The sequence below is a fragment of the Aplidium turbinatum genome, chromosome 6 (assembly GCF_918807975.1).
Source record: "Aplidium turbinatum chromosome 6, kaAplTurb1.1, whole genome shotgun sequence".
In the NCBI taxonomy this organism is placed as follows: domain Eukaryota; kingdom Metazoa; phylum Chordata; class Ascidiacea; order Aplousobranchia; family Polyclinidae; genus Aplidium; species Aplidium turbinatum.
The window spans coordinates 13,984,120-14,048,679 of record NC_137477.1 but is presented as its reverse complement, the minus strand read 5'-3'; the positions used below and the strand labels follow the sequence as shown (position 1 = coordinate 14,048,679).

Below are 64,560 nucleotides of genomic sequence, written 5' to 3'. Positions count from 1 at the left end.
CTCAAAAACTGAAAATGTCTTTTTAGGCTGGTCACTACAAAATCATCACCAGAGTAGTAAAGCAACAACTCACCTATGCAAGGATTATTTCATGCTATTAGTTTTACGTTTTTACAATCCACAGATATGGACAGAGCTCGCCCACTAATTTCCTTTCTAACAAAGAAAAACAAAGATATAAAGTATTTACCAGAAGGTAGAAAGATGGTAGGAGGTAGGAGTTGAATCAAGCAAGGCCCTTTGTTATTTTGTGTTAAAGCAAAACGCTGCAAACTTGCAAACTCTTTTAGCCGATGAAAAGTTGCGTATAAGGTGACAAATCGTGTGATTTAAGGCAAGGTAGCACAAAATGAGTATCCAACATATTTTATAATGAAAGACAAATTTTGTTGCCAACAGTGGCTACTTCCAAAAGTCTTTTGTTCAAGGCATTTCTTTAAGAGAAAGTGTAAAAGTCTAGCAGTCGACCCCTAAGTGGAAAATTCATCGATTTGTTCGATACGTTTGTAAGTTATTTCATCTTTTTTTAGGGCTTTCTTATTTGAGTTGAGCTAGTATAGTTCCAGCTGGGTTTTTTGCTGTTGGAACTGAATATCATTCGATATTCTTTAGGAGATAATTGTATGTCTTTACTTAGCATGTAGTCGCAGCGAAGCTATATTCTTCGAGCAAACCAATCGTAATCCCGTGTTTGGTGGTCCGATCGTGTTGAACGTTACCCAGACAGCAAATCAGTTCTTTTTTACATTGATTCAACGGCTGCAGGCGTTGAATCAATGTAAAAAACGATTGATTTGCTGTCTGGGTAAGGAGTAGTTTGGGTCCAAGCTAGAGACAAAGAACAGTCGCTTTTGAAATTGTTTAAAGTGATCATACCTAAGCACTTTTGCCGAGATCCCATGGTGCCCGCCACGTCGACACTGCCAATTGTATGTCTCCGTGGTTTCGCAATACCGAAACGTGCAACTTTTTTGAAGTTGGTTTCATCAGATTGACAGGAGAGCTTGTCTTCCAGGCGCTAGCATTTTTTTTTATTTAGCCTCTTGGAGAAGCATGCATTTGAGCATGTTGATTAGATCAATGTGTTCGAAGAAATAACTTTTTCAGAAGCAAATCTGGATTTCTGGATTGCAATTCTGGATTGCAACAGTAAAGCAGACTACAACCATCGTTAAGTATTCATTTTAAGAACCACTACTCAAGTCATAATTTAAATTGCTCCTGTTTTTGAGCCATAGCTATTGGGGTCATTGAAACTTAATTCAAACGATTTCCTAATATGTGCTTTGCTGATTGTGATTGCTAGTCTAGTTGTTTGGTTTCGAGACTTAAAGATTTTATTTTTATCCTAGAAATTGGAAATATAGATTATGTAGTAGCTCAGCATAAAAAACTAAAATGATGCAAAAGTCACCTCACCAGAGGCCTTTTCATGATTCAAGGACTACAATGTTTAACAAAGAGGAATCGGATTATATGGACATGACTCCTAAAAAACGTTTTTCTCAAAGCGGTACACCCTCGATTTCTCCAGTGCATAATCCATTGGGCCAGACATATGGAGGTAGGCATAGCTATGAAGCAGAAGGTGATGGAGATTACGCCGATATGACGGGAACCAATAAAATCAAAGAACCTACTTCATCTGCAGATAATGAAAATGATTATGCGGACATGACAGGTTCCAAAAATGACTGTGACACTTCAACGAAGTCTAAGCTATCAAATCCCTCAAAAAATTTTGATGAATTTCTAAAGAGACCAACTTCTCTTGAAAAGAAGAATTATTTTGCAAATGGAAGTTCTGGACCGACCAATTCTTTCCAACATTCCGTTGAAAGAGCTCAAACTCTTAAGTCATTAGATTGTGTAGATGGAACAGTAATCACTAACCCTTCACCTTTTCAGTCTGAAAATTTCACCACAGCTCAAATAAAAGAAGGAAGTTTTCATAAAGATGATGAAGACGACTATGATTTGATGGATGTATTTCACAGGACATGCTCTACACCCCAAATTATTTACAATAAACCTAAAAAAGATTCTTTGACATCACCTTCTATTCGGCTTCCATCAAAGCGCGAAAACAGTTTTGAAGCAATCCCGGCGTTCAGAAATAGAAGTAGTAAAATGATTAGGTCACCAACAAACTCAGTCTCTGATCAATCATTGAAAAATGCAGGAAGCCATGCAACAGTAAAAACTGCAGCTGGTAAGGCCGCAAGAAAGTATCTGCAGCTGGAATTAAATGTTCTACCAGAGCCAGTTTCCAACGGAATGCCTCGTAGTAGTTCTTGTGGTTTGATTCGCTCTACTTCACGGGCAAGTTCAAGACCAGGAGGCGTTCAGAACAGGATAACGAAACAACGGCAAAGCCCATCATTTCGAAATACAAGCAGGCCAGATCGCTTCAACTCTCCGCTACAACAAACGCAATCCATGCAAAACATACCTGTCCGGAAACAAAGTCCTCAACTAAGAAGTCCTGCATCGGAAACAAAGACTCATTCAATTCGAACGCTTTCAACATCGGATGAAGATGAATATTTCGATTTAGAGAAGAAGGTGCCTAGAGCAGAATCCTTTCATAAGTTTCTCAGCAAAGGGACTGATGGATCGCATATGATGAAACATATATCAACCACAAAACAAAGCCGAAGTCTTGACAAAAATTATTTAGATTGGCTTCACAAAACAACCGCTTTTACTTCTCGAACGGCTTCCAGCGCTTCTACAGGAACCGACCCTGGATCTCCAACGTACTCCATGAAAGGAAAGTCTTCGGAAAGTTTGGAAAATGCTCAACTTAAGAATGAAGACACAGTTTTTGATGATGAAGAGGAAGAAGAGTTCCAGCAATATCTGGCCAGTTTCTCTGAGAAAACAAACAATGGCAAAATTTTGACAACTGGTGGGCGAAATATGGAAATTGTCAAGCCGGCATCGCCTGGTAAAAACAATAACAAAGAAAAAAAGGCTCTAATCAAAATTGAAAAATCTGAGGAGCCGGTCAACTTTTTTGAAAAAACGAAGTCTAAAATGAGCATCAGATTTAAAAAGAAAAAGAAGCAAAAAGATAAATCTTTAGAAAAAATCAACTTTTCTGATTATAGTTCCACCCCACTGCAAGCTTCCGAAGTGATCATTGATCTAGCAGAAGATAACTATTCGGTAATTAAAGATCCCGCAGAGCCGAAAGAAATTTTGACTGCCAGACATGCGCGGACCCTTATGCCCACTGTAAAGCCACCACTCGGTCTGTCTCCACAAAAGCTAGCATCTCCACTTTCAAATAAATCAATCCGGACACGCGCGCTATCCTCTTCGGCAATGTCATTAAACAGTAAATCTAACATCATTGAACAAAAAACGGAATTTTCACTCGCAGCAGGTCATCGTAGAAACCACTCAGACATGACTAATTCTCGACAGCTCACAGGAGGCTCAACACCGAACCTTGTGGAACCTGCTCTGGATATAAGTTTAGCATCAAACTACGACGAAGAAGACGCCGCGAAACCCATGAGGAGAGCATCATCTAAGAACAAGATATTCTCGGCAAAATCAAACACGCTTGGACGATTGTTCAGCAAAAGGTACAAAGAACGGAAATCTCTTGATCACATTTCATTCCAGACAAACGTGCAAACATCCATTGCAGGAGATCTGCAGGGAATTAAACCCCTCTCGAAAAAGTCTTTGTCTCTCCAGGAAACCGCTTTGAAAGCGAAACTACAAGGTTCCCAAAAACTAGAGATTGGTTCTCCTTTACCTGCTGCGCAAGCATACATTCACCAAGCAAATCTAACGCATGGTTTCATCACAAACCGTAAGAAAGGTGGAAGTCTGAAAGGGAATTCGGATCACCCGACACTTAAAACACACAAAGCACGTCGTACCAATAAATACGCCACTATCAGTAACATCACAATGAATTCTCAAATGACTTCACCTAAAAAAAAGAAAAGTAGCTGGACACCGGATCTGGAAACCGTTGAAGCGAGCTGGGTCCAAACCAACAACGGAGGCCCCATCGTGAGGCATGCCAGTGAAACCGACAGCATGGCAGGTAGGCTACGTTGTACTGGCTAGGTTACTTGTTATTACTTTAAAATTAAATGACAAAAGACTAAGTTATATTAGGTTTTGTTGCTACACCAAATTTATTCAAAGCCTCCTAATGCCTGCAATTTTCAAAGAAGCAAGAATATGATTCTACTGTAAGATTAGTATGATTTTTGTTTGAGATAGCGTGATTTGCAACTCAAGGGTTTTTATGTGTGATGGAATACTTACGCTTCCATCTACAGTCGCATCGCAAACCTGCAAAAACTTGCCTGCTAAAGGCATTTTTCAGAGTGTCGTCAGAACAACGGCCTCAAACATTGGCCACCTAAGTGTAACTATTTGTATGATTTTCACAAACATCTAAGTTATGTCAAATGGCGACAACAGATTTACAACACGAGCGTCTCCGTACTCATCACATACGCAGCACACAGCTTGCATAATACCGCTGTTTCGCAATGTTTGCAGTTTCAAATTATTCATATTTACATCTGAGACTTCCTTTAATTGTAAGTTTTAAAGTGGAAACAATCACAAAGGACTCCCCATATTGTGATGATTAATACGGCGTGATTAAACCGACTAAATGTAGCCTAATCGTTCAATAAGAACTGACTTTCTCAGCAACCTGTTACGACATTACGACAGTGATGACAGTGCAAAGGAACAAACCACTTACTATACATACAATCAATGAGAACCCAACATATATCAAACCACCGAGGGCAACATAAAACATATGATTTAGATTTAGGAAAAATCTATTAAAGATAACTCCTTGACCTCACTTGCCAATAAAGTATAATACTTATTTGACTGCATAGAGTGGGGCCTGTTAGATAATTTATTGGGCTTGGGTCTGGTTGATTAGCGGAAATAGCGGATCTAGGGGGCACTTCATCACATACTCCAATCGCCCAAAACTGAGACAAAATTATTTTTCCTGAAAAACGTCTTTTCTTCTGGTTAATTTAATTGCATCAACATAAATGTCAAAATAGAAATGTAAAGTATGTAACGAATCTTAGGATGGGGAAGAAACTTTAGTGGTAAATAAAAAAAATAAAATTTCTTTCTGTGGGTCTTAGGCTATAATTTTCGGTGTGCACTTTGCTTCAATGGTCACTCTACTCTAGCGCAGGATTTTTATTCCTTATTTTTACATATCACACTATAAATAGCACTACAATAATCTTCTTAATTCTGTCTATAAATAGTTTCTTTGTCTTGCAAAACAGTTTTGAAAAAAGTATTGAATGCAGATATTTGAGGTGCTCATACTCACATTGATATTGTCGTAAATTTAAACTTTCAACAGTGAAGTTTCAAATTTATGTAAATGCAGCTGATTGTCAATGTTTGTAGAAGAAACTTTGTCTCAAGTAAAATGTCGAAAATCATATATTTGCACCCTCACTTTACAAGCAAACTGAAAAATGTTATTTTGAAAAATATATCTTCATTTTCATTAATAGCCTATCAAAAAACTATATAGCCTATTTGTCACACTTTTCTCAAAGGCGACAAACAAAAGAATTATAAGCTAAAAAGTTAACTGGCAAGGAAGTGCAAGGCTTAGTTTGATGATTTTAAGGAAATTTCTCGTGCATGAGGAGTTATAGGCCTACATAGGTAGGTATGATTTCTTTTAAAGAGAAATAAAAGTGTTGTAGGCTATTGGACAATTATTGATTTAACAATCTAAAAACATAAAAAATTTTGTATTAACAAAAACTGATCAAAGGTGTTTATTTGTTTATTTTATTCTATAGGCCTATTTATTAATTTGTATGAACATTTATAAATTTACTTTATAATCCGCTGCTGTTACGTAATACAGTATGCAGAGGTATTTCAACCATGGCCATGTTTCAACGCATTGATTATTTATTTGAACTGTTGATCTATTATTTCAGCTTGTTGATCATTTCCTGAAAAATAAAAATCTCAGTGACCGAGTCACCACAAGTTGAAGAAAGTTACAATTTTCATTATTGACTGTTTTTTTGCAACTACACTATAACTGTCAATCTAAAAGTTTAAATTTATTTTACCAGACGAAAAAGACCAAGATTCCCTTCGCAGTAACAGCTCAACTGTGGCAGAAGAAGAAAATGACAAGGTGAAATACTATTTAGCTTTAAAACTTGGTCCATATTTGAAGTAAAATCGCGCCATTGTTTTGAAGGCTATGGTTGGTCGAAACTAAAGTTTATATTACTTCCTTTAACACACACGCGTCATCCAAAATAAATTGTAAATCAATCCAAATTTTATATTATGCATCTCTACCTGTTGTGACAACATTCTATGTTCTTATGTGATGCTTAAAGATTAATTATTATCACAGAGTGAAAGTTTCTTATATAACCGCTAATGATCTTTTGCAGTTAGAAAATAAAATTAATAGATTTACGGCTAGAAGATGTCTCACATTGAAATTAAAGTTTTACTACCTTCAGGTGCTATGAACGAATTATTATTTCTCCATCATTAAAAAACTAACTGCTTTAAATCGCACTGGTTACTGCATATTTTATTCAGCTATAACGGGCTTCAAGCTAATTACACTTTTTAGGAGGCAAAAAGTCTGATTTCCTAAGATATTAATGTAAAATCCAAAATTCATCTTGAAGCCTGTTGCAGCGTGTAATCGCAAAACTTTCCACGTGGTGTCAGTCGTGCTGCTTAAATAGCGTCAGGTTCACGATTGTATAATGAATAGCACTGAATAAGTGCTTTACTAACCAGTATGGTAGCAGATGTTTATTTATCTGTCATGCTTAAAATAGTAGCTCAAATTTTCAGCCAGCAGTTGCAAATGAAAAATTCAAAATGTACACAGAAAACTACTATTAGCACATGCAGCCGTCATAAATTCAATGTGGTTACAAAACAAGGCTTTGTACCAAGGTGAGCAACCAACCAAAGTGACACAACACGTCAGCGGAGCAGAGTGAGCGAGGTGGAAAGTAACTGAGACGTCTTGTATGAGTTGTGTTTAGCAAGCCTTGCGTACGTAGACTACACGGAGATCCATTCAATGCTAGAATCGATATCAGAAGATCATCATCTCCTGTTACGTCATTAGCCATAGATAATTCATCAGGGAGGCAATAATTGTTGCCTCCCTGATGAGGTCTGATTGCCATCATATATCAAATTACCGTCTTCATTATAATAATTCTATGTATGCTATTAACTAGTTTTGATGGCTGCCATGTCATCTGATTGTTTTTATCGTTCTCAATACTTTCAGTTCTTCTAACTTGTAACGCTACCGTACCATTGTCTGTAAACTTGTAACAGTAGATGGCCTATTTATTGAGATTTTGTGCATTTGCAGTTTGTGCATTATTTTGTTATTTTTAGATGTTATTTCGTTGTTGTTGTTCGTTATTTGTGCATTTGCAGTTTGTGTATTATTTTGTTGTTTTGTTTTGGATATGGACAGCTTTGTCTGATGCAAATAAATTATTATTATTATTATAATTCGTTTGCATTGGCCTTGCCAGTTTGTCAACTCAATTATTGTTATTGTTTATAATGTTAATCTTATCTTAAGCAAACAGACATTTCTATAAATCAACTTACTCGCTTGTGGTTAAAGCTATTTACTATCTTGAAAAAACAAAAGTGTGTAGTCAATTTGCGGCAAAAACATCAGAGACCATCTTCGTGTCATAAGAAATGCTACGCAAGTTTTGTCGGCATTGAGGACTTGAGGTGCATGAATTGCTCGTTTGACATCACATAAATTCTTGAGCAATGTGTGTTTCTGATGACTTCAACTTGATTGTCACCTTGTACAACAATAAAAAGAAGATTAACCTTGTCTCAGCCATTAAAATAACTTCTTTTGGCAAGCAGGCACTTGGCTCCTCGGCTTTGTGAAGACATGCGCAGGTGTGAAGATTTCAGCTCACGTAAAAATATAGTGTTTTAGATGTTTACTTGACGTAAAGACATCAAAATGTTTTATAACAACGCACTTGACAAGTCTTAAGCGCCTGATCCAGCTCTATCGAAGGTCAACAAAGTTTTCATCGTAAATTCTTCAAATCAAACTTCCCTTGTCCGTCGATGGCGGTTTAATGGTCAAAAGCAAACAAATCTACAAGGTGCTATAGCTATGCCTTTCTGTATCTACTTGTAGCAAAGCACATAAAGCTAGTCGCTCACAGTGCAAGAATAGTGACTTTTGTAGTTGTCATCTACTTTGGTCGAGTTAAGCGCAGGCTAAATTTTAAGGAATTACTTCTGATTTGATACTAAGATACAAGAGTAGGGGAACTAGATTTTGAAATTGTTGTGTGGTCACTGGTCAGTCCAATTGATTGACAAAGCCTGCTAGACAGAAGATGTTTGCTGAATAGCGGTTAACACGGTGATAATCAAACTGCTGACTAAAGCACCGATCATTGTTAAAACTGGATACAATGCTCAACTACAATACGGTGTACAAAGCTAACAAACTATGAGCTATTTTCTGCTTTGCTTTTTCCGTTGAGAAGTTTTCAATGAGAGAAACTCGAAAGTGACCCAAGTACATTAGCTAAGCGGCGATGTAACAATGGCATACATTACTACTATACAGAAATAGCGTATTTGGCTTTGAGTATCATTTATTGTTTCTTTGCAAAGTTTGATACTTTTTGATGTGGGAAATATTTTCTGACCTTGCACTAACTTGTGTGTGGTAATAGAATAGCAAGTTCTTGTGAATTAAAAAAAAAATGAATAGGCCATGTTGTCACTAATATTAAAAGGTTACAAAAGAAATCCAAAAAAAGACTGTCTTCTCACACTATTTTTTTAAAGTATTTTGATCATCTGTTTAAGCCTTTTGATGAATAATCCAATTGTGACGTCACCGGTGTTTTGTTTACGTCATGAGGAAACGCAGCTCCGTCGATTTTAGCCAAAATCGAGACACTTCTGGAAAACAATTGGAAAAATTATGTATTTATGAACACCGGCATTAACGCCCAATGGCGTCTGAGAGAAATTTCCTGCGTTCAAGTCCGTTGTTTTTCACATCAATTCACCGGCTTCAAATGCAAAAACGATCAAAAAGAATGGGCATATTTTTGTTGTGAAGGTTTTGTATTAGTGAGATTGCTATCTCTTAGCCTACGGTACTTATTTGCTTTCCACTTGAAATCAATATGCCCTTTTGGCTGCCATTGTGTGTAGTCTATATGCTACCAGTTTGTTTATGGCGGATCAGAAAAGGCAACCACAAATGTTTCGTTCAGAGCATAGGAGTAGGGTTGTAACAGTTTGCACTAATTCTAAAAAAAGCATTTAGAAATCAAATGTTTGGAAAAGTTAAATAAAACAACCAATTGCGAGCAAAAGCAGAGAGTTTGACTTTGTGGGAAGCAATCAGATTTTTTGCCAGCAAACAAGACATTGTCACACAATTACGACTTCAACTTTGTGTGAAATTGAAGCTTCATCAAGAAGTTATTTACTTACTAAAATGTTGTAAGGTCAGACGAGCTAAAAACTAAGTTTTGCTAAAATAGCTTTTAATTGTTAGTTACCTTTTCCAACACTCGAGCAATTAGAGTGGCGAGGTGGTTGTTACATCGTTGATAACATATTGTTTGGGGGTCTGTAATCACATCCTGTTTAACTTGATTAAGGCATGCCAGCCTTGAGCTATGATTTAGAATGTTTTACTTCACCTTGATTGCTTTTACGCCAGTCCTTGCAATATTGTTTGGACAGCTAACTACGTTTATTCAATGCAAAAATAAAACAAATGCTTACCTAAGGTAGCCCTGTGAATTGAATTAAAATTGTCAACATTTAAAACACTTCAGGTGACTTTGTTATGAAACAAGTGGACAAGTTTTTTTTTGGCAAATATCACGTTATTCCTGGAACAAGATGTTAAATTGTCTCTGTGTAAAAGACGTCGTTCTTGTGATTATTCAACATCAAGAGATATTGAATTGACGCGACGTTTTCAGCTCTGCCAGTTAAATCGATGTGCAAAGAATTAATACAGAAAGGGAAGGGATGTTATTGCACTTCTATTTGAATCGATAACCCATGGTGTCAACTGACGTCTAACAGGAATTATTGATTTTTTAAAACCGATACTTTGAAGGTGGCCAGAGTTCAATTGAACATGGTTTTGTTGTGCCCCAGGTGGCAAACCAGTTTTTTAGGTTTGTAAATGTTGAATTAATGTAAAATAACAGTTTGCTTGTCAGGGCCGTGCAGAAGCCACGGCATTGCAGATTAAAAAGATAGTGATGCAATCTTAGGTAGACATAACCTATTGAAACTTCACAACTATTTTTCTGAGATGTTAAAGTGTAGTATTTTGAAGTTTGAAGTGCAGTAGTTTGTTGTTAAAGTGTTTCATTTTCTGAAAGTTTTTGTTGAACGGACTTGGCAGAAAGGGGTTGACTGCTGATCGCAAGCAGTAAGGTTAATTCATCTATCTAACTGATATTACAATTAACAAATAAAATAATAAACTAAGATTTACAATTATCTTGAAATTGAAAATACTTTGCTGGTTTATATTACATTAGAACTACACAAAACTCCATTGTTTTCAACTTTATCTCCGATACTTGGTTGTTTTATGCTTCAATTGATCAGTCACCACGAGTTTGGAAAGCTGGTTTAGGTTAATAGGTTGCATTTTAAATTATATAAATTTTTCTTAAAATGCGATGAAATGTATGTTTAAAGTTCTTAATACATTTAAATAATGCAGTTACGCTACTTGTGTTGGTAACGCAGCTGGATCGCAATTCAAATTCGTAAGGTCATTAATTATTGAAAACTAGTCCATTAGCACCAAACCAGATCTGACACTGTAGAATATGATTGATATTGAGGTTAGAGTTTGACCACGTTTCTAAAACTCAAATTTATTTCAGTTTGGCAGTTCAGAGCAGAGACTGCTGGAAGGGCATACGAAGATGCCTACAATAAACATATATTTTCATTTCTTCACAATAGATCTATAATTACTTGTTGATTTTGAATAGGGCAGGTGTGGAAACACTGCAGGCTTTCAACCAGCCAGCAAAAATTTCAATTTATCATAGTTTAATGTAAACCGTGTAAAAATAGCAACTTTTGCGGGTTGTAAAATGGTATTGTTAAAATGATGCTGTCAAAATGTTTATGAAAAGTTTTTACCAATTGACTCCCTGAAAGATTCAACTTTACATCGGAATAGAATCCGAATTCTACGTCTTCGCAGTCATAGATAAGCAGCTTTAGCGAAATTAAGACGTAAACGCCTAGATATGAACTTTTAAATAGATTAATTTATTTAATAGCGATTTAACTTTTCAATGAATGAAACTGTTCAAGTTTAATCTTGGCCAAATTTATGTAGGCCTATTTTACCCATGTCCATGGCTTCAGGCATTATAAGAGTTTAAATGTCCTGAAATATTAAACAATTGTTTTAGCTGATACAGGCTTTTTGTGTTTCAAGCTTAGTAGTTGCCTTTCACTATTGTGTGTTGATGTCCATTTTATTGTTGTAAATTAAATTCTCATTTACATTACATTGATTCGTTATTGATCTTCCCAGTTATAGCCTAATCATTCATTTATTTTTAAAATGTTACAAAACTTCCAAGAGCTGTTCGAAATTCAAACATCACCTGTCAATGTCTGGTTATCGAATTATTATATCAGTTTAATAAAAAAAAAATTTTTTTGTTTGTTCGGAGGAAATACTCAATACTGTACTGGTAGTTTGTTGGTATTTCTTGGTCTTGGCAACTATCTTTTCTATCTTTTACCGCTCTACCAGCAGACATTAATATTAACATTGGAATTCTACACCGAATTGATTTTTAAGTTTTGATGTAGCTTAGTATTACAAATCGCCATCAGCATGCCAATAATTTAATTCCCAACGCGGGGTGACCTAGGTGATCTTGTTTGTCTGCCGATAAAATAGCTTCTTTAGCTCAACCGTGACCCTCTAAATAGATGGCGATGATTCAACCTTACATGGTGAACATCCAATGTTCTGCCATCATTACACTGCAAAAGTAAAAAACTGTTTCCGATTTTGTTATTCAATTTAAAATTATGCAGCTAGGCCTTTGAGATTGAAAAATGATTACACTGAATGTGCATTATCGTCAAACAAGGCTAGTAGGCCTACAATTCTGACAATTGGCAGTAGCCTGCGAGGGTCGTAGGTTTGAATAATTTCCTATTTTACTACAGGTACTGAAAGCAGGTGTTAGGATTACAGGACTTTTCCACAAACAAGGTTGGAAAATTGTTTTTTAGCGCCAGGTGTTGTGATTGAATTTGGCGCCTTCTAGCATATCGCGTTGAAGATACTGCAAGCACAGCTAGTATAGGAAAGAAAAATCAAGTTTAAAGCAATACTTAGCCAATACAAAGAGTTTGTAGTGTATGTGTACAACGTACGTACTACTCGTAGATATGTTGTTTGAGGTTGCAAACGTCATAATTGGAACATTGATTTGTCTTCTTCGGGCAGTGGTTTGTTGTCTCTTTACATCAATGTTATGTACATAAGTTGCCAGTTACCAGTAGCGAAAAGTTTACTTTAATTGATATTGATCTGCTGCTAGCATGTACAATAGGTCGATGAAACTTGCTCTTTTAAGATGTGCAATACTTAATTGAGTTTAGTTTGTCAGTTTAAGATTGTAAGAATTTCAGCGCAAGTGACCTCTTCAAAGTAGAAACAACCCAATGACACTGGTTGTTACGTTTTGAAACTGAAACACTGTAACCGTTACCAATGTGAAAACATTTTTTAAAGCTTATTCAGAATAAAGGTTTGTGGTTAGACGTGCCCAAGTAACTGAGGTTGCAAGCTCTTCGCACGTTATTAAAACTTTTACTTGTCTTCTTTACGAAGCCCAGGGTAGTTGTGCGTTGTAGTAAGCTGTAGCAAGCGCTTATAGTGTCATTTCATTGGATTCATTTTTGTAATCAAAATTTTGTGAACAATTCTGCAAAGGTTAGTTGGAATTGTGATGTATTTTACCCAATTGAACATTCGAAAGCACTGTTTTTTTTTACAATGAACAATTGAACATATCTTAGATATCTTTTGCTTTGTAACTTGACGTTTGCAGTTGAACTTTTTTCAGGGATAAATTTTTCTTAGTGTAGTTTTTCTGTTGATTATTGCATCAAAAAAAATTGAATGCACGAAAATAATCACTATTTTCACAATTAGCATTTCTTGTTGATGGCTGGTTTTAATTGAGGTGTAATTGACTTGTACCTGTCTGGACACAAATTTCCTATATACGCCAAGTCACCATATATATCGTTTTTTTCATAGATTTAACGTTATCGATCGTTGGTTTAGTGCAAGTGTGAGGATGGCACGTCATGATACTTCAAGTGTTTGCTTTATCCGCAAAATGTTGACTGAGGCCGCGGATTTAATCACAGATTTTGTATTAAGGCGCCTGACACATTTGTGGTTCCAATTTCGTTGCTAACAAAAGCTCTTGACTGACAGTGATGTTTAAGATACATGAAAAAGAAACAAAGGACTTATATCGCCAGTTTTGTCAGTTTTATTGGTTTCAACACGAACGGGATTAAAATCTGCTGGTTATCAAAATAGCTTGAATTGCTTGATCCAGAGAAGGTTGCGTTTCCCATAGAATCTACAGTTTTACTGTTTTGTTACTCTTCACCATGAGGCAGTGGTTCCCTATCAGGGAGGAATTCCTTCGCAGGGAAGAATGTCATGACTTCTAGGGAAATTTTTTCACTTTATAGTATTGAGTATTTCATTGTAAGTAAAGTGCTTTTTTTCTAGTTGACATAAACTTTTGTCATAAGCACAATACGTAACTCTTGGTTAGGTTGTCACAACCAGTCCTGTTCGCATGCACATTTATTGGGTAGCAACGTTGATTTTCTATTCGGTTAGCGGATTAGAACCAAAGCTTCTACAACATTCTCTGTTTCAATTTACTTCCAACTTGCTTAAAGGATGGATACAGAATAACGGTGTCTCAAGGGAAAGCTTTACGCTAATGAAATAATGTTGCGACACGACAGGTGATTGCAGGAGTTGTAGTTCTATTTTTCGACAGCAACTTTAATAGGAAGGTGAATGCATTTTCTGCGTAGGTTCAACTGACAACATAATATGCTTGCAACGGCCGATTGTAAAACATTCACATTCAAATTTTAAAAATGCTAACTTTTTACCAGATTACATCTTGGCAGATGCAACGACAGTGACTTACGTTAGCTTCTGCAATTACATTACGTCAGTAGAAATTGTTGCCAATGTGAGTAGCTGACTTTACAGTAATGATTTCGAACAAGTGTTTTGGTCAGAGATCTGGGAGTCATGAATAGCTTGAGTGCCATTGGGTAGTTTTAATGTAGTGCTTACCCCTCACTTTATTGATATTTTATTACGGTATTCTAACAAAAAAATGTTATATTGCCAGTAACGCTAATTTGACGGTTTAAAGATTTTTAGTTTTCTTAAAATGCCACATACCCTCACAAGGATTAAGACTTGGGGGTATGCAAGGACAAGTAAGAAGAGCAAACCTTTTGTGCTTGAACCTTGGCGCACTTTTCCCAAACGGGGTTCCAAAGTCGCAGTAAGTTGATTACGCTACAGGTCGTTTAATGACAAGTCTTTGTTGCTCATCGATCGGTTGTGTAGCTTCCACCATAGGTTCATCTGCATGTGCGTATAAATTGAGGTTTAAAGGATACTATGAGTATCCTTCTGGCAATCCACAGAATCAATCCGTTTGAAAGTTCTGTATTAAGAACTATAGAAATCATAAACTTAAACGTTGCAAAGATATTTGATAGGCAGCAGTGAATAAACGTGAAAACACAAAGAAGCAGCAGGAAAACGCATACGACCATTGCAGTTTGCAAAAATGGACTGTTTACACGATTGCATCCTGTCATTATAAAGACGAAAAATGTTTACTTTTGTGTTTCAGGGTCTAACTGTGCGCCGACAGAAATTGAAGCTTCAACCTTTGCTCAAGGTATGCGTTAGCGCAACAACATCATGCATTATTTACCACAATGATAACTATGATGCAACACTTCATGACAGAAGTACTTTTGGTTAGGCTTTCTGCTCGTCTTTATCCATTCACTATCGTATTCACAGTCCGTCCATGCTCCATTGCTCCATGTAAATGATACTAAACGGATAATGTTTATTTCACAACGTAAAATTTGTGTTATCGTTAGAGTTTATGACATAAGTTTTGCATTTCTTTTGCCATTTCGTCAATCACATAACCTGCAACTATAATTATAATTGATATTTATTATTATAATTGTAAGTTACAATTGTTTTGGATTACAATTGTAATTAATATTGCAATTATGTAATTGATATTAATCAATTATTAATATTGATTTTGGTAGAAAAACTGACTTTTTCTACAATGTTTGTGTTAAAATTGGAAGGGTGTTAGTTGAAATCGCGGCAGGGCAATATTGAAGCAATACGAATATAATAAAGAACAATCTATACTACATATATTTCAAAAATAGGATGGAACAAATTATTTTGAAGAAAAATGCATCACAACAGTAGAGCTGGTAACAATAACACTGAAAATGACACAAAACTTAGGCGCTACGCTTGGTTTCTCGCTGTAACAGTGCTGTTATTAGATTATTAGATGATGCTGTTATTGTTCAAACAGAATTCGACTAAGTTTATTTATATAAAAGTCAACCTATAATATTTTCATTTATTCTATAATAATTGCTGTCTGGGTAGTCCTACACAGTTTCTCATATTAGAGCCGAGACTATTTTTTCAACTTTTTTCTTTCAGAACCCAAGCAGTCAAGCAGTGCAAGTTGCTCGTCTTCTTTATCGATGTATCAAAGAGAGCCAGCCTCGAATACTCAGAGATGATCTTGATGATGACGAATTGACAGACTGTTTCAGCGCTATTGGTAAATATGCCAGAACAAAGCTTTGTTTTTTAAGGTTTTCCTCAAGTATTTTGTCTGTGATAAAATGTGTCCAAAAAAGGGTTTGCACACAACGTTTAATTGCTCAGAATCTCAGTATAGTAGCTGCAGTATTGAACACTGAAAAATTACTAAATTTATGAGAATAAATCTACATATCTACAAAAACTTATTTTTTTAGTCATTCACTGTATCAAATCCTTCGGCTAATGCAGATCAACAACGCAAAAGTTTAACGGTAAACGAATACAAATTGGGTATAATGGTAGCATAGCATCATCCCTTTGATTGTAGTCTGCTTTCTATTAGTTATGACATTCTGATGTTGAAGGAATTTTTTATTTTGCAATTTCTGCGTTTACCTTCAGAAAGCTTGAACGATTAACTGTTCATGCTTTATCACATCATCTACATCAGATCATGAAGCAAACTCAAGCTGTCATAGCGTAATATCCATCAATCTCTATTGGTACTAAAGTTGAACGAATGGGCAACACTTTTTGATTTATTTATCAATTGTTTTCACTGATTTTCGAACAGCGGTTCAAGACAATGAATACACGGAACGCGTGCGTCAACACTGCGTCAAAGGCTCAGAACTTGTCGCATGGCTCCAGCAACTTATAGAAGCAAACGACCTCTTGAGAGCGCAAAAGGATTCCCACTACAAAACCAGCACTGCAGTGTCCCGATGGATGATCACAGGAATGTGGCAGGTGCTTTTGGAGGAAGGAATTCTCTTCCACGGTAATTATTAGACAAATTTGCAGTTTGTGAGCAATTATAATCACTCCTGCATGGCTATTTACCTTACCAATAATCAAATTCTAAATGATAGCATCTGATTTTGTTCAAACGAAAGATCTAAAGCAGCAATTACCTTTCTATTAAAACTTAAGAAGTCACTTGATTTTTTTTTAGTGTATATAATTGAGGTTCATATGAACACTTTTTGTGTTATGGTGTATTACAAACGCCTCATGATTCACGAGCCGTAACCTATATCGAGTGGCACGAAAAGGTAGCACTTTCAATTATTAATTTTCCAAGAACTATGAAAGTTATAATTCATAAATCTGGTACACAGTAGGCTATCACTAACATATTTGACAACTTTTTTAAAAATTTTGTCGGATTGAAATCTCGAGATAGTTCCAACTGTCACGACGATTGTGTTGTACTAGCCCTCATGACAGACGTGCGATCACAACCTGGTCGAAATTTTTTGATTACTCCCGATTAAAATTACTTTCGGTAGTATAATTTTTGGGTGTGGATTAAAAAGTGTTATTTGTTTGTTTTTTCACATCAAACTATAAAATAGTCAGATGAAGTATCAAATTGCTTGCTTGTAATGTCCACCAAGTTTTAGAACACGGTTTATGGTTAATATTGTTTTATTTTTAAGTTTCATCGTTTTTGTTTTGCTCCATTCGAAATTTATGCATTTTGTAATTTAGTTGTTTGTTTTTCGTAAAACACCCAATAAAAAATATTTGTGAAAGTAAAATATACCAATAAAGGTGGTTCCATATTTTTTGACAGCGTATCTTGGAACTACAAGTGCTATCAACCATGATTAATTAATTCTAGTATCAGAGACATTCGTTTATGCAAAAACGTTGTGGCGCATGTGCTATTTTATTGACACTTTTTGTAGAGTTTATTGTTCTCAGAAAGTTGTAGGTATGGAATATTTGATTAGGCTTGATACCAACAGCTCATTATGAGAAACTTATTTGTAGTTGTAAACGGTTCACTCACTGAAGAAAAATAACTTTGTATTTATGCAGATTTTATATCCTTTTAATAGTTTGTAGAAACCGCTATCTTGTAAACAACAGAACAAAGCGATTGTGAGTTTGCAAATTAGTATAGCAGTTGTGTTGATCTGTTTGTGAGTTAAATTTGTTGTGATAAAATATAAGCTGTTCTCACTCTAATATACAGTACTTCTTCACAACTGCAGTTGATCGTGAAGAACAATTTGAAGACTCGGAGCATTACTACCGTTTTCAAGATGACGTTAAGACTTTTGACACCAAGAGCAGATCACACCTTAAAGACACACATGGCATTCATAGAGATGCTTCTAAGATAAACAACAACCTCAACTCAACATCAGAGCTTCTTACTCGGTGTCTGGAAACTACGGATGTGTCTGATGCCTTGTCATTCCTGCAGAAGAATCACCATGACGCAATGTTTCGGAAAGCTTTGCGAGAAGAGTGAGTTTGTGTAGAAAAGTGGATAAGCGCTCTGGTGCATTTGCAAACACTGCATACCTCTGCCTTAGGTTGTTTCTGTTAACAAACCGTTTGCAGATCTTTTAATCTACGGAACATGTTTACTTTGTATCCCTTATGCAAAAAAAGATCTATATTAGATAGTCCAGTTTCTGCACGCTGACAATTGGAACGGATTTGATCATTGCCTTACTTTGTTTGGTCTGTGATCAACATTACAAAGATTGTGAGTTGCTTGTTTTTACGGATGATTTGTTCAAGCAGTTTTCTCCAATCAAAGCAATTGTAGGTTATCCTCTTTCCTTGTCATTTTCATCAGTTTGATTTTTCAATATTTCTAGTGTCTTGACTTCTAAAAAAATTAAGAACTAAAGCCAATGCTCATTTCAGCCCTTGCAATAGATCTATTGTAGGCTATAATAAACTCTGTTTTGAGATAGTAAAAGTTTTGTTAGTTTAAAGTTAACAAAACTGAAGGAAAAGATTGCACCTATTTGCTGAGCGTAAAGTCAAATGCGACTCTTTACGAAGAGTTATTTTTTATGAAAATCAAATAATTCTGAATAATTATTCCCTGCGCACCTTAAACTTTACCATTAATTTCCAACCTTGTTGCATTGTTCGTTTTAGACCTCAGAAACGAAGTGCAAAGGAACTGATGATGATTTACAATGAAATACTTCACATGAAAGCACTGGCTCATCTCTCAGATTCGGTTGGTATCTAGAAAGGCCTGAAAACAAAATGTTGTGATTTGAGGTCTTAGCAAAAAAAAAAGTAAAAAATTGTAGAATTTTACTGAATGTTGTTCCTTTTAGGAGCAAACAGTGTAACATCATTTATGATGTAATCACAACAACTTTTTCAAGGTGAAAGTGTAGCCTGCTTAAGTCCTTACAAATGTCTTCGTCAATGGTGTGCAGGCTAAATGTAACTGTGTATATTCTGTAGAGAGCATTTATTTTAAAAACGCACCTGTTAATTCTAGAATCTAGTTGCAAAGTGGGGCTTAATAGATTTTAACGATTATAGCCTTATGCCAGGCGCGAATCTAAGAGTTTTTTTCGGAGGGGGGGGCCAGAAAATTTGAAACTCAATTAAAAAGAAAGAAAAAGCTAAACAGATATGAACAATGATACTACGACATATACGATATGCTAGAAAATAGACATTAAAACAACCATTTTCATCAATTGTGATGCCGAGGGACTAATATCAGCTGTTTAGAAGCATATCAAACCATTTGATGCGGAAACATACAATTTTTCACAAAATTTCGGGGGGGCCCGGGCCCCCTGGGCCCCATAAATCCGCGCCTGCCTTATGCCTACTGTAGGCTACTCTCACAAGGTGAGAATGCAGCATGTGAGCAACCAATTACTCCAGTTACTGCATGAAATAATAATATAATTTCATTGCAAAAAAATATCATGTTTAAACTGATACGAGTCTACTGGAGGCAACTTCGAACTGATGAATCGTCAATTGACCAGTGGGTTTACTTTAGGTTAAACGCGAGTTAGCTGGAGTGTTGAAGTTTGAATGCCACCATGATGAGGGCAAAATACGTAAGTACTTGCAATTCAACTGTGAAAATTAATGAAAATTTCTCTTCTTTCTGTGATCATAGTTTTAATTTCTAGTGATTCGATGTGTGCGATATCATCAACAGATATCATTAGTAGGCTATGAATCATTGAAGAACATACGGTGGGTAGTCACTCCGTCTATATCAGTAGCTTGCTTTCCTACATAAATTATATGGCCCCTTGCCTCTGTATTTACGTAACGTATCACCCGGAAGTACATTTATCAGAGCAATTGCTTTGCAGGTTGTTGCAAACTGCTGCTTTACATAACTACATTACTTTATCTGGCCCTACAACAAAGCCATCACACAGGAAAAACACATAGACACAATCTTGAAGGTTTTTCAAAACTTTTTGAAACAACAAATTGCGATTGTTATGTAATCAAAATTCGCACAAGTTGTTTTTTGTGATCTGTCAGCTTTTGACCATTTTGACAAATACTTTTATTAATCTGTTGAAAGTTTGTATTGTTTTTGTAGTATTATATTGTTCTAATTATTACTATGGATTGCCGTTATGTAATAAATCGTTCATCAAAGCAGAACGAGGGAGCACTTCCTAGACCAGGGATGTCCAGGCGTTTGTTATAGTGGGCCGCATTGTCACTTAAAATAATTAAATGGGCCGCAGTACCTATTAAATTTCAAGAAAAATGGGTACCGTACATAAAAAAAAAACAATTAAAAATCGTTTATTTTATCTTTGAAAATGGGAACAAATAACACACACATAGAAAGAAACCGAATTTATTTCTATAATATGAAGTCAATGAGATATTTGACATTGTTTTGTAAATGTAGCATCGTTTTGTAGATGTAGATGTACATTACATTGTAGCTAAGATGGTACGTTATGCGGCGTAAATTGCAAAAAAAATTATGAGATGAAGTAAAATATTTTTAATGTTGGTATTTTTCAATTTTTAGCAATTTTGCTAAAAAGACAACTTAGAGTGAAAATAGCTAGCGGGTCGCATTAAAACCTCAGGCCGGCCTCAGGTTGGACATACCTGTCGTAAACTGAGCATTCGATAGAACACCAAACGTATTGAATTTCGTTTTCCAAATCGGTGTGGCTTCCGTGGAAGCCTTAGTAGCCTACTTCCAATCAAAATGGTGATAAATAACTGAGTGTTGTAACTTGTAAGCACACACAGCGAAACGCTTCTGCAATCTGCATGTCGCTATTAGTGATTGCTATACTCAGCTGCAGTGCACAAATCATCCATCATTAAATCCTGCTATGGCATTCAAAGGTTTCTTAATACAACTACCTTGGTGCGCTATTTGTTTTCCAGCATTTGTTATTGTTTCAGTTTTCAAGCAAGGTGATGAAGGGACGTCGTGGTTCATTCTGCTTCGAGGAACGGTCAAAGTTGAGGTCGCCGGAAAGGTCAGATAAGTTAGAATTACGAAATGAAGTTGTTTAATAACAGTTTTTGTCTAGTAAACGTTTATAAGTTCGCTGAAGTTGGGTGCTCGTGTTGCATCCTCAACTGCATGAACATAGTTTTTAATCAGCTATGTCAATTTTTAAAGGAAAACGCTTCAAAGAGAACTTTTGTCAAGTTCTAACTTAATTCAAGTAAGTAATTTTAAACGCAGTTCTTAATTAAAGGTTTATAAATTTTGGACAATTCTTTCAAATCAAATCGAAACAGTTTCTTTTTCCAGCACAAAATGACATATTACTGGTAAAACAAAACAACTTTTGATTGATTGTCGTGTTATGATATAGGGTGTCGTATGCAAGCTTGGGGAAGGTGATGATTTCGGCAATCTAGCTTTGGTGAACGAAGCACCTCGAGCGGCAAGTATCATTCTTGCAGAAGACAACTGCCACTTTCTGAGAGTCGACAAGTTGGACTTCATTTCTATACTCAAAGTGAGTTGACGCTTATTTGACAAAGTGAATGACTCCTTGTTCTTTTTTTTAAAAGGAAGAGCAAGAACATCTCATACTCAAAGCGTTAATGTAGCCTATCAACAAGGTGAATTTACAGTAGATGCAGCTACCGGACACCGTGCAGATACTGTATGGCCAGAGTTGCCAGATTCTCAAGAACAATATACTGTATACCAAATGATAATAATAAATCTACCAAACCTAAATGCAACTGGTTTTATATTTAAAAAGTTCAAATTTGGTGACCTATGAATCAAACACAAATTGCTTAACATTTGGCAGCACTACTTTATATAACTTTTGTTACCAATTATGGTAGAACGGTACAATTGTGATTCTTAGTTAGTTGACATATTGTTACGCTATATCTCTATTAACTAAAAAGAGGGTGTGTGGCAGATTCAGCCAAGTGGGCCTAGTCTTGTCTCAGACAAGACTAGGCCCACTTGGCTGAATCTACTGTCTCTATTAAGCACCGTTCACAGTTGATGCGACAAACGGCAACCGTTGACGAGTTTACAGTAGATTTTACTCATACGTCAGGTCCGGCTACGGGGAGATTTTCTCGTCTCAACCTGCAAACGGTAGAGTTAAAATACTTCAACACAACGTATAGCAAGATCTAGTCTAGATAGTGAAAAAGGCAAGCATATGAAATGATAATAACTCACATATCTTGATAAATTGCTTTTTTTTGTTCATTTTTGTCGATAGGACGTCGAAGCTAATACTGTGAGATTGAAAGAACATGGAGAAGATGTTTTGATTTTGGAAAAAATTGTCACTCCGGGTTCCTCACCTCGTCAGAAACATGGCGACTGGTCAGTAAGCAGCACCGATCCCAATCTATCACCAAAGCGCTTTCGGTATTCAGTGAAAGCAGGTAATTCTTATTTTACTCTAGTCAATAGCAATAGCTAGTCAATAGCTTATGGAACTTGTGCAAAACCGCAGTTTTACCCTTTCCACCGGTAGCGGCCGACGAAGTAGACTTCGTCGACTCAGGAACGGCGTCCCACAGGGCTCTGTCCTGGCTCCCCTCCTCTTTAACACTTACATCTACGACCTGCCTGACACCATCTCCAGGAAGTATGCTTATGCAGACGATCTGGCTCTCCTGCATCCAGCCGGAGATTGGCAGTCAATGGAGAGGAACCTAAGCCAGGACATGTCAACTATATCAACATATCTCCAGAAATGGAAGCTACAGCTCAGCAAGGCAAAGACAGTGTCGGCGGCCTTCCATTTAAACAACAAGGAAGCAAAACGTGAGATCAACGTTACCACCGATGACGAACACCTCCCCTACTGCGCCGAACCTACCTACCTCGGCGTAACCCTGGACAGGTCACTCACGTACCGACGACACCTGGAGTCACTGCGCAAAAAACTATCTGCGCGCGTTGCACTTTTGAGGCGGCTGGCGGGTTCCGGCTGGGGAGCTGATGCGAAAACCCTTCGCACAGCTACCTTGGCCCTCGTCCATTCTACCGCTGAGTACTGCGCACCAGTGTGGTGCCGCAGCTCTCACACCCGCCACATTGACACCGCCATCAATGACGCACTACGCACTGTGACTGGATGCCTGCGTCCCACTCCAACGGACTGCCTTCCCATCCTTGCAGGCATCCAACCTGCTGAGCTTCGCCGTAAAGGAGCCATGATTTCCCTTGCTCGTCGCGCACTGGACCCCGACCACCTCCTCCACAGTACACTCCAGCGCCTACCTGGAGGACAGCAGCGACTGAAATCAAGACGCCCATTTGTGCCCGCCGCACGACAGCTTCTGAACAACGTTGAAGATCTTGGAATAAGTGCGGCACACTGGACGAACTACACATGGAACATGGAGTGGCAAAACAACACCTCCCGACTCCGTGATTTCCTACCCGACGTCGATCCCCACCCTCCGGGAATGTCCCTCGCAAGACTTGCGTGGGTCCGGCTTAACCGCCTACGAACCGGCGTCGGTCGCTTTCGTTCAGACATGTGCAGATGGGGTCTGGCTCCCTCACCGGGATGCGAGTGTGGCGCCACAGACCAAACAGTAGATCATGTCGTCCATGACTGCCCAATCCATCAACCACCACATGGAACGCTTGGACTGAAGGCCCTGGATGACGAGACTGTCGAGTGGCTGATGACATCATGCCCAAACATATAGTCCGGAAGAACAGCTCATACGACGAAGAAGAATAGCTGAAAGATTTGTTACTTGAAAAATGTAAACGAATGTGTTGTCGTTTTAAATTTCAGTTTCAAAGCTTCAGTAGTTTTAAATGAAATTACTGAAGAACCATAACCTAATTGGACAACAAGCTTGCTTTATTGATTAAACTATATGTTTTAAAAAGTAACTTCAATTTGAAGAGAAATGTATAAGCAACGTACTGAAACTTTACAATGTGTCTAAAAAACAAGACTAAAAAAAGGAGACTAAAAAAACAAAGTAGCTTATTATAGGGAAAGATTTTTGAGTCAAATATACTTGGATATTGCTTCTTTCGAAACTTTTAAATATTTGTATCCACAGGAAGCCCCGAAAGAATATTGGAGCACATCCTGGAGTATTTACAACCTTGGACACTGCATTGTTACGACGAACTTGTAGAAGACTTTATTCTGATGCACGTTACTTTTATGCAAACTGAAGACCTTTGCAAATACATCTTGCAGAGGTATCACTCAGAAAAAGCTTCTGATAGCCCTTTCGAAAAGTCATTAAAAAGAAAGATAGTTTATTTTGTCGTACGGTGGAGCCACATACTCACTTACCTTCGTAGTGGAGATGAATCAATAGAAAAATTTCTGCAGGTGAGTTGTCAAACAAATTACACAACACATGCTTTGGTGGCTTGTAATTTATTTACGTTTCCAAACTACAAAAATATTTGGCAACACTGCATATCTAATAAATTTTCTGTTTTTTGTTTTATTTCATTTTTTTAACTTATGCGATCAAAAGTCAGTAAATTTTCTAAAGCAAATGTGACCAATATTGAATGAAAAATGAGGAACAGCCTCAATGTCCTTTTGACCTTTTTGCTATGCCAGTACATTATGTAAAAAATAGGTTATATCCTCATTATGATTCGATAAAGTCAGTGATTTTGAAAGTTAGAATTCAAAAGTTCAAGCCAATAATTCATTATGAATCACCACTAAATGCACTGCTATAATTCTGTTCACTGAGTCGCAAGCAAATGTAATTTGTGCCAAGTCATGGATTGTAATGTGATACAATAAGCTAAGTCATTTTTTGACATGCAATGAAAAAAAATTTTGTTCTCAACATAGTTTATAGCGTTTAAATCAACGCCGCTTGAATGGATAGTGTAGGCCTAGAAATGTGTTTATTTATACAAAATACTTATTTTTGTTACGAAAAGTGTTTTTTAGGCCAAATAAAATATCATTTTTACGATTTTGTAGAAATTTCATTACACCCTTACAAGACTTTTTATGACCTTTTTATATTTCCAATCTTATAAAATTCTAACGGCCATTACAGTTTTTTGCTGTTTACGTCATTTAAAAGCAACTTTGCATTAGGAGCTCAAAGAAGAAATCGATTTTGACTGCATCTCAGACGATACTTACGCATTGCTCAAAGATGAGTTTTCAAACCTTTACCAACTGGAAGACAAGTAAGTACAACTCAAAACACCACTTGGAGGACAATCACAAGAGTGTTTGATAATACAATCCTTTTTGAAAAAATGCAGTATTTCTATTCTCATTTAATACTTTTTGCCTTTGCCAAACATTTGTGTGTATTTTGCTGAGCCACGGTTTCTTTTTCATTAAGGAATATGGTTTATTCAATTAACTATCCTATCTCTGCATTCACATTACTGGTATTGCTTAGATAATTAATTTATTTTGCAAAGATAAAAACTAAGCTACGTGTATTTTGCATTTAGAGATGAAACGGAAACATTTCTCATGACACATGGGGGCATCACAAGATGTGAAACAGGAAAAGGAAGATCTGCTTGGGATAAGCCAATCAAAGCATCCGATCAAGTGCTGATGAAGATTTACAACTCCGAAAAGTCTTACACCACTCTTAAAGTTTCTGTCTTTGCATCGGTGGGTAACATTATTCAAACATGAAGAGAAACAAAATTGTAACCTAATCTACCTGAGGGTGAGAATTAGTTTAGGAAGAGTTGATATAACGTGCCTGCAGGCACATGCATGTTAAACATAGAAACTCTGTCATCTTCGTGGTTGAACTACTTAAATGGGTTTCGGAAGGACTTCGGTTCGACACGTGGAGTGAGTAGACGATTGCACCTTTGCTAAACACTTTGTGGCATGCAAAGGAAGACGTGAAGTTTGGATTCTTGTCTTCTTGTTTATTAAACGAAGACACACGTCTATCACAGAGAAGTGGACAACTTGATTTACATGTTATAAAAACTTTTATGAAAACACGAAATGGCATGAAAACAAATCTTAACAAAACAAAAAATGTAATTTAGCTGGACAGCATTTATTTAAACATGTTGAATAATCTTCTCAAATCATGAGCAATTTAAATTGTGCACCTGACAATAAAAGTGGCCCTGGAAAAACTAATAGCCTACCTATCTTGTCTTTATGTTTATAACAAACTTTCTCAAAGTAGGCCAATCAGATTCGTGAATATAACCAGATTATTCTAATAATGCTAATTTGTAATTACAGGCAGAAGAAATTCTGAGAATCGTCGCAGACAAACTCAACAGGCCATGTGATAACATTCGAATTTTTGAGGTCCAGGAGTCAGGAGGTAAACGTGAACTATTAATTCAAGATCGTTTTATCAAAACGCTCATGTGAAGTAAATTTTAATGCCATTCACTACGCTTTAACGGAGCTTTAATCTACCCTAGAGCTAACAAAGTCCTCTCAAAATATTACTGTAATCCACAAGTGACAAGTAGCCTAAAATTAAAATAATGGCTTGGCGTCGGCCTATCTAGCAAAGAGAACGTGGTTGCAATGAAGAGTTTATGCATCGTCTTTCTTATTTCAGACTCGTACGAAATCCGCAAGAGGCAGCGTTCGGTAGCCACATTCATCTCGCTCAACAGCTACTTGTGTGTATGCGCCGCCAAAGACACATGCCAACCGGTACCACTATCTTACTATCAGCGTGCTTGATGATAGAAAATCATCTTAGATCAGTCTACTCGTAGTTTCATTACAATATGATCACAAAACAATCAATTTACCAACAGTGGTTTACTTTAGTGGAAACTTTAAATTCTATATAAGGTTTGCAGTTTGCTTTGGCGATACAAACTTGTACAAATTGTTAAAGTGAGAGTGATTTTCTGACTATTAAGAATGGTCTCCTCGTTTGTTATTCCAGGTCAAACTAGAATATTCCATTTCGGATTCGATGACACTACAAAGCGATACTGTAAGCTCATTGGAGATTGCTTATCACGTGACCCAACATGACTGGGAACTTCTCAACAACGTTCATGTGGTCAGTGACATCACGCTTGGGATTTATGCTGATTGTAAATAGCGCACAAACCTTGTTTGTGATTTTCACAGTAGCCTATCACTTGCAGTGAAATGATTTCTTAAACAATGGCACAAAAAAGTTGTAAAAAAAAACAAGCTACAATGAAATTCAAAAAGTTGCAACGACTTAAAAAGTTTAAACAATAATATTTTTTTATATTCAGATAAAAATAATGTGCACAACTTCTTACATTTAATGTTCACTTGTGAAATCTTGGACTGCAGATTAAGCTATAACCAATATCTTGATATGTCAAAGCAATACTAGTAAACGTTTCTTCTCAGATGGAATACGTTTACAAAGTCTTCGGAGCTCACAAGTTCAATCGAGTGACAGCAAACTTAGACCTCCTGGTTCGGAGATTCAACCAGCTCGCCTACTGGGCTCCCACTGAAATATGCACATGCAGTAACGTTAGTAAACGAGCACAGCTCCTACGGAAGTTTATCAAAATTGCTCAGCAGTAAGTCAAACCATAACTTGCTCCTGTTATTTATTTGGTAAAGTGTCATCGTCCAGCGATGTTCTCTTGCATCACCTATGCTTATGTTTATAGGTTTTCCCCTGTGTACGTCTACTTTTGTTTTCTATTTTTTTATATATCTGCATATGGATGTGTAACATGTATACATATCTGAAGCTAATAAATAAAAATACCTGCTATATTTTAATAAAGTAAACTTACATAATCGCTATAGTGACCTGGGTAGACGTATTTACAATGCCTAATAATGTGCACATACAGTGAAGACTCGATTGCCAAGTATTTATATTTTAGGCAGAGTGTGGCCTCTTTATAACATTTCGTTTTTGTTCAACGTCATCTTTTATTCAAGAAACAAAAAAATCAAGTTTATTTTTATTGATGGTGAAGCAAGGTCACGAATAGAAATAACTTCGTTTCTGACAAAACGTGTTTTTTTGATCGTAATTTCACCTTTCAAGTGCAGTCACACTCATTTTGGTTTGTCTTCTTCAAATTACAAGTTAGGGTACTGTTGAATACAGTATGTGCACTACTTAGCCTACGCATCGTAGCCTACTCAGTCTGTTGAGTGTGTAAAAATTACTGCTTTTAATGACAGCTTGAAAGTGCAACAGAATATGAATGCTTTCATGGCGATAATGATTGGGATTGGCAATCAGGCTATCAGCAGGATGACCAGCACTTGGGAAAAATTGCCCGCTCGGTACAAGAAAATTGTCCAAGAGTTTGAGGCAGTGCTTGTAAGTATTTGTAAAAGATTCGTTAATGGTGCATCCTACCCTTACGTTCTAAGCTGATGCCACAAAGGACACGGCTATTTTGAAACTATTATTGCGTTGACATACTGTAGTTGTTACTTCTCGCTTTATCTCTGGCAACCATCTAGAAGACTACGTTCCTTTACTTTTTAGGATCCTTCCCGAAACCATCGAGCGTATAGAATAGCAATTGAAGCAATGGATCCCCCGGTTATTCCTTACCTCCCCTTGCTCCTTAAGGACATGACTTTTCTACACGAAGGAAATAATAATACGACAAATCAATTGGTTAATTTCGAAAAAATGGTAAGCCACAACAAACTACCTGTATTGCAGACATGGCTATGGTTGAGGTAACCTTTCAAAAGCATTTTGCAAGATCACCAAGACAAACGACAACATAATAATGAAAGTTTGTTGGTTGGGTTGCAGAAAATTGCGATACACCTTTCAAAAAAGATTTTTGCTGCAATGTGGATGTATGAATAAGAGAAAATGAAGAGAAAATGACTATTTGAAAAAACAAGCTATGTGTCAAGTTCACTGATATAGAAAAATATTTCAAAATTGATCACTGCTCTCATCGGATTAATTTCATAAATAAATATAGGCCTAACTGTCTTTCACTTATTTTTTCTTCATGATCCTTCTATTATTATTTTTTATAGAAAATGTTTAGCAACAGCGTCAGGTCCATTGTACGAGGATGCGGTGGCAAGATGGGTAAGCCGAATATCTCTGCCTGTTTAGTTTTAATCCGTGGATGCACAGAAAGAACTTGTTATGAGATCATAGACTCTCTGTATTGTACGATATTTGTGCTTATATTGGTGCTAAAAATTAGAACTTTAAAATTACTTATCTCAAATTACATATTTTTAAATATCTATAGTAATAGGCTTATATACTTACCGTATAATTATGTTTGTTACACCACGGACGGTTCATGCGATAGGCTATCAGGAAACAAGTGTTTTCACTCATTGACGTTTCAAGACGCACCGCTAAAACTGGCATTTATAAACTGAAAATTGGTTAAAAAGTTATCCGTCACTGAATTCCAGTGTCGATTTAAGATGATGATATGTTTTAACTCTTGCTGATCTTTTGATTTTTAGAAATAGACCAACTTCTATCTACAACAAAAACAGCTGAAGAAACAAAAAGGTACGTCGAAAATCTTCAAGTCATCACCGACCAAAAAACTTTAAACGATTTATCTACTAAACTGGAGCCCAAGCGATGAAAGACTTCTTGTCCTAGAATAGCCTACATCAGACTGTCAGCTTACTTCGTTGTATTTTCTTTTGTACTTGTCAGTGGAAGCTCAGAATATTGCTTATCTTGCCACTATTGAACAATGAAAAAATGTCTGATATGATTTATCAGCAAAACCAAGCCAAAGCAAGAGCTAAAAAGGCAACAGTTTGACCAAAGAATCACATCATTGAAACCTTCAAATCAATTTACAGCTTGCGCCTTAATGAAGCTATTTCTTGTTTTCAAAACTAGACCGAAAACAAGAAAACTAGCTAGTTTTGAAAATAGGCCGAATGCGTTTTCAATGAAAACAAAAGGTAGGAGAAATATGGTTTACGAGCACTCAATAAATGCTGATATGATTACCAAGATTGAAACAGACAGTAGCGTTGACAGGGGAGTCCAGAGGGTACTTTTGGACCCGGGTCAGGGATGATTAGAGGGGTCGCAACCATTCCAAGGGACCGGGAAACTTGAAGAAACTGAATCGTGTTTGTTGGACGTTGCGTTGTTCTTAAACCTGTCTGCATTTGGGCCTGAGAGTCTCATTGGTACCGGGCCCAATTACCCTCTCAATTGCCCTAGAAACTGCTACCGGTAACTGACGTGGTCATACTCACAGAGGTTGAGGATAATATTAGAAATTGGGAAATATATTCAGACAGCTCATTTCTATACCCAAATACTTGTGACCGTTCCATCCTTACCTAAATTGCTTGAAACAGTTTGATCTAATAGCGATTTGACATTTCTTTCTCTGACGAATTTGTCATCTACGGGCTACACCTAGTCACCTACATCCATCTGTGAGATTTAAAATACTTTAAAATGCTTTTTTGTGACATATACCTGTCATAAAATGAGCAGTACAAAGACTTTATGGCTGTTGATTCTCCTGAAATGCATTCTGCATCTACATAGACACCACACTACCGTTATTTTGTCTTATGGGCGTTTTCCGTTTTTTATTGATATTGGTTATCATCTCAGGATATCACCTCACCGCATTCTCACCGTACTGTATTTTTTGATTGACACAACTTGCTTAGTCTACACTTTTACATAGGCCTAACAATAAAGGAGCAAGCAACCTATACGATGACATCGTGTCGTGACTTCTTTCAAATAACCAAAACTTATTAAAATGCCAACCGAACCCCACAAAAACTCGGAAACAAAAAGTGAGAATAGTAGCAAGCTCCTCGTCTTTATAAAACCTACTACTCTACTTACAGCTGCTCAAGGCATTTGCCAGGAACGTGATATAGCCTACTATTGCATTATCTGACATGCACAGATAGGTCTTGTATAATTATGAGATTTCTGTCAATCAAACCATATAATTTTCAAACAGGCTATAGTGAGGGGTAATAGTCTAAAAGTCTTTGCAAAGTTTTAAATGAATATATTTATGATTTTCTTGAACTGGACGCCTAAAATCTTTCGACCAATACAAGTGCCCCAAACAAAAATACAATTTGGTCTTCTTTGGTTAGTTATCGCAATTTTTCGAGTAACAAATGATTTTATGTTGCTTTAACGTATGGCGAGGTTGCTTGTTATTGAAAATGAAGTCGTTTAAACAAAGCGCTGCTGATATCTTGGTGCAAAAACATACCGTAATATTATTTAGATGGTAATTGACGTCTTAATAGCAATTTATAAATTCAATGTTGTTCGTATTTTCTTAATCTTGTTGTACATTTATCTATCTTTATATGGTATATATTTTTTATTTAAAAATATGGAAATTTATGTCGAATCTTCGTGGAAATAGCTGAATTTACCATTTCATTATTGCACTGTCTTGTAATTTCATGTGTTAAAGTTCACTATTAAATCAGCTCAGCTGCGTTTACTTGTTCTTTTGCTATTCATTTCGTGATTAAAGCAGAAAAATATGTAACAAATATGTTTTTTTTTTCCTTAAATGTGATCACATAGAAAGTTTAAATTGAAGTGACTTAGCTTGTATGACAGCCTAATATGGCGCAATTTTCAGTGCAGACAAAATTGAGTAAACTCTACAACATGACCACAGAATTAACAAGAAACAAATTTTAATTTCCCATTTTCGAAACCCACACTTTTTTTTCTTAGAGCTTATGCTTTTTTTTTATTCTATATGTTAATTGTGAAATGGTTTACCTTTTCAAAACCCACGCTTTTTTCCTTGCAGCTCATGCTTCTCTTTCTTCTTTATTAATTTTATGGTCATGTTCTGTTTACCAGGCCTACGTTAATTCGTGGAAACTATAAAGCGCTAGCTGAGTTATTCTAATGCCAGTTGGGTAACATAAAACATACGTTTTTGGTAGAAAACGACATAGCCTATGCTAAATCATGTTTCATAGTAACACTAGAAAAAACTTCTGGAGACCTAAATAAAACAAACGCCGTACAGTAGGTTTTGATGCACGCCAACAAGTGATTCTGTCTCTGTCTGTAAGCCTATCTCCGGCTACAATTTCTGAAAAAAAAAACGCTGACCAATTAATTATACGAAAACATAGACAAAACCTGAGAACCACATGGCATTTAACATAATATAATAACAGGAAAATAAACTAAAAATTACAAACGTTTTTCGTCCATACTCATGTTTTCCCTTATTGCGCAAGGAAAAAAAAACACTTCAATGACGTAGACATTTTGCAAAATTACGTAGACATTTAGCAGATAAGAGGCGCCTGCGGCGAACTACTGCCTATTGAGGCAAGGATTGCAGGATTTTGTGAGCAAAGCCTCGCGGATTTTAGTACCAAATTCGGTAAAGTATTGACGCACAATTCTAAAAGACTCCAGGGATGGTTTATTGTTTGAACAAGTTTGATAATTAAGTAAGCTATATGATGTTTAATGGCACTTTTTCTGTTGAGAGCAGTTAAATTCAAGTGCTCCCTCACTCTAGTGGCCAAATTGTCTATAGTTCAAGAAAATCACCTCTTCACCAAAATTACGTATGAAAACAGTAAAGCAGTTCGTTATAGTTAAGTGAGGAGGTTCTAGGACAATTGCCCCGCGGAAAACTGCCCCCCGGACAACTGCCCCCCCGGACAATTGCCCCCGGGCAATTCCATCAAAAAGCGCAGTAAATTTTTTTCTTAATTAGGGCTAATGATTTGATTCTTATTTGCGACAGAAAGATATATAAATATCGCCATTAGAAATGTAAATTATGAGAGATTCCTCTTGAAAAGTCAAGTACATTGCGATTTTCATAGTCTTCCACAATGGTTGCAATGCGAGCTGAACAGTCTTGGTAGCGTTTTTTGGGCGGTAGTGCAGGAAATCCTGCAACCATTTGGTTAATTGTTACCGTTGTTAAAGCCTGCTCGCTTTTTAATGCGTCCATAAACTTCCAAACGTTTGGATGACATGCAGTAATGTTAGCTTGAAGGTGGATATGCCATCCTTCCAACGAATTGTTTGTGCGTAGAAGATCTTCCACTACACGATCATGTATGCTCCACATGCTGATCGAAAAACGGGGTGATCGTCTGTTGATGTGTAGCCTTTTTCTGATGAAGACGTCTTCTAAGTAATCTACGATCGAGTCAGCTTTTGTTGGCATAGTATCCTGAAGTGTTTCAAACCCACTAACTACCTCATTTGGTCGAATGAAAGCCAAAGCTGGAAGCATACGAATTTTCAGAGCAAAGTCAGCATCTGCCTGATATTGGCCTTGCAATCCTTCCGCCTGCCTTTTCTTTGTTCGGTGTAACAAGTAACGATGTTGCCACCACACGTCTTCGCGCTAGGAATAAACTTCACCAAGTCACGCTTAAATTTTATTATTCACTTGGTATTCATTATCCGGGGGCAGTTGTCCGGGGGGCAATTGTCCTACGGAGGCAATTGTCCGGGGGCAATTATCCGGGAGACAATTGTCGCGGGGGCAGTTGTCCGGATCTACCAAGTGAGGAGTATGATGGACTCCAATAGTTCCAATGAAGTTAATGGTTTATGCGCTCAGACTTGTTCAAAATTTCAAACTTTTTTAGCCTCTTGCATTGTTTTCCATGATTTGACCAAGAGAAATCCGCAAATGACAACTATTTTGCTCTCAATGATGGGATACCCTTCCTCAGAAAATCTAAAGATTTTCATTTTTACCAAAATCTCGCATTTTTGACCTGTAAAGCCATGATCTTGACGGTTGAACTTTTTATTTCATCTGAAAACACTTTCATCTAATGCCTTACTGATAGCTCATAAAGGAAAATCAACTTTGGATATTTGGCAAGATTTTGAAATGTGTAGAGCAGTAGAGGTATTAAAAAAAATCCGCACTTAGCGCCACCAGTGGTAAAAAAGCAAATAAAAGCGTATCTCAAGCGGATTTTCGAAAAGTTCTCGAAAGATTATAGGCTAATGCAACACTAGAAGTTGAGTAAGAGGCATCCCTCTCATACCTGTGACACGTGAAAGAACAAGCGTAAATGTTTCCAACGATCAATCATAAGTGACAATAAATTATTGTTTGTTCACTCGTTATAGTCACAGTCCCGGCGTCACACTTTTGAAGTCACAAAGTTTCAGAAGTAGGCTAAAACAGTGCAACATTAGGTAAATTTGGTGGCTAAAAATTCATTTTTATTAGTCATGAAAAAAACAAACAAAAAAACAGATATAGGCTATCAAAATTAATGGACTAGTGATGTAGCGAGATGAAAAAGCTATTCGGTGCTGCACTGAAGGCTGTAGCCTGCTGCAAATGTCTGCCCGCACATTGCACCGCACTGTAAAAAATCTAAAGTTTCACATTGCACCTGTCCTACAACCGCAAAAATCTTGCAAGTAATAGGCTATCGCAGTGAGTAACTGAGTATAAGATACCTACTTTAGCACAAGGTCCGCCCCGACAGCTCAGTGGTTACGTGCCCGGCTCAAGATCACGCGGAGCTGGTTTGACTCTCGGGGTGTGTGCTTGAGCAACACATTTCAGGACTGCTCTCCATTCAGCAGCACCTAGTGAACGGAATAATTTGCCGGCAACAATACATCAACAATCGGAAAACTTTGCTCTGCCAATCTCGGTAACCGGCCCTGGGTCAAGAGCCTCTACGTCTACAAGTATGCGAAACTACCAGGAATAACCTATCAAGGCTTTGTCAGTTCGAGGATAAAGATTCAAAACCAACCAACCAAGCTAAAGCATAGTTACACTTAACTTGATTTAATGTCTGCTTGCTTCTTCGAATTTTGTGTTTAGGCCTACGTTATCTTAAAATATGTTTTTTTTTGGTGCGTAGCCTACGGTGCGTAAGCCCGAAGTTGTGTTGCCGAAGGCAACACTTCCAGCGGGGGGTCTGGGGGGCCTCCCCCAGAAACTTTTGAAAAACACTTCCAATTTGGTGCGCTCTGAGAGCATTTCCAAAACAAATCAAAAATCAAAATCTGTCAAATTGTGCTTCGCCTATGTCGTGATCATACATCCATTTAATGTTTAGAAGTCATGAACAATCTTAATTTTAACGTTGCAGGAACAAAATCCAGTGTTAGACATGGAATAATAGTTGTTTAAATATTTAATTCGTCATGAATGTTCATTCTCAGATATTCAGTTAGGCCTACACTACAAAAACTAACACTTAGGCCTAAACATTACAACCGCAAGCAATTTGTACAAAAAGCTAGATAAGTTAGCCTCCTGCGTATAGAAGCATAACACTGCCTGTGCCGACTACGCGAAATAACGTAGCATTGTGACGCCCCATGGCGCACGATGATGTCACAATGCCCCAAAAAGGCTTGCTGTGTTGCCAGTCTTAGGGTTTGAGAGTTTTTTTTCCAAAACGATTTTATACTCATTGATCCCCTTTAAAAAGTGAAAATACAAATTATCCACCTGAGGAGCTGCAGAGTAGCTTGTTGTTGTTATGCAAAACTGCAACTTCAGGTCCAGACAGCTTAGACTGTTTTTTTATAGGCTACACAACTGCGCTGTATTCAGGTAATGATTCTTGATAGTGCTGTTGTGTAAGTTTTTTCTTTTTTTCAATAAGATCATAAATAATTTAAGTTTTAGTTAGATGTAGGCTAGTGGTCGTTTAGGCTCGGTAGGTAGCATAGCCTAGTTACCGTACTGGTAGCCTAGTTATCCCCACCAGCAGAAATTGCCGTTTTTATATCGTTTCAACGTTGCTAAACGTTGAAATTGTGTAGAAAAGGGAACTTTTGCTGACTAGGATACGTTGAAACTGAGGAACGTTTGCAGAAGCCCTTCCATTTGTTCCAAGAACCCAGTTAGCCTAACAGTTCATTTTTACATTGATTCAACGTTTGAATACATTGAATCACCCAGTTGACCTATCGTTTTTCATTACATTGGATTCATATCTGAATGGGTTGATTCTATGTAAAAATGAACTGATTTGCTGACTGGCGCGACGCGCTTGTAAATGCAGTGTGCTTTTTCACCGATCAGTCGCAACGCCGATTTGCACCAAATCTTCAAAGAGCGTTCCGATTTTTTGGCAACATATTTTTTCATTACCATGGCAACAAGAGCAGGAGGAAAATTTCTCCAAATTGCTCCAAACGCTGGCATTGAAGCGCACCTGAACGTTCATTGGCGAAGTAACGTTATATCAACGCTGTAAAAAGGGCAAAGGCATGACTATGAAAGCTAGTAGGCTAAAGTACATGGCGAGGAGACATCAAAAAACAGCAACAATTATTTCGGCATTATGATGCTGTGCTCTGGACCGTGACGAGAGACCATTCTGACGAGTTAGTCTAGCCGCTCTAGCGAATGTACGCATTGACGTCACTGGGAAAGCACAACTAACCTACCATAACCATAACACATCTGATTGGCTAAGCAGCTGGTGACGTTTTGCAAAACGGGTGAGGATTGGATAAAACGAAGGCGTTTTTTGACATTTTTGAATCTGGGAAAGCAAGTTTGATAGTTGCTTACCTATAGCCTCAGTGATTGTTCTTGACAGAAGTGTTTGCGTTAATTGGCATTTATAGGCAAGACATGCGGTTTGGTGAGGACTTAGACTACTCACAAGCGTTATGAGTAATTCTAGTCACGAATACAGTAATTTTCAAGTTAAAATAGACGTGATAAAAATAATAAGAAGTTAAACTTAGAATTCAGTCATTATATTTTGCATAGTTTTTGCTAAGGTAAGCACTGCTTTCCTTGCTTTCCCTCACCGATCGTCACTGATTTTGCAAATACGGACGAAGATCGTGAATTGGGAGCAGGATTTTTGCGGAATTGGAAAAATCCTTAATGCGTAAATGCGCAGTTGGGGAAATTCGTGGATACAACAAATCTTTCAATTGCATGTTTATTTTGGAATAAAGTTGCTTTCATTTGACATGGTTAGCTCCTGCATACCTACCGTACTAATTGAAACCTGAAAAGCGGTTTTGGTCTAATTTTTAGTGCAGAAATAGGGATAGCAATCTTCTTACCTGTGCCGTTTCAGTTTTTGAGTTTAAACAAACATTAGCCTGTTTATTTTGAAATTGGTGTTTCGGGTGATTTTACCAAAAATTCGTGTTTAGGGGAATCACCATATACTTTATTTCAGATAGATGGATTCTACATTTTCTTTGTAATAAATCAGAAAAAAAGCAGAACCTATAGCATTAGGTATCAACATCATACATTTTTGTGGTATGGTAAAAGATGAAAACGTTCACAAAGTCAAAACTTGCTTGATACATTCTATTTTGCTATTTTGCTTATTTTGCACTGTGGACATGGTGCTGTAAAAAATGCTGTTGTTATTATCATTACAAAGACTTGGGTGATTAGTTATGGTTTGATACAATTAACTTCCATATGAAACCTAACTGCTTGGTTACTGACTTACTGTATAAGCATATTTTTCCGCAGTGTGTCAATTAATGAAATCTGGAGACAAAGTATGTGGCATACAGTGGTTGGAGATGTCCAGATTTGACTCAGTTGAACACAGATTTATGTCACTCCACATTATTTGAATATCTTAGTAAGTGGTTACTCACAAGCACTGGTTCCAAAAAAATTTCACCTGCTTGATTTAGCAATTATTTCTGTCAATGATGGGTAGCATGTGTGCATCTCAAATTGATATAGCTTTGGCTGCTAAGCCAGATATGTTCTTGAGCAAGAATCATGTTTACTCTGATAGGAACATAATGTGGTTTTGCAATATTTTATAAAAAATATTATTTTATCATGACTTATTATTTCATTGACTGTGTTGTAAAAAGCGCTATGAACTTCCTACTACTACTTCAACATTAACTTGGCAAACAAGCATTACAAGCCTACTGTACTCTTACGTTTAGTTGAAACTTGTTTCTTTGTTTAGAATGAAGTATCCGCTCATCCTGGTGAGGAGAAGCGAGTGCTTGCTAAATCAACCTTGGAAGGGTTAATCTTTACTACCCTGAACATGGTTGCATTGTGCAAGCACTTGCTTAATCGTGGATACGAATATGTTTCCATGGGCATCCTTACTCAAGACGTGCTGGAGGCAACGTTTGGTAATCTGGTAAGCAATTTTGTCCGCCCCGTTAGCTCAGTGGTTACGCGCCTGGCTCAAGACTACGCCTCGCTGGTTCGACTCACCGGGTGTGCGTTTGAACAACGCATTTCAGCACTGCTCTCTATTCAGCGGCACTTAGTGAATGGAATATTTCCCCGGCAACAAGACTTCAACAATCGGAAAGGCTTTGTCAGGCTTTGTCAGTCCGAGGATAAAGATTCAAAAACCAAGCAAACCAATTTTCTATGGAAACATTCGGCACTTTCCAAATTGATGCGACACATGAATTTTATTTTATTCACAGAGAGCATCAAACCGACAATGCAGTAATCCCGACATCAATCAAGTAACTAGTAATATCACTGCTTTATCTCATCGAAAATCGGTAAAGCAAATTCACGGTGGAAACACCACTTTCGGCAAGAAGAACGCGTGGACTGAGGTTTGCAACGAACCTTTTAAAAGAAGAAAAGCGATGAACACTCAAAACAGCACTGAACTCCAAAAATGAAACAATTACATTGTGTCACAAAAAAATGTGGCATATCGGGAACTGATATATGAATATCCATTCCAGATTTAATTTTGGTGGCTTACCTGTTTCTCTTACATCTATTCCTGACACGCAAGTTGTTTCTTTGGAATCTTCGAAATCTACAACGGCATCAAAAATTTTTAACCGAATGAATGCAGCACCGCTTTGTTGTAGTCCAAATATACTTGCTGCATCACCTACTACGTGAGCGTATTTTGAGTACAGCATGTTGTTGTGGTTTGTCCAATATTCGTCTAGTAATTGTTTTATGAATGCCAGTGGTGGGTTCGGTAGTATGATATTTATTTCGCGGTTTTCTGCCAGTGCAATTGCTTTGTGAAGAAGGTTGTTAGCGTCTTTGTCCGTAGCCACCTTCTGTATACTTCTTATATTATGCTTAGCAGTTTGATGTTTCCTCAGTTCTTGTACTGTAGCAAATGTAGCGTGACATGACTTGCATGGAATGGTATCATATCATGCTGAACTTCAGCGAAACAGGTTTCCACTTCTTGTAATGACAACATTTCCCATTCTTGCCACATTTTAGCCACTATTGTTTGGCGAAATCTATTAGCGTACAACTTACAAATCGAATCTTACAACTTTCTAATAAACAAAAGGAAACTTGCAAATGATTTATTGAAAGCTAGCAAATTGTGAACTTCAAAAGTGTTCATCTACAGAAATATTTTTGGTTGAAGACATGTTTTGGCTGCACAGTAGCTGTTTCAAGCAAATGTCTTTACCCGTTTGGAGGTGTTTTTTGCTGGAAGCAGAACGGGGAAGGAGAACTTTCCGTCAACGTAGGTAAAGACATTTTTTGGAGCTGTAGTTCCAGGAGAAGCTGAAGTTTTATTCAATTAATCTACTGAGTGTTACCAAAATGAAAGTTACTGCAGGCTATCGAAAGCTGTGCTATAGCATTTGGTAGCCTAGTTACGGTGCGTACCAAACATTAAAATTGTCTTGGTTTGGCGGTTGGATACGTGATTCTAATGAAGCTGTCACAACAGGGGCGCCGGAAGCAGGGGGCGGATGCCCCCTGCCCTTAAATTTTTTCTGGATGGGGGCAATGGTGCCCTTTGAGGGTCATGTAAGCTACTGCACATTTTGCAATATAGGCCAACGACTTCTGCTATTCGCTTTTAGCCTAATTATAGGGCCTATAGCCTACAGTAGGCTCACACAAATTATCCCGTGGACACATTTTATACTTTGCAGCAGATTGTGATGCTATGAATGTGAAATTTATCTTTCGTTTCTTCTTGTTCAAGCTATTTCGATCATTCATCTGTCTCACATTTCGACTTTCATGGCTAATAGCAGGAAAACGAACGAGTTGCCCAGCATCATCGCTATATCTCATCCTAAAACTCTCGTCCTAAAATCGTTCCGGCGCCCCTCTATCTCAGGTTTGTAAACTGCCTACAAAAGCTTTAAAGTGCCCCTGACAGGTTGGATCCAAGTATAGTAACTTTTTAAAGCATTTCCTAGCGCAGAATTACACTTAGCGAACTTTTTAATCTTAACCTCGTAGCTCGACTGGTTAGGGCGTAATTTAATCAAACGACTGCTCCGCAGCGCCACCACAGGCGAAACTCCATATTTTACTGCTCTGGGACGACTTTGGTGGTATTACATCATCCTAAGTGGACGTCGGCAGCAACGGATGAAACAAACGCTTCCTAGATGTAATTGGTGGATCACAGTTTGGTCGGAGTTGGTAAAAGCGGTTGCTTTTTTCGAAGATTTATTGTTTTTTGCAGTTTAATAAAACTGTACTGGAGACGTTCCTACAAAACCTAAAATATACTTGAAGCGAAAAATGAAGAAATCGTACGAATCACTATTCATATTTAATTCATCATCACTATTCAAAAATAAATAAAAGTTCTCTCTCTCTCTCATAATGTGCCATCAGTTGGCCATTGAAATCCTGTGTAACGGCCATCTGGATCTGGAAAATTGTTTCGGATTCGCCAAACAATGCATGACGGCATCACAATCCGATTGTTGCTTCCGAGAGCATCACCTTGTAGTATACACTCCAACACATGCCTGTAGGCATTTTTAATTGAGTGGTATTAACAAAATCATCTTCAGTGAAGTGAACATATACGACTAGTTTTGTATGGCCCATCCCACTTTCGAACACTTGAAGAAAACTTTGACCATTTTCTTCTCAGTACCTTGTTTTGTGGGAAAGTGGGAAAAGAAAGCACACGGTCTTTGTCACTGACAATGTCACATAAACAGCAATTTGTAGGCATTGCCTCAACCATAAATTAAAGGTACTGTTTGTGAGATACTGTTGTTACACTGCAAATGTCTATAGCCAGATCAGGACAAATAAAAAAGTATGAAAATTGTAGCCCTATGAAACTGCAATTTCAATTGAATTAAGATGCTGTTTGATAAAAGTAAACTCAACCTATTTGCAGTGTTGTACACGTCATTGAAATATATTGACGGCGTCAGCGTCAGCGCGAATTGCCTAAAAACTTGACGGCGTAAAGTACTGCGTAAGCTCTTAAAGAAATTGACGGCGTCAGCGTCAGCGCTAATTTCTAGCGCTATTTTTTGCCAGCGTCTTATAAAACGGAAATATCTCAACCAAGTTTAGGCTAACAATAGCTATAAATAAAGAGCAGGTAGGCCTATTATGTTTTGAGACTGTATTGTAATTAGCTACTTAACTTATTAGTAGGGCCATTTTAATTTGACCCAGCCCAAAAAAAAAATTTCTGACTTTATTTTTATCAAATTTTGACTTTATTTTGAACTAACGAAATTGCTTATTTATAGAGGGTAGGGCAAGCTGGGGTAAGATGATCACGGGGGCAAGGTGATCACCCCGATTTATTTTCTTTTAAAATGAAGCTTTAACACAATGCTGCCAAGTAGTGGTAGCTCTACCAAAGCGCCATTTTACATGTAACTGTCAGCTATTTTAGACTAGCCGTTTAGGACTTGTGCTAAAAAACGTGATTTTGGTAGCTAAAAGTAAAACTGCAAAATCACAAAAAGCAGGTGATAACGTTGTTTTTGAAGAATGTCAGAAAAGCGAAAGTAAGCGCATCAGGTAGGGAGTCAATTCATAATTTAGCCTTGCTTCTTACAGCTCGTTAGTATTTTTAAGTTTCAGGAGAGTGCAGTTGAAAATAAAATGTTTGGCATGGGGCAAGATGATCACTTGCACGTGGGGCAACTTGATCAGAGTGATCATCTTGCCCCACTTGAAATAATTTTGGACAGTATAATTCTGCTAGTTTGAGACTAATTTAAATGAGTGGATTTATAGTTAAAGTTACTTGCACTGTTCCTGGTTAACCTCGTGAAATTCCATAAAGTGACATCTTCATGAATTAGCCTACTGTAATTTTATCGCAGATCTTTTGATTTAGGCCTACCATACTTCATAACATATTTACTTTTTCTGAAAGAATTAGGTTATGGTACGGGTATATAAACGAAAAACTGATCATGGGAATGCTTCTTTGGAACTTCAATACAATGCCAATTCTTTTTGCCGATAGCTCCAGTGACTGCGATTTAAGTGATACAGAAATTGTAGAAGGAGACTTCATTGTAGTAAATATTACCGGAAAATCGAGAGTAGTTCCATATTTGTGAGAATCGACTTTTTTGAAGATGGCGAATACGAGGGAGTATTTTTGAAGAAAATGCAGTGCTTACCAGGAAATTTTAATTCAAGCTTCTCTTTGTAATTGATGAAGAATGATAGTGCTTCATTCACAAAAAGTGATATTGTTCACAAATTGCCGTCATCTCACTTCAGGAGTGGAAGCGAGAGAAAATCACACCAACTATATTTTAATGCCAAGCTGTCCGCATTTACATTGTAAAAACTTTGTCTAAGATTCTCCAAGCAGGGTCCAACTATAAGGGAAGCATATTTATGTTTGGGGTACAGAATAAAAATCAACACTTTTGTATAGGGAATAGCCTATCATGAAATCAGACGATTAACATTCCTAAATTAGTCTTTTTTTTACATTTATGCATGCTGCAGTAAAGAATTGGGTTTTGTTCAATTGTACCCCATGATTTACCCTTTTATAGTACCTATGGCCCTGCTGTTGAGCAATGTGCCGTGTGTTTGAATGTTTTTTTGCTGTTCGTTTGAAAGATTCTTTTGCAGTTCACGTATTGCATATCAATCGTTGTTTTTCATAATGTTAGTAGTTTGCCTCTTCAATTTGAAGCTACACCAAGTTGTTTCCATTTTTGATAATAAACCCCACCTCACAGAACGCATAAATTGTATGATCACCTTGCCCCATATGTGTGATCATCTTGCCCCAGTACTGGGGCAAGTTGATCATCTTGTCCACATTTTTTCAAATGGCTATAGATTCTCATGCTGTTGGCTTATAATGCAAAGCATGCTACCATTAGATGCGCTGATGAACACATACTTTTGTAATGCTAAGAATTTGTAAATATCTTTTAAACTTTAAATTTTATGGAGATTTTAACCTTACGATGATCATCTTGCCCCACCTTCCCCTACAGTTCTTTCTTGAATTGATACCACTTACCAAAACATAATGATGTGTCGATTTCAGACCCAAACGTAATACTTTGTCGAAAAGTCAAGGTGTTTTATGGATTATAAAAAGTTCGTTGTGTTTTATAGCGATAGGAAAATCTCCACAAATCTAACTTTTGCTGAAGACAGAAGACGATTTAGCTTGCTTAGGCATTTTTGTACTACAGAATGTCATTAGGCTAGGCTATTCCTAAAATCCAAACTGTTGATCTTCGAAAAGACCATATTTGTGAAGAGGGAGTGTTTCATAAAAATTATATAACGACGTAACAATGAATAAACAAAGGACAATTTGCGATAAAAGTTACTGCTGATCCGTGGTCATTGTGATATATTCCTGCTTTTATGGGTTAATATGGTTTAATTGTGTCGCAGTTCCTGATTTGCAATGCTTCCACGAGGATTTTGACAAAAATTACTCTCTAGAAACACAGAATTAAGTTTGTTAAAAGCCATAATTTGACAAATTTCGACTTTATTATCAATTTTGACCTATAAACTTCTTAGAAACAGTCTCTTAGGTGCTGAAAACAACTTTATTCTTTGATTTGTGGATAAACGAAGTCCTTAAAAAATTTTGACTTTATTGACTTTTGCGGGCCCTGCTTATTAGTTATTTCCTTGCAGAAAAACAAGCATTTCAAAACGTTTGTCTGACAATCTGCTGCGTTTGGACGCGTATTGTCCTTTCCAAGTGAAAACATGCGTTCCATAGCAGCGCTGGTTGGTATTGGTGTGTTGTATTTCAAAAACAAGTTGAAAACGTTTAGGCTACTCGAAAAGGTATCACTGTTCCAAGCGTGCTGTGATAGTTTAGCATGTATAAATATTTTAGCGAGGTCCACTGCACCAATATCGCTCTTTTCAGGGGCATAAAGCTCTTGAAATAAAGTATATTCAACGTCCGCGATGCCATTCATGGATTTTTCGCTTTCTGTCTCTGATCCCTCGTTCTCAATACATGTGTGATCACCATTTGGCGAACTTCTTCCGCGTGTATTCCAGGGAGCCATTCCAACCAACGCAAAAGCCGGTAATTCGGATGAGTCGCGTTGGCCAGAATACATTGTGAAACTCTTATTGTGTAACGAGATTTTCCATGAAAAAAAATGACGCATAGCGCTTGACGCTTAAAATCGGCAAAATAGTTGACGGCGCTATCACTTCCGTCAACTGAAAAATAAATTGACGGCGCTAGCCTCAGCGTCAACAAAAAGTTGACGCCGTCAAATGACGCCGTCAAATTGACGGCGTCAACGTACAACACTGCCTATTTGATCGAAACCTGATAGTAATAATAAGTTCACTTTTTCATTTCGGTAATTCTTAATTTGCACATGCTTTAGACCAACGGTGGGCAAACTGCGGCTCGCGAGCCGCATGCGGCTCTTCAACATAAATTTGTGGCTCTTGTATTGAATCGCAATATTACAAAAAAATTAAGATTGTAGTTTATAAATGTATCTCGGACTGTCAACCAAGCAGTGGCGTACCTAGGGTACAGCAGGTATGGCTCGAGCCATGGGCGCCACATTGATAGGGGCGCAAAAATGGGTTGGTATAAATTAAAATTTGTGACTTAGTCTACACTGTTTTCAAAATCTAATTTGCGGCCAATACAACACAAAGATCAAACAAGAGTCTCTCTTTTACTGATGATGATGGCGTATGAGCGATCTTTCCAGGCTAGATTGGAGGGCAGGAAATCTTCAGCCACTCAGCAGTCTCGTCGTCCAGGACCCTCAGACCATGCGCACCGTGTGGAGGCCGGTGTGTTAGGCAGTGGTGGATGACATGGTCTGCGGTCTGTTCCGTGGCACCACACTCGCATTCTGGTGATAAAGCCAGGCCCCACTTGTGCATGTCCGAACGAAAGCGGCCGACGCCAGTTCGCAGGCGGTTAAGCCTGACCCACGCAAGCCTTGCGAAGGACGTCCCTGGTGGACGGGGATCGGCGTCCGGTATGAAGTCACGGAGCGTGGAGGTGTGATTTTGCCACTCCGTGTTCCACATGTGGTTCGTCCAGTGTTCCGCATTTAAATCAAGTTCTTCTGCCTCCTTAAGTAGTTGTTGTGCGGCGCAGGCACAAAGGGGCGTCTTGATTTCAGCCGCTGCTTTATAGGTGGTGGTTTCTTGAATGTTGCATGGAGGAGATGGTCCGGGTCCAAAGCGCGGCGACCGAGAGAAATCGTGGCTCCTTTACGGCGTAGCTCAGCGGGTTGGATGCCTGCTAGGATGGGTAGGCAGTCCGTTGGAGTGGGACGTAGGCATTCAGTCACAGTGCGCAGTGCGTCGTTGATGGCGGTATCAATCTGATGGGTGTGAGAACTACGACACCAGACCGGCGCGCAGTACTCAGCGGTGGAATGAACAAGGGCTAGGGTAGCTGTACGAAGAGTTTTAGCACCAGCTCCCCAGCCGGAACCCGCCAATCGCCTCAAAAGTGCGACGCGTATAGATAGTTTTTTGCGCAGTGACTTCAAGTGCCGGCGGTACGTGAGTGACCTGTCCAGGGTTATGCCGAGGTAGCCTATGTAGGTTCGGCACAGTAGGGCAGGCGTTCCCCATCAATCTTGATGTTTATCTCACGCTGTGCCTCCCGGTTGTTAAGGTGGAAGGCCGCCGACACTGTCTTTGACTTGCTGAGCTGTAGCTTCCATTTCTGGAGGTATGCTGATAGTGTTTGCATGTCTTGGCTGAGGTTCCTCTCCACTGACTGACAGTTTCCTGCTGAGTGCAGGAGTGCCTGATCGTCTGCGTAAGCATATTTTCTGGAGATGGTGGGGGGCAAGTCGTAGGTGTATATGTTGAACAGGAGAGGAGCCAAGACTGAGCCCTGTGGGACACCGTCTTTTACTGTAGTCATTGAACATTAATGAACAATGGAATTGTGACTTTGCAAAAGCAACATTGTGCTTCTCCTGGCTCATTTTGCGTTCAGTCAGCAACAATTGGAAGTTTAGTAAAGTCGCTATAAGCAGCGATCAGTTGAAGCTTAGAAGTAGTACCAGAACTTACTTATTCATTTTTACAAGATTTTATAACTTTGTAAAATCAAAACATCGTGCAACCTTGACAAATGGAAGAATTAATTTGCACAGCATTAACAACTTATCGTCCAAATTTTCAGAGATTAGTGAGTCAAGTACATAACTCATGTGGACAAACAATCATTGTGTTTTTATTGCTGTTATGTTATGTCAACTGATTTTGCGGCTCGCTGGTGTTTATGGTTTATCCGCGAGCGGCTCTTTCGTTGAACAACTTTGCCCACCCCTGCTTTAGACCAACAGAGCCCCACACATTCACGTTTTGCAGTAGCCGTACCATACTTTACCAAGTCATCACAGAGAAAGAATGTATCCTTCCCGCTTACTGTGACGTCACAGCGGTGTTGCCGTTTTTATTTTCGCAATTGAATGAGTGCCAAATTCGCCGATGTCAACGAAAGTTTACAAGCGTGCAACTTAGTAGCCTGTTGATATTTTTTACGATTTGCTGGTCAGGGAAGTTTGTTAGTGTCATCTTTTTGGTATCTTAGGTAAATTTAGCGAATTTATTTACCTGTCAGAGGCACTTTAATGAGACATTGGAAATAAGCTTAAATGATAGTTCCAACGATCATGAAACAGAAGTTGCATAGCCTACGTGAAGAAAGATTATTGTCTTGATTTTTCATAGTAGGCCAATCTGTAAAAAACAAAATATTCCAAAGGAACTCAAAAGCCGCCACTCGTCAAGCCCAAACCGTACAATAATAGCCTAACGGTACCATAGATACGCTATCCAAGCTGGCAACCTTGATTGTTGATTGTGTCCATAAAGTCAGTCGAGCGTGACGATAATTCCACGATTGCTGAGTTGCATATCTATATGTAAGATATCTATGGTGTTATTATCGGTTATTGACCTGAAGTAACCTTTGATTTGAAGTCTGTATTATTAGGTAACGTGTTTCCAGAGCATTCGGGACATTCATTCAAAACAAACCTGGACTGTTCTTTTGTTTTCATAATTGCCAAATATCGTTTGTCATGATGTCATAAGGATGTTTACCAATAGATCTCTGATTGCAAAATCATTATTGCGTAACGTATTTTCTAGAATCTTCTACCCTACGTGACATTCTTTAAACTTCTTTAAGCTTCTGCTTGTTTACGTTTAATGCAGCTTGATAAAGCAATGGGTCTTTATGATGTAACATTGCGTAACCTTCTCGAAGTTACTAGACCGAACAACCTTCTATAAATAGTGGTGTAATTTGCGTAATTTATATCATTGAGTTGATCTTCTTCTTCTTCGTCGTATGAGCTGTTCTTCCGGACTATATGTTTGGGCATGATGTCATCAGCTACTCGACAGTCTCGTCATCCAGGGCCTTCAGTCCAAGCGTTCCATGTGGTGGTTGATGGATTGGGCAGTCATGGACGACATGATCTACTGTCTGGTCTGTGGCGCCACACTCGCATCCCGGTGAGGGAGCCAGGCCCCATCTGCACATGTCTGAACGAAAGCGACCGACGCCGGTTCGTAGGCGGTTAAGCCGGACCCACGCAAGTCTTGCGAGGGACATTCCCGGAGGATTATGAGTTGATGATTATGAGAGTTGGATTATGAGTTGACTATGAGAGTTTTGTTATGAGTTGTGGATTGGTAATAGGTGCAGAGATTATTGTGGATTGAGAGTTGAAGTAATTGAATACAAGTAAATGAGAATTGGTGGTGATATAAATTGTATTCGAAAGTAAAGTTATTTGATAAGTCGTTCGTTAAAGTCCTTCAAGAATCATTTTGCTGGTAGAATTATCCGACCATTTAATTGACTGCTTTTCGGTTATAAACCATTAAACTACGTCATTGATCCTTTCCAAGTCTCTTTTCTGGTAAGAGATAGAAAGAAATCGTGACATTCTGGAGGCTCGTCTGGGATACCCGAGGGAAAAACCGAAGATTTACCGAAAGAATAATAAATCAACAACAAGTTGTCAAAATGTCGGATACCGTTGTTACGGCCAATCTCTGTACAAATCAAACGTCATATAAAACCGTTCAAGTCTACTGAATATTACGTCATGGAAGTTGCTAGAAAATGTGCCAAAATTGCACCATCGTTCATAGACTTGTGTCAAACCTGTTTGGGCCTGTTTGGGCCTGTTTAAACAGGAAATATTACATCAGCTTTAAACACCTGTTGGAATGACTTCATAATTGTCTTTCATTATTGCGTCACAGTACTGCATACGTGAATTTGAGATATTGCTATCTATTCTGGTCATTCGTAAAATGATTGTTTGAAAGTTGGCCGCACTTTTAACTGTTGGCTTAGTGCTTGCTAGCTGGACAAAGGTTCCGTCTTTTATCCAAGTAATCTGTTGTGTAGTGACAGTTTAAGTGGTGTACGCGTTGCACCCCCTCGTTTTCGGTAGCCGTGGGCTAATTTTTACAGAAATACACTTTTTGAAAAGAAGTTCAAGTGTGTGTTTCTTCGGTCATTATATGCAGACGAAAGGATCCGGGAACTTTAAGTTAAAATTTTCCCAAGAAGAGATTATGGTTTACCGCTGTGACCATAAAAAATAAAAGACGAAGTTTGTAGTTGGTAGGCTAAGAAGCACTTAGAAGCAAAGAAATAATAAAAGAAGATCTTATTGGTTGGTAGTCTAAAGAAGCAAAGAAAATTAAAGACATTTCTTCTCGGTAGGCAACTGAAGAACTTTAAGCTAAAAAGTAAAGACATTTCTTCTCAGTTTGGTACAGAAGAAAAATAACTTTGACATTTATTGGCAAGAAAGAAGATTAAAGGCAATCCATCTGTGCTTGAAGATTCAAGTGGAAGAATCCAAGCAAGTTTTGTGGACGTTTGGACTTCACATACTCGTACAGCTACGGTATCGTGCATTTAAATTCTTTTTTGTATTTTTACGGTCTTTGCAGTTAAGTTTTTATAACTACTGTAATTTGTGTGTTTGTGTAACTTAATTTTTTAATTGTTAAATTTAGCCCTAACATTTAATATGTCTACACTCGGTGGTGACAGGGACTCGACCGCCGTCGACTCGACTGAGTTTAAGCCTGATGATGTTCTTTGCGGTCGGGCAGGCCATTCTGGGGAGGGACCCATTAACGATGAGGCTAAGTCAGTTCGAGAGGCCCGGCATCTTAGACGGGATATCTTGACTCAAATTGGGAAACTTTCTGTGGCCCTAGGTTCTTTGAGTGATAAGCAGGAACTGTTAATTTTTCGATCTAACTTATCTACTTTAGAAGAGGAATTACGGCATTTCCATGCTCTTTTGAGTAAAATTGTTAACTCTGCAATCTTGGCAGAACTTCGTGATAGGGTAGATCCCGAATTTAACTCGTTAAAAAATAACTTCGAACAAAAAGAAAGTGAGTTGTCAGATAGGTTGGATGCTGACATACATCCTGAGGATAGCGCCTCAAATGTAAGCACTAGGATGTCTGAGAGCTCGTCACGGATAGTTGCACAAATTAACCTACAGTTAAGACGAGAGGAGCTCCAGATCCAAGCTGAGGCCGAAGCGAGAGCTGCTGAGGCCGCCGCGAGAGCTGAGGCCGAAGCAAGAGCTGCTGAGGCCGCCGCGAGAGCTGAGGCCATACGAGCTGAGGCCATACGAGCTGAGGCCATCGCGAGAGCTGAGGCCGAAGCGAGAGCTGCTAAGTTCGCACTCAAAGACGCTCAGTTGAGGGCCGAACAACGTAAAGAGGTAGTTTTAGCTGAATATCGTTCTGAGTTGGGCTCCCGGCGTAGCTCTAGGAAGGGCTCTTCTAGGCATTCCAGAAGTGAACATCAATCACAGTTTAATTTACCTAACCTTTTCCACACGCCTGTTCAATCCGTAAGTGGACCTGTACAATCCACATGTTTTCCAGCTGTTTCAGGAGGTCTCGGGGCCACGGCTAAGGGTCTTCCGAAGGCTGTAGAGCCAAGGTATGCAAATTACAACCGAACTCCTCCCCCAGAGCGTACAGGTCACGGGGCCGCCATTAGCAGTAATGCTTTGCCCCCTTCACAGTTTTCTGCGCCGCTAGTTGCTGATCGCCCAGCTACACGTAATTTAGGTGGTTGTGAGAGGCGTATCGTGTCTCCTGATTTTAACGTGTTTGAGGATCGTGATCAGGCTGTGCATGTGACTGAGCCCACTCAGCCCCTTAAGGGATATAGCTTGTCTTCTCCCGCTAAATCGAGTTCTCAACAGCAGGATTGCTTTTTTGAATACCAAAATAGTAGGACGTTCTTCGATAAGGCGGCCTTGATTGGTTACGATGGTAATAATATGCCATTTGTCTTCTTTAAAAATCGTGTTATGGCCTTGATGGCAGCTTCGCCCTTTAAGGGAACTCGTTTGACTTTGTTGCAAGCAGCTTGTGTTAGAACAGCTGCACAAACGATTGCTAATTTGGTTTCTGACACTCCTGGCTTGTCAGAGGAAGACAGGATAGAAATGTCATTAGCTCGCTTGTCCCAACGTTTTGGAGTTCGTGGAGGTCTTTTCGCAGAACCAGAAATTAGAAAATATCGCTATGGTAGCAAATTGACTTCTATCTCTTCCAGTGATTTGAAAGAGTTTAAAGATGAATTGTCGCAGTGTTTGCTTTACGCGAAAGCTTATGGTCAGCGTGATAAATTAGAAGGACGTTTTGTTTTGGATTTGGCTAAGCGACTCCCGTTTGACGCTAAGCAGCGTTATCTTGACTTTTTAGGTGATCAGTATGGTAGCACTGAGGAACCTACCTTTCAGAGTTTGTTTGAATTTGTAGTACGAGAGGAAACGCGCAAGTCGACTGATTTTAGCATTATGCTAATGGGCGATTCTGGTGAGTCGCAGCAATTTAAAAAGTTTGGCAAAGGAAAATTGCCTTCATGTCCGGTTAGGCAGACGTCGGTAAAACCCCATGATAATGTGATTTCAGGGAGTTCGCAGTACTCGACTGCTGTTGGCGCACCGCGCGGCGGTGTGGCCAGACGTAGTGACATACCGGCATGTTTTTGTTGTTCATCACGTGGTCAAGTTGAATATCATTTTTTGTCTAATTGTAAAGAATTTTTGCGCTTGACACCTAAAGGTCGGAGAGATGTCATTGTGAAAGCTGGAAAATGCTTGAATTGTTTGCGCCAGCATATGGTTAGAGACTGTAATCATGCAAATAACTGTCGTAAGTGTGGACCTACCAACGATAGGAAACACTATTTTCTTCTGCATGATTTTTATGTGACGTCACGTGATTCTCTGGATTTGGTCGGTAAAGATGAGGCTGGTGCCAGAGTTCCTGTGCGTAATGTTAAGATTGGAAATGTTAAAGCAGCCTTTAACCGCGTTACTGCTGCTCGTGTTTTGAATCCAATGACTGGCAAATCGAAGTTGGTGTATTGTCAGCATGATCCTGGTTCGCAGTTGACCTTTGTTTCGAGTGACTTGGTGTGCGAACTTGGTCTTAAACCGTATGATAAAGCGTCGTTTAAAATGGATACTCTGGCTGGTCAGAAACCTACTTGTGCTGACCTTGTTAAACTCAACATCCAGTCGTTAGAGACTGATGAACTGTTTTGTGATATAACCTCGGTGGTTAACCCAGCTTGGGCTGACGATGTTAAAACTTTACCCCATAAACAAGATTTAAGTGGTTTCCTTCATTTTCATGACGTGAATATGTTTCATTTGAATGATTGTAGTACTGTAGATGTACTGATTGGCAACGACAACGCTTATTTGATGTGTGCAAAAGAAGAGCGTGTTGGTGACAATCGTAGTGAACCGCATGCTTTGCTCACTCCTCTCGGTTGGTTGGCTTGTGGTGGTAAGTCACCCTTAGTTGAAAGCGTTGCTAAAGTGTGCAGAGTGCAGACGTCTTCAGAGTCGGATGTCATCTCTGGCTTTCAGCGTAAAATTGAGTCTCGCGATATGGAAATAGCAGACCTGAATAAAGTCATTCAGGATTTGACTTTGCAAAATGAAACCTGTGAATTGTCTCGCAATGATATTTTGGCTAGAGAACTTGTCGAACCGAATATTGAGTTGAAAGATGGTCGATTTGAGATACCTGTTCCGTTGAAGGAAGATATTGATCTACCTAACAATTTTGTGTTGGCGTCAGATAGAGCTGCTGCTTTAAGAAAGAAGGCTTTAAAACAACCTGAACTTCGTGATTTCCTTACTGACACCATGAAAGATCTTAAATCTAATGGCTATATTGAGCGTGCTGGTGAAGCAGGAAATATAAAGGGATTTGAATGGTATTTACCATACTTTGTGACGTCACAATTAAAAAAGCGCATTGTTTACGATGGCAAGTCTGAATTTCGAGGAACTTGTGTTAATGATGTAATGTTTTCGCGTCCTGATTTGTTAAATCCTCTGGCAGATCTCTTGGCTGGATTTCGGCTGAGTAGATTTGGTTTCGTGGCCGATATGACCAAGTACTTTTTTCACGTTTTGGACTCTTCAATACGTAAGCCCAATTTTATTGAACTGCTTACGTACACCAGTAGTGCCGTTCGGATCGTGAACGAACGCCCTTTGGTACCTTTGAGTGACGACCCTAGGGATTTTACTGTCATCACCCCTGCCTCACTTTTGACCCCATACTTAGACCCATACTGTGCTGTTGGGCAACCACATGATCGTGACCAATTAAGAAGGGATTATCGGTTCAATTTGTCACTTTCTCAGCAGTTTTGGAATAAATGGATCGATTTTTACTTGCCAGGTCTTCAGGGCCGGAAAAAATGGCTAAAAATGGCCGAGAATTTGGAGCCTGGTCAACTTGTAGTGGTAGGTTCTCTCCAAGACATTGGTAAACGTGGGAAGTATCAACTTGGGAGGGTGCATGAGGTAGTTCCACAAATTAGGAAAGGGAAGCCTGTGGTTCGTAGAGCCAAAGTTGCCGTCTGCAACTATGATGAGAGTACGGGGAAAGTAAAAGTAGACTACGTGTTGAGGGATATTTCGTGCCTCGCCCCCGTAAAGAACACCTAAGTGTTAGGGTTTGAGCCTGGTTTTGTCTGCGGTGGCCGATACTTGTCTGAGCCCAGAACAGTCGGTTATTATCGCAACAATTGTATATAGCGTCATTTTAGCGTGTACCTATGGTACCAATTTCATGTATCGTCGTGTTTATTCTTATTGCTGTTCATTCTTTGCATGCCCTTTGTATTTGCGTATTAACTTAAACGTGAGTGATTCAAAAAATTTGTGTATCGTGTGTTTTATTCATTGGCTCACGATTGTCCTTCAATTCTTTTTTAGTTATGCCATGTTAGACTGTCATAACTAGGGGCCGCTATGTTACGGCCAATCTCTGTACAAATCAAACGTCATATAAAACCGTTCAAGTCTACTGAATATTACGTCATGGAAGTTGCTAGAAAATGTGCCAAAATTGCACCATCGTTCATAGACTTGTGTCAAACCTGTTTGGGCCTGTTTGGGCCTGTTTAAACAGGAAATATTACATCAGCTTTAAACACCTGTTGGAATGACTTCATAATTGTCTTTCATTATTGCGTCACAGTACTGCATACGTGAATTTGAGATATTGCTATCTATTCTGGTCATTCGTAAAATGATTGTTTGAAAGTTGGCCGCACTTTTAACTGTTGGCTTAGTGCTTGCTAGCTGGACAAAGGTTCCGTCTTTTATCCAAGTAATCTGTTGTGTAGTGACAGTTTAAGTGGTGTACGCGTTGCACCCCCTCGTTTTCGGTAGCCGTGGGCTAATTTTTACAGAAATACACTTTTTGAAAAGAAGTTCAAGTGTGTGTTTCTTCGGTCATTATATGCAGACGAAAGGATCCGGGAACTTTAAGTTAAAATTTTCCCAAGAAGAGATTATGGTTTACCGCTGTGACCAACCGTCAAAAATGAAATGATCGAAGACTTAGGGAGCATGGCTGAACGAATGGGGCTGAGTGGCAATGAGAAATCTCAGTTTGTGATGGAAGAGTATCACAAGATAATGGACCAAAAAGCTCAGCGAGAAGCTGACGAAAGAGAAGAAAGAACAGCTGTTCGTGAAATAAGAAAAGCAGAATTTGAAGCTGAAGAGAATCGAGCACAACGCAAAGCAGAAGAAAAACGGGAACAACGGCAGTACGAAGCAGAAGCTGAAGAAAGAAGAACGCAATATGAATTGGAAAAGTTAAGACTTGATTTAGAAAGACAAAAACTGGACATTGGTGAGCGATCTAATTCTACTAACGATAATGTTCGAGATGTTATTGTGGCGCAAGTTAGACGTCCAGATTTGCCATCATTTGTTGAGGAAAAAGATGAATTAGATCGTTATTTGCTAAGTTTTGAAAGATATGCCGCAATAGCCAAATTGGAGAAGTCGACGTGGGCTACCCAGTTAAGCATGTTGTTATCGGGACAAGCTCTTGATGTATATTCAAGAATTTCACAAGAAGATGCGATGGACTACGACAGATTGAAGTTAGCTTTGTTGAAGCGGTACAATTTTACCGAGCATTGATACCGTCAAAGATTCCGTGAGGCAAAGCCTGAACGACACGAAAGCCCAGGTCAATTTATTGAACGTTTAAGAAACCTTTTGTTAAAATGGTTTGAACTTTCGGGGGCTGAACAATCGCTAGATGGATTGGCAAACCTTATTGTTAAGGAGCAATTCACAGAGTCATGTTCAAGAGATCTTTCAGTTTATTTAATCGAGAGAAGTCCAAAGAATCTAGAAGATATAGCCAGTGTGGCGGAACAGTATTTAGTTGCCCATGATGAGAAGTTATCGACCGAAGAGACGTTGTCATGCGATAAAGACGAGGGGCAAACAAATAATTTTGAAGGAGGTGCTGTTCCAAGAGAAGTAGGCTACGTTGTTTTAGTTGTAATGGCTTAGGTCATAAGGCTGTTAACTGCCGGAGTAAAACTAACAGAAATCATCGAGATTCAAGGAAGTGGTGCAATCGTTGCAGTAGGCAAGGAGACGAAGCGAAGGAATGCAAGGAAAAGTTTTTTTCTCTTTCCAATCAATCTGGAAAGAATATGAAAAACACAGAGGTTTATCGAGGCGGTTGAGCGTTAATGATTCATGAACCACAGCTTGAGGAGAGACCGGATGGAGATAGCCAGTTGAAGAAAACGGGAAAGAAGACGAAAAAATATGCTTACGAAGAAATAATACCTGAAGATTACCTGCCAGCAGTGAATGGAACAGTTGGAAACAAAAAGGTAAATGTTTTACGTGATTCTGGTTCTACGGGTATAATGGTGAGGAGAGATTTGGTTAAAGAAAGTCAGTTAACGGGAAAAACTGGTCATGTGATGTCGATAAATAACACTTCAATCCAAGGACCGTTGGCGAAGATATACATCGAAACTCCGTATTGTAGTGGGACTGTGAAAGCATTATGTTTACAAAACCCTTTAGTTGATCTTATAATCGGAAATATTACTGAGAGAGATTCTGAAGTTATTTGTTATTCTTGTGGCAAGAATGGTCACTTTGCTCGAGTTTGTTCTGCAGATAATCAGCAACGATCTCACGATCGCGGATGCTACGAGCGTGAAGAACCGATGAGAGGAGGCAGGCGACGACCATTTGGAATTTGCTATAGATGCTGTAGACGCGGACATTTCGCCAGGGAGTGCGTTGCTAACGGCGGACATTCAGAAAGCAGACGTTGCCGTGACAACCATTGCTACCGATGTGGGAAGATTGGACACATAGCCAGGAGCTTCCCTTTTGATGAAAAGGCTTGCTACAACTGTCACAGAGAAGGACATCTGGCCAAGGACTGTCCGGAGAGGACGTGCTTACGATGTATGAAGATGGGTCATCTCGCTCGCCGGTGCATTGAAGACATTGAGGACGCTGGAAACTTTCGCAGTAAACGTGATAATTATTGTTTTGAGAAAAGCTGTCGTTGGTAGATCATGCAACAATGGACTAATGAGAACTGTTTGAATGAGTAAATTAATTGTTTTGTAGTGCGTTTTGTATTGATTGTGTTCTTATATTGTTTGCAACAATATTCTAAGGGGGGGGGGGGGGGCGTATGTCACAATCAATGTGCAAGGTCTCGCGACAGGCTGCTTTGTATCTTGACCGAGCGTGCTGTTTAAATGGTGGAATTCTTATGCTATGTGTTATCATCGGTTATTGACCTGAAGTAACCTTTGATTTGAAGTTTGTGTTATTAGGTAACGTGTTTCCAGAGCATTCGGGACATTCATTCAAAACAAACCTGGACTGTTCTTTTGTTTTCATAATTGCCAAATATCGTTTGTCATGATGTCATAAGGATGTTTACCAATAGATCTCTGATTGCGAAATCATTATTGCGTAACGTATTTTCTAGAATCTTCTACCCTACGTGACGTTCTTTAAACTTCTTTAACCGTATCTGTTACTGGCGTAGACCCTATGGTCTCGCCCTCTGCTAATTCAGCAATTTCACATAGAAGCAGTGACGCTAGAATCCTGAGATTTCTTGACTTTTACTTTTTTTTCTTGCCCCAACTTTTAATCCCGATTATGTTGGTATCGGATAATTGTGAAGTTCACAATAAACCTTTTGACACAGCCAGTTATAAAATGCAAGAAATTTCCTGATATTCAATAGCTTGATTGACAGTTTACTATTAGCGTGCGGTTTCATTTTGTGTCTGTCAGTCATAACTCCACAGCGCTAAAATTCCATTCTCTACCCAGGCAGCAAAATCCGTCATTTTTACATTGATTTAATGTCGATTTTGCTGTCTGGGTAGGGAGTTGGTCTTTGACGCGATATGAGTCATTCTTTGCTGGCAGACAATGATTAAGAAGGTAATTTATTATTTGCGCAAATTGCTTTGTAGTGCAAAAAGTGCATGGAATACTGTTTGCACAGAAACGGAAAAACAAAATTGATGAAATTCTGTGTTCTATGCAAGAGGACTTTCAAAATATAATGTGAACTGAGAAATTTGACCAAGAAATTGCGAAAATAGGTCAAAAACCGAGTGTTTATCACCTTTTCTACCTAACATACACAATCACGAATATATTTTGCGAAATAAATTGATTGAAGTGATAGATAAGGCTTTTGACCAACGACAACTTTTTCCCGTTGTTATTTGATGTAAGCTGACGGAGTAATTAGCAATAAGAGAGACGTAGACCTAATGGTCTCGGCCAGCAACTCTTGCCGCCAAAAGGAAGCAGTGGCAGAAACGGTTAAGCTTCTGCTTGATTACGTTTAATGCAGCTTGATAAAGCAATGGGTCTTTATGATGTAACAGTGCGTAACCTTCTCGAAGTTACTAGACCGAACAACCTTCTATAAATAGTATTGTAATTTGCGTAATTTATATCATTGAGTTGATAACTATGAGAGTTGGATTATGAGTTGACTATGAGAGTTTTGTTATGAGTTGTGGATTGGTAATAGGTGCAGAGATTATTGTGGATTGAGAGTTGAAGTAATTGAATACAAGTAAATGAGAATTGGTGGTGATATAAATTGTATTCGAAATTAAAGTTATTTGATAAGTCGTTCGTTAAAGTCCTTCAAGAATCATTTTTCTGGTAGAACTATCCGACCATTTAATTGACTGCTTTTCGGTTATAACCTATTAAACTACGTCAGTGATCCTTTCCAAGTCTCTTTCCTGGTAAGAGATAGAAAGAAATTGTGACACTTTTCTTGCAAACAATGTATTAACATCCGTAAATTCAATTTGAAAGGTTGAAACCCCCCTCCCTTGGCTACGCCACTGGTGCAAGACAGTGATATATTATTTAATTTCTCTTGTTTTCTACTGCTGTTGTCTACTGCAATATAGCCTACCAAAAGTCCCACATTTTTGACATGTCTGATCTGTTGAAAAAAATAAAATTTATAATAAATCACAGTTTGATTCCGTATGGGACTTGCAACTGCCATGGCTAGCGAAATTGGCCAACGACGCTCAGCAATTGTGAAAAACAACAGAACATTCCAGATTTGCATGCTTACAGAAGACTCTGGAAATACGTTACATAATACAGAATTCGTAATCAAAGGTTACTACAGGACAATGACCGAAAATAACATGTAGCATAAGAATTCCATCATTAAAACAGCACGCTCGGTCAAGATACAAAGCAGCCCGTCGCGAGACCTCGCACATTGATTGTGACAAACATAATTGCAGTTTAATAGAATAAACTTTAACTAATATTAACTGGACTATAACATACCAAGCTGTTCTTCTTCTTGCTTATGAGGCAGCAATTCAGGTAACATCTCCCAATTGTTGCAACCAGAGCAGTGTCTTCATATCAGGGTCTATGAGATTCACATGTTCTTCAGGTCGAAACACTGGACAGTGATTTATGATGTGCTGTGCTGTTTGACAGTCACCACAAATACAGGCTGGTGAGTCACACAATCCCCAGGTAAACATATTGTGCTTGAAGCGACCAACACCAGTAGCCTACGGAGGCGATTCAGAGTTACCCATTCTTTTCTTGGCAGGTCTGAGCCAGGTGGTACCGTAGTGTCTGGTGTGACTTGGAACTGGTTGGGCCGTGAGATGGTTTCCCAGCGATCTCTCCATGACTTCATCAGGTCGAAGTGACCTTCATGAAGCGCCACAATGTGTCGAGAAAAAGAGCGCCTGGAAGGCAGGCGTTGACGTGTGAGCTGTTGTGCGTCAAGGACTACACTGTGGAGGAGATGGCGATCATTGACCTCTGCCTTTAATGCAAGCCGTATGGTAGAATTCTCTCTGCGTAGTTTTGGTGGGGCGATGCCTGAAAGCACTGGTAGTAAGTCTGTAAGAGTTGGACGCAGGCATCCAGTGATTATGCGCATGGTGTCGTTAAGGGCGATATCTACTTTTCCTGCGTGTGTGCTGCGGCACCAGACTGGAGAAGCATATTCGGCAGCAGTGTACACAAGCGCTAGGGCATCCTTAGCTTCTGAATACTCCAGCTAGAGATAGTCATCAAACCACTGGTTACTTACTGCATTACCGGTAGCCTACTTTAGTAGACTTCGTTGAGTTAAATCTACATTATATCCTTGAAACATTGAATGACCCACTGCTGTAGCCTATGCACTGCCACCTCTCAAGAACCAAGCAAGAGCCAATCTGCTGAACAGCCGGTAACAATTGTTACGTGACAGGCAGCAGGCGAAGTACGTGAACAGATATCCCTGTCACAAACTCGTAACAATAACAGCAGCAAGAAGAGCAAGTTTAAAATAAAGAGAAAGGTTTCACCCCCACCCCCTTGCAACTTGAGTTGACTTCAGGTTGGGATCCAAATATTGAAAAAAATAACAATATATGTAATAATATAAAAAAATTAAAAAGGTGATGCCCAAAACATTGGGGGGCTGCTGCCCCGCCTGCCGCCCCTCTGCCGGCGCCACTGCTAGTAGACCGTATGGTCGTCTCGTTGTCTCCCTGTCGGTATGGGAACTTGTGTAACTTTTGCATTGTGTATATTAATTGCATATTTCAAACATGTACTATGTTCCTGTTACTGACAAATAAAACATTGATTGATTGATTGAGTTACCGTACTGAAATAGACTTGATTGATTTTCGTTTTTCTTCGCAGAATGAACCGAATTAGCTTTGAATAAAAATATAAATTAATTAAACAATAACAGAATAACTTACTTACGTCAAGTTTAAATGTGTAATTGACAGAAAATGCAAAAAAAAGTATTTATGTCATTGATTGCCATAATTTAGGAATAGTAGATCATAGGGATGCGAAACTTCATCCGCTTTTGGCTTATCCGCAACACTAGAAGGGTTACGTTTTTTTCTAATTTACAAAATATTTTACTTTTTATGGGTTATATAAGAAGAGTTAAGTTGGTTTTAAAGTAATTTAAGGTTTTTAGTTGAAAGCAAGCCTGCAGTAAAGCGTAAAAAAAATGTCAAATTGGCAATTGACCCTTCTAATGTTGAAGGAACAACGGAGTTGCGCGTCCCGTAATATACCGTCCCTACCATAACTGCATCTTTTTTTGTGTAAAATCTTTTCCGGTTAGCGAAATGGCATCATTGCAAAATCGTATTTTCCGATAGATGTCAGAACGCAGCAAATTTGCGGTTGCTACGAACGTGATGCCCTCAAAGCTCTAACGAAAAAAAACATTTCCCGATAGTTAGAAAGATCTTCTTTTTTAAAAAATGTTAATAAAAGTTTTGACAAGGCTTTCTTCTACAGAATATGTATAATTTCTCGAGTCTTATTTCTATTAGAATGTCCTCTCCTAAGAGGGCTATTATTTGGGTAACCTTAGGCTATGGTCTTGTCACCACCGCAGGCGACTAGCCTACCATAGAGCTCGATTTTTTTATTGCTTATGCAAATGCTGTCTTCTACTGCTGTATTTGTAATATTGTTGTAGTGGTATAGTTAACTAGGTAGCTATGTCGATCTGAGTGTGTTATGCTAATACCTCTTTTTTCGAGATATTTAATCGATTTTATAAGTTGCTTATTACCAACATGATGTAGCAGTAAGTTTGCCCAAGAACAACATCTAAAAAAATAATGCAATATTACTTTCTGAACAATCTGTATCAATGTCAGTTTCTTGTGACAAGTTTTAGGCTACATTTTCGTGTTTAGCTTTTGAATACCTCTCAAATGATAAGAGAATCTGACCATTGATCGGCAAGTCTTCAATAACAAGGGCAGCTAATGTGTTGTCTTACTGTCCAACAAATCAATGGAATAAGTTTTTTGGTCTGAAAAATACAACTTTAAAATGATATGTTTGAGCAATATTACTGAATGTCATGTCAGAAAGTGGGCATAAGTTTGTTTTCTTATTCACTGTGACCTGTGATATCTTTTTATTAACTTCCTGTTCTCTGCTCATTGTCCATTTAATTGATTGCATGGTGATCTTTATCCTCGGACTCATACAGCTTCTTTGAATATCTTGCATTTATACACACTTGTTTGAGGCATTGAATCACTGACACTGACCTGGTCACCGAGATTGGCATAGTAAAGTTTCTGCTTTTTTAATCCTTAAGATGCATTGCTCAAGCACACATCCCGAGAACCAACCCAGTACTTCTTGATCTTGCAATTTCTATGTGCAAAGACTGTGTACTATCATTGGGAATTGTCGAATGGAAATACACGCTGATTTCTTTTCCTTCACTTTGAAGCTGTCATCTTGTTAGCTTAGCTTAGCCAAATATTAATCCCTTTTTGTCACAATACTTGCTAACCAGTTCAGGCACTTGGTAAATTAAGCTTAGCAATGCATTAAAGCACTGATTTATTTTATAAATTGTCAATGATTGCTGTAGTGCAATGCAAAATTGCGTTGGTTATGTCAAAGCAAGCTGTTAATTTACTGCTCCTATTATTTTCTGCAGCTTCGCAAACACATCTGGTTTAACATCTCTAGTTTACATATAGGTAGTAATTGCATGAAAAGTATAATTAATTGTCATTAAAAATGACATCACCCACTAAGCTGTCTGATGACTACACAAAGACAAACAAGAAATCTCCAGTAAGTGATTTACTGAAAATTTCAAATTGCTATTTGTTTTAAATATTTTTGCATACTTGGTTATTCATATTTTCTTTGTGAATGTAAAACTGTTGAAAATAAGTCAGTTTTTCATTATTTGAAACACTGCTATCATTGCTATTGCATTGGCATTATGAACTATATATCACACATACTTATCAAGTTTAACTTGTGCATTACGTATGATAACATAAGATATTACCAACGTTTGCCAACATAGCTCACAGACTGTTATTGGTACAACTGTGTGAAATATCACGTAATTTATTAACAAGACATATTCAATAGCCTATACATGCAGGAAAGCAGTGGGGATGTAAAGAGTTCTGGAATATTCAAGAAATTAGCTAAAGATGATTTGTCAGAGAATGCGATGCTGCGGTCAAGGATTGAAGAGCAAGGGCAACTAATATGTTACCTCAAGCAACGAACTGACCAACAAATCAACAGAATTAAAGTTTGTGGATCTGAAAAAATATGATGTGTTTTGTTATGTTCAAGAATATTTTCAAAAATATTAATCTTTGTTGTAAGCATATTTTTTTTATCTTTTAAATTCATGTGGTATATGTATCAAAAATGGCCCACTTATCTTTGGGTGAGATCCACATTTCAAAAAGTAAACTTTAAAATGTTTTGTTTGCAATACATGTCAAAATAGAACTTTACTTAAAGCAGTTCTACATAATTTTTTTTCTGTCAAAGTTTACCTCTGGTGATAATTTTTTGGAGGCCCATTGTAATGCTGCAAGATGTTATTACTATACAAGCAGTCAAGCATAGATTGCGTTACCATACAAAATATAAACTACATTATAGCAATATGAACAGCAGTGGGTTATAGTGGAGCAGTAGAATTGAATCACCCTAAATTAACGTCAACTAGAAACAGTCACTTGACAAGCAAAAACCCTACAAGGACAGGTTCAGATTATGTGCAGGTTATTGGAAAATATTGCTTATGGTGCAAATCAGTTAATACTTTTTATTGTTTTGTTTCTATTTGGATAGGTTTTAGAAGACATCAACACCGAACTTCACCTACTCAGGAAGCAATCTCAAGATGAGGGAAGAGAAAGGTTGAAAATGTGTGAAATGTTAGAAAGAAGGTCAGAATACCTCATGAGCTTTCATGCCTTGATTTTATTTTTGTATTAAAGATTTTGAATGCTTCAAATACTATGCTTCATGATTTTTTTGGCTGAGCATTTTCACCATTAGCTTTGTTGCTGCTTACATCTTTTGTCTTAAAACTAAAATCTCATAAATTCGAATCTTAACAACAAATTGTGCAGTGTACAATTGTTTCCCTCTGGCATTTTACAAATGAATTAAAGCTATTCGACAATATTCTATACAGGGTGCAGACAAAGTCCTTGGACTGCTTTAAAGTGTAATATTTCTGTATATAGTGAATAAAATTGCAAAGTATTTTAACGGTGTATTGCCAAGACTGTAACTAACAATCGTACAAAGTTTTATTTAATATGTCCCCCTCTGGCCTGAATAACACGCTCAAGTCTATTTCTGAAACTCCCTACCGCTTTACGTAGGGTTTCTTGGGGTATTTTTCCCCATGCTTTTTTGAGAGAGCACTTCAACGCCTCAACTGAGTCATGGGATGAAGCACAGGCATCTGCCTCCAAAATGGACCAAACACAAAACTCCATTGGATTCAGGTCTGGTGAGGAGGGCGGCCGAACTACCTTGCTCCAGAAATGAGGAACATGGTTCTGGTACCATTCCTGGGTTTTCTTGGACGTGTGGGATGGCGCACCGTCTCGTTGGAATGTGAATGGCTTCCTTTTGAAGTGTTTCTTAGCCTCTGCAAGGGCAGGAGTCAAACTTGTCTCAATGTACGAATTGGTGTTAACTTTAGCGCCTTGTGGAACAAAAATGAGGGGAGACCTCCAGGTTTTGGAGACAGCGGCCCACACCATGACAGAAGACGGTTTCTGGCGCATGAAAAGTTTTTTCATGGAGTCAGGAATGTCTGCAGAAGACTTAACAAGGATACGATCATTTTGTCGGTTACACACTGCTTCGACATTGAACAATTTTTCATTTGAGAAAATGATCTCTCCCGTGTCCGTACCTGACTTCATTTTGTTAAAATGAATTTTAGCTCGATTGAGTCTCTCTTCTTTTTGGAGGTCTGTGAGGTGTTGGTAAGTTTGCGTTTTGATGGGGGACAACTTCAGATCGGCTTTATAACGATCTTCCTGATCGTCTTTTCATTCACATCCATTTCGCGAGCCATTTTCCTTGTGGATATCTTGGAATTGCGGCGGATTCTGGCTCGAACCGCATTACTGACCTTTGGGGTACGAGAAGTTCGTGGTCTCCCACTTCGAGGGCGATCTTCAGCACTGTTCAGTTCTTTAAGCCTGCCAACAGTGTGATAAACTGTTGATTTCGGTGCTTCAAGAAGCTTTATTATCTCTGAGTTGGTCTTGTCTGCTCGATGAAGCTCAATGATAACTGCACGTTTATCACTCATACTTGAAAATAAAGCTAAATTATGATAAACTGATGACACATTCGGAAAGATAAGGTTTGATACTATGAATATGCACTATCAAACACTTACTAAATCTATTTAAGGACATAGTAAA

General features: G+C 38.3%; 3 protein-coding genes across 3 annotated transcripts in view; all 3 read left to right on the top strand.

Annotated features, from left to right (window-relative positions):
* Positions 1–4,029: 4,029 nt before the first annotated feature.
* Positions 4,030–31,721, top strand: LOC145772168 (rap guanine nucleotide exchange factor 4-like). Its single transcript, XM_082584017.1, has 22 exons — positions 4,030–4,069; positions 6,126–6,190; positions 15,048–15,095; positions 15,905–16,028; positions 16,587–16,793; positions 18,016–18,274; positions 18,923–19,007; positions 19,800–19,860; positions 21,200–21,276; positions 21,622–21,768; positions 22,504–22,672; positions 24,323–24,603; positions 25,342–25,436; positions 25,713–25,881; positions 26,482–26,566; positions 26,813–26,910; positions 27,152–27,271; positions 27,598–27,776; positions 28,399–28,540; positions 28,712–28,864; positions 29,227–29,281; positions 29,677–31,721. Exons 1-22 carry the CDS (start codon positions 4,063–4,065, stop codon positions 29,802–29,804), a joined length of 2,754 nt encoding a protein of 917 aa, XP_082440143.1. The 5' UTR covers positions 4,030–4,062; the 3' UTR covers positions 29,805–31,721.
* A 5,983-nt stretch (positions 31,722–37,704) lies between these two features.
* LOC145772427 (uncharacterized) lies at positions 37,705–38,827 on the top strand. The gene is made up of 3 exons (XM_082584304.1): positions 37,705–37,794; positions 38,140–38,322; positions 38,621–38,827. The coding sequence occupies exons 2-3, from the start codon at positions 38,224–38,226 to the stop codon at positions 38,825–38,827; spliced, it is 306 nt and encodes a 101-aa protein (XP_082440430.1). The 5' UTR covers positions 37,705–37,794; positions 38,140–38,223.
* A 22,957-nt stretch (positions 38,828–61,784) lies between these two features.
* LOC145772223 (coiled-coil domain-containing protein 89-like) overlaps positions 61,785–64,560 on the top strand; it is a 6,519-nt gene continuing 3,743 nt past the window's right edge. The window contains exons 1-3 of the mRNA XM_082584075.1: positions 61,785–61,924; positions 62,247–62,402; positions 62,957–63,054. Of these exons, the coding sequence (XP_082440201.1) occupies positions 61,868–61,924; positions 62,247–62,402; positions 62,957–63,054 (311 nt within the window). The 5' untranslated portion in view covers positions 61,785–61,867. The remainder of the gene's footprint in view (positions 61,925–62,246; positions 62,403–62,956; positions 63,055–64,560) is intronic.

Coding starts and splice junctions, on each gene's coding strand:
- LOC145772168 (XM_082584017.1), top strand. Junction 6,191..15,047: donor CAGAAGAAGAAAATGACAAG/GTGAAATACTAT, acceptor TTTGTGTTTCAG/GGTCTAACTGTGCGCCGACA. Junction 26,567..26,812: donor TGAGGTCCAGGAGTCAGGAG/GTAAACGTGAAC, acceptor TTCTTATTTCAG/ACTCGTACGAAATCCGCAAG.
- LOC145772427 (XM_082584304.1), top strand. CDS start 38,224: ATGGTTGCATTGTGCAAGCACTTGCTTAATCGTGGATACGAATATGTT. Junction 38,323..38,620: donor AGGCAACGTTTGGTAATCTG/GTAAGCAATTTT, acceptor TTTTATTCACAG/AGAGCATCAAACCGACAATG.